Source organism: Natator depressus, chromosome 11, assembly GCF_965152275.1.
Source record: "Natator depressus isolate rNatDep1 chromosome 11, rNatDep2.hap1, whole genome shotgun sequence".
Classification (NCBI taxonomy): Eukaryota; Metazoa; Chordata; order Testudines; family Cheloniidae; genus Natator; species Natator depressus.
In genome coordinates, this window is record NC_134244.1 from 1,124,520 (window position 1) to 1,185,467 (window position 60,948).

The 60,948-nt window shown below is 63.0% G+C and overlaps 2 protein-coding genes across 2 annotated transcripts in view; one reads left to right on the forward strand and one right to left on the reverse strand.

Moving 5' to 3' along the window:
• Window positions 1-5,140, reverse strand: part of DES (desmin) — a 13,647-nt gene extending 8,507 nt beyond the window's left edge. Inside the window, exon 1 of the mRNA XM_074966964.1 lies at window positions 4,524-5,140. Within this exon, the coding sequence (XP_074823065.1) occupies window positions 4,524-5,065 (542 nt within the window). The 5' untranslated portion in view covers window positions 5,066-5,140. The remainder of the gene's footprint in view (window positions 1-4,523) is intronic.
• Window positions 5,141-28,580: 23,440 nt separating this feature from the next.
• On the forward strand, window positions 28,581-58,591 carry DNPEP (aspartyl aminopeptidase). The gene is made up of 15 exons (XM_074966967.1): window positions 28,581-28,685; window positions 29,710-29,791; window positions 32,519-32,607; window positions 32,835-32,948; window positions 39,586-39,711; window positions 40,147-40,277; window positions 40,781-40,865; window positions 41,841-41,948; window positions 49,673-49,750; window positions 49,987-50,070; window positions 53,192-53,352; window positions 53,478-53,517; window positions 53,992-54,093; window positions 57,650-57,817; window positions 58,452-58,591. Exons 1-15 carry the CDS (start codon window positions 28,581-28,583, stop codon window positions 58,500-58,502), a joined length of 1,524 nt encoding a protein of 507 aa, XP_074823068.1. The 3' UTR covers window positions 58,503-58,591.
• The last annotated feature ends 2,357 nt before the right edge of the window (window positions 58,592-60,948 follow it).

Genomic DNA, 60,948 nt, shown 5'->3' on the forward strand with positions numbered 1-60,948 from the left:
GGCAGGGCGAGCCGGGGCAGGGCCGTCCATGGGGCAGGTGGAAGGACAGCCCAAGGCCAGAGGAAGAAGAGGGACAGACAGGCTGCCACGGGAGGGGGCTCCCTGCCCTGCGTGGGGTCCAGGCCGGCTCAGCCCCCAGGCGCTGGAGGCCCCTTGTTCCGCATTCCCGGCGGGCTGGCTGGGGGCCAGCGGCCTGGCCTCCTGTTCCCTATTATAGTCAAAACCAGAGCCCAGCACAAAGGCTGAGGTCACCCCGCGCCGCGCCGCCTGCCCCTTCCTTATAGGGGAGCGGCCGAGGGGCTGGGGCCAAGCGCAGCATGGCTGGGGGGCCAGGGGGATCCGCAGGGGTAGGATGCAGAGCGTTGGGGCTGTGATGCCAGGGGCAGGGAGATGAGATTCAGGGACACAGGGCTCCGATATGGGGGAGGGGGGCACATGGGGCCCCAGCTTGTTAGACGGGGGGCTCACATGGGGCATGAGAACTCCAGACACTGAGGGGGGGCGCATGGGGCACAGGGACCCCAGAGAATGAGACAAGGGCACACGGGGTGCAGGAACCCCAGCTTGTGAGATGGGGGTGCACATGGGGCAGTAATCGGGGGGCACAGAGACCCCAGGCAGTGAGGGGGGGCACATGGGGCTCAGGGACCCCACCTTGTCAGACTGGGGAGCACATGGGGGCTCAGGGACCCCAGAGGGTGAGAAGGGAGGGCACATGGGGTGCAGGAACTCAGGATGGTGGTATGGGGGGATGGAGGGTACATGGGGTGGGGGGACCCTGGCCAGTGAGATGGGGGGCACATGGGCCTCAGGGACCCCGGACAGCGATACGGGGGGTGAGGGTGCACGTGGCGCAGGGACTTCCCACGCAGTCAGTGCAAAGGGGGCTGGCCAGGCAGCCGTGGGTCCTGCCCGGAGATGCTGCGGCTCGGGCTCCCAGTGCAGGTTGCGGATTCGTGGTGGGGCGCCAACGCCAGCTGCTCCGGCCTGCGTTCAGTTTGGTGACGTTCAGCCATGGCGGTGCCCAGAGACAAGCGCCCCCCCGGCCCAGCCCCCCCAGCGCGGCTCATGGCTCGGGGCCAGCCCTTGCCTGCTGTGGGGGCCGGTCACCAGGGCTTTGGGTTTCTGCTCCGCTTCCTTTGGGGCGAGGGGACGGGGAGGAGGCGGCCTGCACGGCCCCCCCAGGCCCTGCTCTCTGGAATCACGGCCCCCTCTGTCCCAGCAGCCCCATGGTGCCAGCCCCAGGACACCCAGCGGTGGATGAGACCGGGGATCTTGGCACACCAAGGCTGAGCGGGCGGGGGTGGCACGGACTGGTCACTGGGTTGAACGCGGATCTTCCAGCCACGTGGGAGGCGTTCCCCCGCCCGGCCCAGACATTGCTGTGGTGCCCCCCGGGCCTGGGCCTGACCCTGAAGACCCTGTCTGTGGGGTGGGCCCTACACAGTGCCACAGGGGGCAGGAAGCCGCCTAGTCTGCCAGTCCCACAAGGTCTCCTCTTTGCTGCCCCTTTCCAGATTCACCCCCTTGGTGCCAGGGCTGGCTCCCGCCCCTCTCCTGTGCGCTCAGCTGGTGCCCGCCCGACCCCACAGCCGGCTGGCCCAGCTGCTGTGTGGAAGCGGGCACTGGACTGGCCTGGCTCAGAACGTGCCCGGAGCACCAGCCGTGGCACTGGGGGCCCGGGGCCCGCCCTGATCTCGCCCGAGGAGCTCCCCTGCCCGAGCCAGCCGCCCCCAGAGCATCAGCTGCCCCTGGTGGGGGTGTGGGATCAGCGCTGGGACCGTGGGGAGCCCCTCTGAAAGCCAAGTCCTGCTCCCCCCCAGCATGCAGGGCGGGGCTCCCTCCCCAGCCTGCAGCTCCACCCCCCAAGCGCGCAGGGCGGGGCTCCCCCCACGGCATGTAGCTCCCGCCCCAGCTTGCCGCTCCCCCGCCCCCCAGCGTGCTCCCTCTGTGCCTCTGGCGGCGCTGGGACTGGCCCCCCCGAGAGCAGAGACATCCTGCCCCTTGCACGCCCCGGAACCAGCTCAGGGTTCCCACCATTCCAGCTGCAACCCTCGGTGTGGCTGTGGGCAGGGAGGCTGGCCCAGGCCCAGACAGGTTTCCAGCCCTGCATGAACCTGATGGTGCCTGCTGGGACCCTCCCCTGGAGCCTGGGCCCCACGCCCGAGGGCGCTCGCTGCCCTCGGCGCCCGGGCACCGTGCCAACGCTCCTGCTATGGTGGCCGTGGCGGTCTGGCTGTGCGGGCCTGGCCCCGGGGCAGCTGGTGGGCTGCATGCCCCCAGGAGGGCCCAAGGCAGCCCAGTGTGGGGCCCGGGGAGAAGAGTGGTCCCCGCAGGCCGCGCAGCCGGGCCAGGCTCTCCACTCAGGCCCAGGCTTGGCACAGGAAGGTGGGGGGGTCTCTGTCGGAAGTCAGAGCAGCGCTTTGCGTAGCTGGAACGAGCCAGCCCCCCTCTTGGCATGGCCCCAGGGCGAGAGGCTGCAATGGGGCAGCCCTGTGCCAGCTAGGGAGCCCCCAATGGCCGGGGCCGACCCCACGGCGCTGCACTCCTGCACCGCATAACGGGACCGCTACGGGGATGGGGGGGCCCAAACCGCCCAGGGTGCGGAGGAGCAGAGAGCAAACAGGGGCCCGGGGGGCCCACGGGCTGCCCCAGGGATCACGCTGCACTGCTCGGGTTCCTGCGCTTTTGGGTGGGCAGCGCCGGGCGCCGCCACAATCTCCTCCGCAAGCACCGGCTCCTCCCTCCCCACGGCACCGCGGCCCTGGGCTGAGGGCAGCTGAGTGCCACGGAGCTCTGGGTCTGGGTAGGGGGCTCCCAGGTACCCCCCCTTTCCTGTAACCACTGGGGCCCCTGGCTCCCCGGGACAAGATTTCAGAGGGTGACAGCCCCGCACAGCCAGGCCCCGGCACCCTGGGAAAGCGGTGAGCTTGGAGAGCAAGGGCCAGTGGGGCCAAGCCACGCCACGGCCCCATGGAGCAAGGGGCCGCGGGGCTCCTGGGTGCAGGGGGATCCCACAACAGGATGTGCCCCCTTGTCCCCAGCGTCCCCGCTAGGGAGCGGGGGGGGGGGGGTCGGACGGCGGAGACAGACAGAGGCAGGTGGGAGGGGAGGCTGCTGGGAAGGGCCCTGGGCATTAGGGACAGGATGGTGCTGAGCGCTGGGGGCGGGTGCTGGGTGCTGGGGGCGGGTGCTGAGCTCTGGGCGCACAGCGACCTCTGGCCTGGCTAGCCCGAGGCTTGTGGTAGTGGGTTACAATGGCTGCGGGAAGTGGGGCTGGCGAACGGGGCTGGGGGCTCTGGCCCCATCTGTCTGCACTGCCCAGAGCCAGCCGCGCTGGCCCAGACTGGGGGGGCTGGCCGAGCCGCCCGCGCCGTGGGGCCAGGTCTGCAGCGCTGCTGCTGCAGGGCCTGACCCCCTAGCGGGTTCCTGTGCCCCCAGGAGCCAGGTACCTGCCCCCTGGCTGGGCGGGGCGACCGAGACCGCCGAGGCAGGAGCTGCCCTACTGCAGCCGGCCCCAGCGTTGCTCCGGGTGGGGTGTTCCCGGCTCCCCACAGCGGCTGCACCGACCCCCAGGGGTGCCTGGGGCCTGGGACTCCCAAGGAGAGACCTGCCCCGTCGCTGGGTGGAGGGGACAGAGCGGCTGGGAACGGAGCCGGACAGAGGAGGGGGCTGGGGCTGGGGCAGGGCCACTGAAGCTGGGCCATGTGAGGGGCAGTGATCGGGGTGTGGGGCTCAGGGATGGGGCACAGGGACAGGGAGTGTGGGGGCGCAGGGATGGGGTGTGGGGGGGGCTCAGTGACGGGGCATGGTGACAGGGTGTGGGGGATGCAGGGCTGGGGTGTGTGTGGGGTGCTGGGATGGGAGGGTGGGGTGCAGTGATGGGGCTCAGTGATGGGGATATGGGGCGCAGGGATAAGGTGTGTGGGGCGCAGGGATGGAGCATAGGGATGGGGTGTGTGTGGGGTGCAGGGATGGGGGGGTGGGGTGCAGTGATGGGGCTCAGTGATGGGGATATGGGGCGCAGGGATAAGGTGTGTGGGGCGCAGGGATGGAGCATAGGGACGGGGTGTGTGTGGGGTGCAGGGATGGGAGGGTGGGGTGCAGTGATGGGGCTCAGTGATGGGGATATGGGGCGCAGGGATAAGGTGTGTGGGGCGCAGGGATGGAGCATAGGGATGGGGTGTGTGTGGGGTGCAGGGATGGGGGGGTGGGGTGCAGTGATGGGGCTCAGTGATGGGGATATGGGGCGCAGGGATAAGGTGTGTGGGGCGCAGGGATGGAGCATAGGGACGGGGTGTGTGTGGGGTGCAGGGATGGGAGGGTGGGGTGCAGTGATGGGGCTCAGTGATGGGGATATGGGGCGCAGGGGTAAGGTGTGTGGGGCGCAGGGATGGAGCGTAGGGACGGGGTGTGTGTAGAGCACAGGGACGGGGTGTGCGTGGGGTGCAGGGACGGGGGCGTGGGGCACAGGGCTCAGGAACGGGGGGCTGAGGGCCCCGCCCGGCCCCCCCCGCCCTCACCTCTGCTTCAGCTTCTGCAGGTCGTCGAGCAGGTTGTCGCGCTCCACGTCGGCGCGGGCCCGCTGGCTGGTGAGCGTGTCGACCTGCAGCCGCAGGGCCCGCAGCTCCTCCTCGAAGAGGTGGGCCACGTGCGTGGGCTCCTTGCCCTTGAGCCGGTTGAGCTCGGCCACCAGCAGGGCATTCTGCTGCTCCAGGTAGCGCACCTTCTCGATGTAGCTGGCGAAGCGGTCGTTCAGCTCCTGCAGCTCCACCTTCTCGTTGGTGCGGGTCTGCAGGAACTCCTGGTTCAGGGCGTCGGCCAGGCTGAAGTCCAGCAGCTCCCCGCCGCCCTGGTAGGCGCGCAGCGGGGCCACGCGGGTCACCCGCAGGCTGGGCAGGCTGGGCACGGCCGCGCCCCGCGACACCTGGTAGACCCGGGAGGAGACGGAGCTGGCCAGGCCCTTGCTGCCCAGGGAGGAGCGGGAGAAGGCCGGGGAGCCCCCGCCGAAGGTGCGGCGGTAGGAGGAGACCCGCTGCTGGCTGGAGGAGTACGACTGGCTCATGCTGGCGGCTGGTCGGAGCCCGGGCGCAGGCTGAGGCTGGGGTGGCTGCAGAGCGAGCGGGAGCCGAGCGAGAGGAGTCGGGGAGGGACCCAGGCTCCGGCTATTTGTATCCCTCTGACATCAGCCGGCCCAGCCCCGCCGGGCCGGAGTGACAGCGCAGACAGCTGGGGCTTCCGGGGGCAGGGCGGGCCAGCGGGCAGGGGCAAGGACTGGCCGGACAGCACTGGGACTACCGCTGGGCCCCGCTGGCCCCCCGCAGCCCAGTGTCCTCTGGCCCCCTGCAGCCCAGAGCCCCCAGGCCCCCCGCAACCCAGAGCCCCCGGCCCCCCGCAGCCCAGAGCCCCCGGCAGCCCAGTGTCCCCGGCCCCCCGCAGCCCAGAGCCCCCAGCCCCCCACAACCCAGAGCCCCCAGCCCCCCGCAGCCCAGTGTCCTCGGCCCCCCACAGCCCAGAGTCCCCGGCAGCCCAGTGTCCCCGGCCCCCCACAGCCCAGAGCCCCCAGCCCCCCACAACACAGAGCCCTCAGCGCCCCGCAGCCCAGTGTCCCCGGCCCCCCACAGCCCAGAGCCCCCAGCAGCCCACAACCCAGAGCCCCCAGCCCCCCGCAGCCCAGTGTCCTCTGGCCCCCCGCAGCCCAGAGTCCCCGGCAGCCCAGTGACCCCGGCCCCCCACAGCCCAGTGTCCTCTGGCCCCCCGCAGCCCAGAGCCCCCAGCAGCCCACAACCCAGAGCCCCCAGCCCCCGCAGCCCAGTGTCCTCTGGCCCCCCGCAGCCCAGAGCCCCCGGCAGCCCATTGTCCCCGGCCCCCCGCAGCCCAGTGTGTCCAGGGGACTGCCTGGGTCTCCCCACCCATGGGTGCTCTTGTCTGGAACATGTGGCACGTGCTGGGTGCCAACTGCCCTGCCTCGGCAGGGCTCATCCTCTGCCCCAGCTGCCCTGCCGGGGGGAGCCGGGACAAGCTGCCTGCAGGAGGCGAGGGTCTGGCGACTGGACGGTGCGCTGGGGGAGGAGGTTGCTGCCAGGGCCCCCAAAGTGCTGCATACACCGAGCAAGGGGCTCCCCCGGGGCGATCGCCTGCCCCAGCCGGGCCAGGGGAGCGGGACACTCCCAGCACCGCAGGCTGCCTGGGCCTTGGGCAGGCGCTGGGGGTAATGCAGCCCCACGGGGGAGAGTCGCTGGGCAGGACCCCCCGGACCAGGCCGGGGAGGTGTGATGGGGGGCCTCACTCTCAGCTTCCATCGCGCCCCTCACTGGGTGGCCCCTCGGGACACGGGCAGGGCACCAACTGCAGCCCCGGCCGAGAGGCCAGGGTCTCCCTGCCCCCTGAGGGGCCCTGCTGCCCCAGCCCGGGGCTCCTCTGCCCGGCGTGGCCCAGCCATTCCCCCCCCGCTCCATGACCCTGGCTCCCCATCCCAGGCCCGGAGGCCCCCGGGAGGCCCCCGGGCGCGTGGGGCTCTCCATACACAGCCATCTGCCCAGCTGGGGCAGGGGCCTGGGCCAGCCCCACCCCAGGGGGGTGCAGACCCACCTGCTCCCCCGCACCGGGCTGAGTCACTCTGGGAGGGGTGACAGGAGCCCTGACGCCGTCCCCAGGGCTGCCCCCTCCCCCTGCAGCCCCTGCGCGGGTGGGCCGGGGCCGGAGGGGGCCGGTGACATCAGGGGCCGCTCCCCGGCCAGCACATTCCCAGGGCAGACGGCTCGGGACCGAAATAGCCGAGTGGCTCAGACCAGCCTCACGCTCGGTATTTATAGCCCAGGAAACTGATGAGCACGGGGCCAGTTAACCCCTCCTGCTCCCCGGGCCTGAGCGCCAGGGGCCAAGCGCTGGGGCTTGTTCCGCGGCCCCCAGGGACGCTGCTACGACTTGCTAGGTGGGGGGGTGAACCCCCAACGCACACACACCCGGTCCCTCAGAGTTCGCCGTCACATGGGGCTGAAGCCAGGAGCTTTGTGGACAGACGATGCCGCGGCTGGGGCAGGCCAGGCGCTCTCGGAAACAGCTCAGGCCAGCCCAGGTGGCAGCGCACCAGGGCTCGGTGCCCGGCTGCGGGAGCTCTGCCCACGGCCCCTGGCTCGGTGCCAGACACGCCCCCCCCCCCCCACACACACACACATCTGGAGCAGGGCTCCCGGGCCATGGGCACATTGGCCGTCCCCGACTTTGGCCACATCCCGGCCGTTCCCCGAGGGGTCCCCCCCAGCCCGGCCTTAGGGGCTGCCCAGGGGTCAAGGGGGTGCCATGCAGCAGTGCAGGGGTCTCCGCCCGGCGTAGGGTCAGCAACCGCCCCCTGGGAGCGCCCCATCGGGGGAGCAGATTTCTTCCAGCTTTCTCCTGGCGGCGGAACATAGGGGGCGAGCGGGGACACACAGATACTGCTGCCCCCAACCTTCCTCTGTGCCCCCCAGGGGCTGTGAGGGGGGAGCGAGGAGCAACCAAGGGCTTCGTGCATCCAGGTCACTATCCCCACCTGGGCTGAGCGGCGAGACGTCCGGAGCTGCTGCTCTCTGCCCCCCCTTACGCAGAGGAAAAGTGACCTGGCTGCAGGGAGCCCTGATGTTGCTCCTCGCTCCCCCCCCCAGCCCCCTCACTCCCCCCCCAACCCCCAAGGGGAGCGAGGAGCAGCAGCTTTCGAGGGGGGAGTGAGCAGCTCTATGGTGGCTTCCACAGACAAGGAGGCAGGGGGCCCAATCCTGCCCCCGGGGAGCGTCTGGAGCCCACCTCACACCCAGCCCAGATTCCCCCTGAGCTCAGACAGCAAAGCCCTGCCCCAGGGCGATGCTCCGCAACCCCCCCTCCCCCCCCTCGGCTGGAGACAAGAGGCCCTGACCACTTGGCATCATTGTGGGCACAGGGCGACTCAGCCCTAGCCAGGATCCGGGAACCTGCCAGCCAGCTCCAGGGGACACTGAGGCACAGAGCGGTCACGGGACTAGCTTCAGGTCACACGCTGAGTCAGCAGCAGCCCCAGAAAGAGGACCCAGGATCATAGAATCATAGAATATCAGGGTTGGAAGGGACCCCAGAAGGTCATCTAGTCCAACCCCCTGCTCGAAGCAGGACCAATTCCCAGTTAAATCATCCCAGCCAGGGCTTTGTCAAGCCTGACCTTAAAAACCTCTAAGGAAGGAGATTCTACCACCTCCCTAGGTAACGCATTCCAGTGTTTCACCACCCTCTTAGTGAAAAAGTTTTTCCTAATATCCAATCTAAACCTCCCCCATTGCAACTTGAGACCATTACTCCTCGTTCTGTCATCTGCTACCATTGAGAACAGTCTAGAGCCATCCTCTTTGGAACCCCCTTTCAGGTAGTTGAAAGCAGCTATCAAATCCCCCCTCATTCTTCTCTTCTGCAGACTAAACAATCCCAGCTCCCTCAGCCTCTCCTCATAAGTCATGTGCTCTAGACCCCTAATCATTTTTGTTGCCCTTCGCTGGACTCTCTCCAATTTATCCACATCCTTCTTGTAGTGTGGGGCCCAAAACTGGACACAGTACTCCAGATGAGGCCTCACCAATGTCGAATAGAGGGGAACGATCACGTCCCTCGATCTGCTCACTATGCCCCTACGTATACATCCCAAAATGCCATTGGCCTTCTTGGCAACAAGGGCACACTGCTGACTCATATCCAGCTTCTCGTCCACTGTCACCCCTAGGTCCTTTTCCGCAGAACTGCTGCCTAGCCATTCGGTCCCTAGTCTGTAGCGGTGCATTGGATTCTTCCATCCTAAGTGCAGGACCCTGCACTTATCCTTATTGAACCTCATCAGATTTCTTTTGGCCCAATCCTCCAATTTGTCGAGGTCCTTCTGTATCCTATCCCTCCCCTCCAGCGTATCTACCACTCCTCCCAGTTTAGTGTCATCCGCAAATTTGCTGAGAGTGCAATCCACACCATCCTCCAGATCATTTATGAAGATATTGAACAAAACCGGCCCCAGGACCGACCCCTGGGGCACTCCACTTGACACCGGCTGCCAACTAGACATGGAGCCATTGATCACTACCCGTTGAGCCCGACAATCTAGCCAGCTTTCTACCCACCTTATAGTGCATTCATCTAGCCCATACTTCCTTAACTTGCTGACAAGAATACTGTGGGAGACCGTGTCAAAAGCTTTGCTAAAGTCAAGAAACAATACATCCACTGCTTTCCCTTCATCCACAGAACCAGTAATCTCATCATAAAAGGCGATTAGATTAGTTTTAGATTAGATTAGATTAGATTAGGAGTTCCGGCACAGAGTCTGTGCCTCGATTGTGCCTCCCCGTGGGGGAGGGGTGACTGCTTCTAAACAGCCTGCTCTCACCCACCCCCATCCCGGGGATCCTTCCCCCCGGACCCTCCCTGCAGGGGCAGCCCAAGGAGCCAGTTGGAGCCCCCCGGGCAGCCAGGCCCCCCCGAGCTGACACCCCTCCAGGCGGGGAGCGGGTGGTGTAATGCTGCAGCTCCCCGCACGGCCTGGCCCTGCCCGAGGGATGGAGCCGGCCTTTAAAGGGAAGGTATGTCCAGATGGGGGGCGGGGGGGAGGGGAGGAAAAACAGCGAGCTGTCTGACTGTCTGAGGGAGAGAATCCGTCCTGCCCGCCCCACGCCCAGCCTGCCTGCCCCCTGCCCCATGATCCAACCTCCTGCCCCTGCCTGCCTGCCCCCAATCCAACCCCCACCCCCATGCCTGCCCCCTGCCTGCCTGCCCCCAATCCAACCCCCCTGCCCCCATGCCTTCTCCCCAATCTAACCCCCTGCCTCCACGCTTGCCCCGCCATCCAACCCCCCTGCCTGCCCCCAATCCAATGCCCCTTTCCCCCACTCCTGCCCCATGATCCAACCCCCTGCCTCCCCGCCTGGCCTAGCTCCTGCTCCCCACAGGGCATTGGGGGACAAGCAGGGTCACCCCCAAGAGGGAAGCAGGTCCCTGCACAGGGGCCTCGCCCTGCGGGGGTCACTGTAATCTCTAGGAGGCAAGGGTGGGGTGTCAGCATCACCCCAAGCCCTCTGCTCTGCCAGCCACGGGCCAGGGGAGCCAATTCCCGCCCCGGCAGGCTGGCATCTCCTGCACCCGCGAAGAGGCAGCTACCAGGAAGCAGGCCCCAAAGCACGAAGGACCACCGCAGCCCTGTGTCGCAGGGGGCGGGGACACTGCTGGGCAGGCATGGCTGGCAGCGGTGGGTGCCAGGGGCTGGGCCCTGGGGTGGCCTGGCACGAGCAGGGAGCCGGCTAGCCGCCAGGCTGCAGACCTCATCAACTGGGGTGGGCAAACCCCGCAGCAAGGGGCAGCGTCCCGTCCATACCCGCCCCAAACTTCCTCGAGCTGAGTCCCGGGCTCACCCCTTTGGTTAGGCTGGAGCCACCCAGAGGCGGATTGGGTCCAGGGAGAGCTGAGGCACCAGGTCTGACCCTCGCAACGTAGCTCTCTGGAGGGCTCTGCCGGGGTCTGGTCACGGGTCCAAGGGCGAAGGCAGCCTAGAAAGGAATCGGAGAAGCGGGGAGGCAGCTGGCCGGGCGGAGGGAGCCCCAGTCGCGGCAGGCAGGGGCTGCAGATACTGATCGGCGCTCCGGGATCCACCTGCAGCGAGAAGGGAACCTTGTGAGAACAGCATTCAATGGAGCAGCCACCCTGACCCCATCAGTGGGGCTGGCCAGCCCTGGCCCAGCACAGCCTGGGGATCAGCCAACATGCCCCCCATGTCCCACAGGGATTGCGTGGAAGGCACCAGGGGTCAGTGAAATCACAGAAGGGAGGAGGGATCCCGGTGTCTCAGACCCCCAGGATCGGGGCCACGGTCCCAGCATGGGATAGGCTCTGGGAGGCCCTGTCAGTGGGCCAGGCCCCCGAGGGGTCTCGCTCTCCCTCCAGGGGAAGCCAAGTGGCTTCACCACCTCCTGGGGCTGGACCTCTGGGCCTGCAGCCCCCCCGTTCCCCCCCGTGAGCTCCGGGCAGCGAGTCCCACAGAGACAGACCCCGATGGAGACTGTGACAGAGTAGGAAGTAGGGAGTATTAACCTGGTAATGTGGCATGGGAGTTTTACTAGTTTACTCAAGATAATTCAGACCAAAGCAGACTGTGAAGAACTTCAAAAAGATCTCACCAAACTAAGTGATTGGGCAACAAAATGGCAAATGAAATGTAATGTGGAGAAATGTCAAGTAATGCACATTGGAAAAAATAACCCCAATGATACAGACAACATGATGGGGGCTAATTTAGCTACAATTAATCAGGAGAAAGATCTTGGCATCATCGTGGATAGTTCTCTGAAGACGTCCACGCAGTGTGCAGCGGCAGTCAAAAAAGGAAACGGGATGTTAGGAATCATTAAAAAAGGGACAGAGAATAAGACGGAGAATATCTTATTGCCCTTATATAAATCCATGAATACTGCGTTCAGATGTGGTCCCCTCATCTCAGAAAAGCTATGCTGGCATTAGAAAAGGTTCAGAGAAGGGCAACTAAAATGATGAGGGGTTTGGAACGGGTCCCATAGGAGGAGAGATTGAAGAGGCCAGGACTTTTCAGCTTGGAAAAGAGGAGACTAAGGGGGGATAGAGGTCTATAAACTCATGAGTGGTGTGGAGAAGGTGAATAAGGAAAAGTTATTTACTTGTTCCCATAATGTAAGAACTAGGGGCCACCAAGTGAAATTAATGGGCAGCAGGCTTAAAACAAATCAAAGGAAGTTCTTCTTCACGCAGCGCACAATCAACCTGTGGAACTCCTTGCCTGAGGAGGTTGTGAAGGCTAGGACTATAACAGGGTTAAAAGAGAACGGGATAAATCCATGGAGGTTAAGTCCATTAATGGCTATTAGCCAGGATGGGTAAGGAATGGTGTCCCTAGCCTCTGTTTGTCAGAGGGTGGAGATGGATGGTAGGAGAGAGATCACTAGATCATTAACTATTAAGTTCACTCTCTCTGGGGCATTTGGCATTGTCCACTGTCGGCAGACAGGATACTGGGCTGGATGGACCTTTGATCTGACCCAGTCTGGCCGCTCTTATGTTCTTACTGTCTGCACTGATACCTCGCTGAGGGATGATACCTGACAGCCAGCACGCAAAGGCTGGCGGCTGCCCTTCGTCACCTGAGCCCAGGAGGGGGGTTGGGGCCAGGTGACACCTTCTGCCGGGGAAACTTCCAAAGGCTGGAGGAGGGGCCGGGGAGGGGGTGGCTGGGGGAGGCAGCAGGAAGGGGTTTTAGTTTGGCGCTGGCTGAGTAGACAGAGGGAGGCCCAGAACCTGGGTCTGGGCTCCCCACCCCCCAAGCTGGACCTGACTGAGGGGTCCTGTTCTCTGCACCAACAAGCTTGGGTTTAGACCGTGTTCCTGTCGGCTAATAAACCTTCTGTGTTCCTGGCTGGCTGAGAGTCCTGGTGAATTGCAGGAAGTGCGGGGTGCAGGGCCCTGACTCCCCCACACTCTGTGACAGAGACTTGTACCATCTTGGGGGGCAGTGCCCCCTCCGCCATTGTCTGCAGGGACACGCAGCCAGCACGGGCCGACCGGCGGGTTATTAGTCACCTGGACCCAGCCCAGGGGAGTGAAGGTTACAGCCAAGTTCTCACGGTGTCCCCGGGCGATGCTCTGGGACTGCTCCCTACAAAGCCAGGCAGGACTCCGGGGAAGTCTCCTCTCGGGGAGCAGCCTGTCTGCAGGATACACAGCTCCCCCGGCTTCCACCTTCCTGGGTCTGACCTAGGAGCATTCAGCCTCCTCTGCCCCTCCATGCGCTTCCCCAGCGAGTCCGCCCAGGCGGGGTCCTGGGGGGGCCAGAGGGTCCTGCCCCCCAACTCCGCAGTCAGACGGGACTCTCAGCCAGCCAGTAACACAGAGGTTTATTAGACGACAGGAACATGGTCTAACACAGAGCTTGTAGGTGCAGAGAACAGGACCCCTCAGCCGGGTCCATGTTGGGGGGCAGTGAGCCAGACAACCCCGTCTGCCCTTCACTCCATGTCTCCAGCCAGCCCCAAACTGTAACTCCCTCCAGCCCCTCCTCCTCTGGGCTTTGTCCCTTTCCCAGCCAGGAGGGCACCGGATTCCTTTGTTCTCCAGCCCTTTAGCTCTCACCTTGCAGGGGGGAAGGGCCCAGGCCATCAGTGGCCAGGAAACAGGGTGTCGGCCATTCTCTGTGTCCAGACCCCTGCACACACCTGCCCTCTAGGGCTCTGCAAGGATCATACACCCTTATCCCACCACCTAGATACTTAAGAACTGCCATGGGGAAACTGAGGCACCCCCACAATATTCAGAGGAAACATTAAGAACAGTCCTGCTTCGTCACACAAGTCCCTCCTGGTCAACCCAGAGCCCAGCCACGCTGCGGCAACCCCTTGGTTCGGCTCCATCTCTCTCTCTCCCTTTGACCTCCTTTGTCAGACTCCAGGACTGTGCGGCGGCCAACGCTTATCGCCCACCTCACCCCCCTGCAGCCCTTTGTTCCCGACCTGGGGAGATGGAGCTTAGTCCCTGCCAAGAGGCAGCCACGTCTAGAGCTCTCTGGTTCTTGGCTGCTAGTGGTCAATGTCCAGGCAATTGGATTGGCCATTGTCTTCTCAGAGCTTCCCCTGACATGGGGCCCACGGCCCAGACAGCTGGGCGGCCCCCACAGCTATGTCGCTTTGCCTGCCCAGAGAGCTATCAGCCCTTTCCCACCCCCTGGGTAACAATGCAGCATACAGGGGAAACTGAGGCACACACCGGCCTCATAAAACTCTTACAGAAAATTCCAACTTCTTCACACCAGGCACCTACTTGGGCAAATTCTGCTTTTAGTCCCTGGGCTCCCTGTGACCCTAGCAAACAACGGGAACTAAGCACTGAGCTCGAGGGACAGGAAACCACGAGCAATAGGCTGCACTCGGATGACTCAATCCAGGGGCAGACAGAACCCTCTTGACCATCCAGATCTCCTGCATCCCCAGAGCCCCTGTGTCACGATTCCCACTGTGACGAAGTGGGACCGTTCTTAATGTTTTCTCTGAATACTGTGTGGGTGCCTCAGTTTCCCCTATGCAGTTCTTAAGTATCCAGGCGGGGCGATCGGGGGTGTGATTGTTACAGAGCCCTAGAGGGCCAGCGTGCAGGGATCTGCACAGAGAATGGCCGACACCCTGTCTCCTGGTGACTGATGGCCTGGGCCCCCCCTGCAAAGGTGCCGACTGAAGGGGTTGGAGAACAAAGAAACCAGGTAGCCTCCTGGCCGGGGAAAGAGACAAAGGCCAGAAGAGAGGGGGCTAGAGGGGGTTTCAGTTCGGAGCTGGCTGGGGAAAAGGCTGTCTTCATGAACAAGGTCAGCTCCCAGACTGCTGCACTGGGCAGCACAGCATGGGGAGGAGGTGACCAGCCCTCTGTGGAGAAAGAAGAAGTGGTTTGGGACTATTTAGACAAGCTGGACGAGCACAAGTCCATGGGGCCGGATGCGCTGCATCCGAGAGTGCTAAAGGAGTTGGTGGATGTGATTGCAGAGCCATTGGCCATTATCTTTGGAAACTCACGGTGATCGGGGGAAGTCCCAGACGACTGGAAAAAGGCTAATGTAGTGCCCATCTTTAAAAAAGGGAAGAAGAAGGATCTGGGAAATTACAGGCCAGTCAGCCTCACCTCAGTCTCTGGAAAAATCATGGAGCAGGTCCTCAAGGAATCAATTCTGAAGCACTTAGAGGAGAGGAAAGTGATCAGGAACAGTCAGCATGGATTCACCAAGGGCAAGTCATGCCTGACTAATCTAATTGCCTTCTGTGACGAGATAACTGGCTCTGTGGATGAGGGGAAAGCGGTGGACGTGTTGTTCCTTGACTTTAGCAAAGCTTTTGACACGGTCTCCCACAGTATTCTTGTCAGCAAGTTAAAGAAGTATGGGCTGGATGAATGCACTATAAGGTGGATAGAAAGCTGGCTAGATTGTCGGGCTCAACGGGTAGTGATCAATGGCTCCATGTCTAGTTGGCAGCCGGTATCAAGCGGAGTGCCCCAGGGGTCGGTCCTGGGGCCGGTTTTGTTCAATATCTTCATTAATGATCTGGAGGATGGTGTGGATTGCACCCTCAGCAAGTTTGCAGATGACACTAAACTGGGAGGAGAGGTAGATACGCTGGAGGGTAGGGATAGGATACAGAGGGCCCTAGACAAATTAGAGGATTGGGCCAAAAGAAATCTGATGAGGTTCAACAAGGACAAGTGCAGAGTCCTGCACTTAGGACGGAAGAATCCCAGGCACCGCTACAGACTAGGGACCGAATGGCTCGGCAGCAGTTCTGCAGAAAAGGACCTGGGGGTGACAGTGGACGAGAAGCTGGGTATGAGTCAACAGTGTGCCCTTGTTGCCAAGAAGGCCAATGGCATTTTGGGATGTATAAGTAGGGGCATAGCCAGCAGATCGAGGGACGTGATCGTTCCCCTCTATTCGACATTGGTGAGGCCTCATCTGGAGTACTGTGTCCAGTTTTGGGCCCCACACTACAAGAAGGATGTGGATAAATTGGAGAGAGTCCAGCGAAGGGCAACAAAAATGATTAGGGGGCTGGAACACATGACTTATGAGGAGAGGCTGAGGGAACTGGGTTTGTTTAGTCTGCGGAAGAGAAGAATGAGGGGGGATTTGATAGCTGCTTTCAACTACCTGAAAGGTGGATCCAAAGAGGATGGCTCTAGACTATTCTCAGTGGTAGCAGATGACAGAACAAGGAGTAATGGTCTCAAGTTGCAGTGGGGGAGGTTTAGGTTGGATATTAGGAAAAACTTTTTCACTAGGAGGGTGGTGAAACACTGGAATGGGTTACCTAGGGAGGTGGTGGAATCTCCTTCCTTAGAAGTTTTTAAGGTCAGGCTTGACAAAGCCCTGGCGGGGATGATTTGGTTGGGAATTGGTCCTGCTCTGAGCAGGGGGTTGGACTAGATGACCTCCTGAGGTCCCTTCCAACTCTGATATTCTATGATTCTATGATAAGGAGGGAAGCCCAGACCGGGGTCTGGGCTCCCTGGCCCCCAAAATGGACCCAGCTGAGGGGTCCTGTTCTCTGTACCTACAAGCTCTGTGTTAGACCATGTTCCTATCGTCTAATAAACCTTCTGTTTTACTGGCTGGCTGAGAGTCACGTCCGACTGTGGAGTTGGGGGCAGGACCCTCTGGCTTCCCCAAGACCCCGCCTGGGCAGACTGGCTGTGGGAAGCGCACAGAGGGGCAGAGGATGCTGAATGCTCCGAGGTCGGACCCAGGAAGGTGGAAGCCGGGAGAGCTGTGTGTCCTGCAGACAGGCTGCTCCCCGAGAGGAGACTTCCCCAGAGTCCTGACTGGCTTCATGGGGAGCAGTTCCAGAGCATCGCCTGGGGACGCCGTGACACCCACTGCCAGCCCATTGGCGGGTGGCTGAGCCGAGCGGGGAGAGAGACCCCCGTAGCCAGGGCAGGCTCAGCCTCTCTGACAGCTGCCCAAGCAGCAGTTGTGGATCTCAGTCTGGGGCCAGGAAGGCTGGAGCACGGCCATGGGGCATGCACTGAGTTCCTGCCGTCGTGCCAGGGGACTGGGCCCTGTTGTGCACAGACAGAGGGAGAGGGGGCCCTGCCCCGAAGAACGACAGGGCCAGAGGGCAGGGTCTGGTGGGGACTAGCCCGTAAGGCCCATCTCACTGGCCCCGCTCTGCCAGAGGCAGCCCCCAGCCTGGGAGTGAGGTTTCCAGAGGGGAATGCGGGGAGCCGGGGCCCCTGCGAGCATGGAGCACTGGTCCTAATGGCCCCGGGGAGCCAGGACCTGGGCAAAATTGGGATCTTCCACGAACGATGAGAGGTGGCAGCCGGGGCAACCCAAGGCGGCCCACGTCACCGTACCCGGGAATCCTGCCCCAGTGATGGGGCATGCACAGGCCACGCTGAGACAGGCCAGGGCGCCGGGGAGCTGCCTGAGTCCGACTCAGCTCACAGGGACAGGGAATGGGGGGGTAACAGGCACAGCCATGTGGGGGGAGCCCCAAGGGGTGGCATCGCTGGGCATGATGGGGCAGGGCCTGGCAGGGAGGGGGGCCATCTCCTTAGGGAGTCGGGGGGAGGACACACATGGCTGATGCCCCAGCAAGGCACCCTCCTGGCCCTCTCCCACTCCCCCTCTGACCCACTGCCGAGCTGTACATGCCTGGGGCACAGCTGGGAGGGGGCTGGAGGCCTGGGATGTGGCGCCAGAGGCTGGATTTCCAAGGGGTCAGGCCACGACTTAGACATGAGTGAAACCAGCTGCAGGCAGGCAACCTCCCCGCCCCTCTCCCCTTCCGTCCCCCAGCCCGCCTGACCACCATCCCCTCCCCTCCCCACATCCCTCTGGCCACCAGCACACCCCCCCCCCCAGCACAGAGCCCCCCAGGGCTGGGGAGTCAGAGACAGGGCTGCTCAGCTCACAAAGGTTCAACTGCCAAATCCCGTCGCTGCTCGAGAGGACACGTATGTGGGGTGCAGGCAGCAGAGCTATTCCCGGTGCCCCCTACCCCATTCCCTGCAGCACCCCCGCTTGGGGGGCAGAGACTGGCCTCTCCCTAGGCAGCCCTGCCCCCATTCCGTCCCTCCCGCATTCTTGCTCCGGCCCAAGGATCCATCATCGTGTTATGAACACAGAGGCTGGGAACGTGGCACCCCACTGCCCCCCCGGCCCGTCTGCTCCAGAGCGCCCGGCTCCCCGCTCCTTTTACAGCCATGCAGCACCGAGGAGCCTTTCTCCTAAGTAGGAAGAACCCGCCGGCCCGTTGCCTCGGCTCAGTGCGTCTTATTGTCTAAATAGGACATTGTTCTGTCTTAGCTGGCCCCCGGCCCGCCGGCCTCTGGGCCCTGGCCAGGGGCACCCAGAGAGCGCCTCGAGGCCCAGGCTGGGCACCTGAATCGGCTGGACCCAGCTGGGTCCAGGGGGCCCCAGGGGAAAAGGGGCTCATGGCTTCTTGATCCACCACCTCCGACAGGGGCCTGGTGCCCCCATCCCATCCCACAGGGCTTTCTGCTGGCCCTGGCTAGCGAGCTGGGCCGAGAGCCCGGCCGTGTGGGCTGAGAAGGGCCCGGCCTGCTGTGACCCATGGCCCCCCTGGGTGCGGCTGGGGGCACTGCTGGGGACCCATGGGAGAGGCCAGGTGCCGGCCCGCTGGCCGGCTCCAGTCTAACCACTGGCCACGCCTCAGCAGGACGGGACATTTCAGGCATCCTGGCAGCTGGCCCAGCCCAGCGTCAGCGCATGGGAATCCGCTTTGCCCTGCTCCAGCGCTTGGCTGGGAGAGGTCCGTCCCGTCCCCGTCCCCATCCCCAACCCCCCCGGACACCCTCTTCCTCCCAACTCCAGCTCTGCAGCCTCGGGGCGCCCAGCCGGATGTGCTCCAATCTTGGCCCTGCTCCCCTGGCCCGGCTCCACCACGGGCTTGTTTGTGGAATCTCTCCTTGGACGGCTTGTGCGGTTAACCCCTGCGGGGCCGGTTCCCTTCCCCTAGCCCGGGGCCCGTAACCCCTGCGGGGCCGGTTCCCTTCCCCTAGCCCGGGGCCCGTAACCCCTGCGGGGCCGGTTCCCTTCCCCTAGCCCGGGGCCCGTAACCCCTGCGGGGCCGGTTCCCTTCCCCTAGCCCGGGGCCCGTAACCCCTGCGGTGTTGTTAACCCTTCCCATTACACACACACCCCAGTGGCCCGTAATCCCTGCGGGGCCAGTCGCCCTTCCTGTTACCCGTCCTGGGGCCTGTTACTCCCCCCCAGCCCGGAGCCCATAACCCCTCTGGGGTTGTTAACCCTCCTGGGGCCAGTAGCCCCGCTGGCTGGCACTATCAGGCCTGCCCCAGAGCCTCTGTCCTGTCCCGGGCTGGCAGCCCCCGCTGGTGCCTGACTCTCCAGCCCCCCGGGAACCCCCGGCCCTGACAGTGACCCTCTGCTGCCATGAGCCCTGCCAGCTGCAAGGGCCCCTGCCTCCAACCGGGCCCCCAGCTCAGCAGAGGTTTTCCATGGGGCGTCCCCCAGCCCTGGGGGGTTAGACAAGGGCGGGGGGATGCCTGATGGGGGGAGCAGCCTGTGGGGAGCAGAGAGAGGCAGAGGCTGTCGGGTGGGGAGCAATCTGTGGGGCGCAGAGAGGGGAACAGCCACGGGATCTTGTTCTGGAAGCTCCTGCCCTGCCCCCCATCTCAGAATAGCCCCTGGCGTGGGGCCGGCCCATGCCCGGCCTGGGGCGTGGGGCGAAAGGGGGGGGGGCGGGGGTGCACCCGCTGCTGCCACTCAGCCGGGGCAGCTGGAAATAGACTGTCCCGGGGGTGCTGGAAAACAGCTGAGCTAATTGTGTCCAGCCCTGGGGCCGCCACACCCTTTCCCAGGGTCCCATGGGGCTCAACCTCCCCAGCCCCCTCCCGGGGACCCCCCCAGCCCCCTTCCAGCCCCCTCCCAGGGACCCAGGGGGACCAACCCCTCTTCCAGCCCCTTCCCGGGGACCCAGGGGGCCCGTCCCCCCCACCCCCCTCTCAGGGACCCACGAGGCCCAACCCCACTTCCAGCCCCTTCCTGGGGACCCAGGGGGCCCAACCCCCACCAGCCCCCTCCTGGGAACCCCCAACCCCCCTTCCAGCCCCTCCCTGGGGACCCAACCCCCCTTCCATCCCCTTCCCAGGGATCCACAGGGCCCAACCCCCCTTCCAGCCCCTTCCTAGGGCCCCACGGGGCACCCGGAGTCTCGCCAGGTTCCCCGTGACAGCAGTGGAAGGGGACGTGCTGCCCTGAGCTGGGGGAGGGACAGGCATTGCAGGTAATACATGTGGGGGGCACGGGGGAGAGGGGCTGCTCCCATCACACCCTGGCCATTAAGCGGGGCTGGGCGGGGTGAGTGCAGGGGTGGGAGATGTCCAGGGATCCCACCGTGCTGCGGGAAACCTGCGTTGGTGGCTCTTGTCCTTGTGGCATGAGGGGGCGCTGGGCTGCAGGGGGGTTCGGTGGGGGGCTCTCCCCTCGCCGTCAGCGCTGACCCCAATGCCCCATAGTGCTGGGGCGCTGGGCTGCAGGGGGGTTCGGTGGGGGGCTCTCCCCTCGCCGTCAGCGCTGACCCCAATGCCCCATAGTGCTGGGGCGCTGGGCTGCAGGGGGGTTCGGTGGGGGGCTCTCCCCTCGCAGTCAGCGCTGACCCCAATGCCCCATAGCCCTGGGGCCTCCCCGCAGCTGTTGGGCTGGGCCCTGGCTCCCGGGGGCCGTCAGTGCCGTGCCAGCTGTTGCTGGGACCGTGACGCTCGGGGCCTCTGCTCGGCCTATTCCCGTCCCCCGGCCAGGGGCCAGAGACCGGCGTTTTCCTGCCCTGGCCCATGGGGGAGCTGGAGCCCCCGGCAGCTGTTTGTCTGCGTGGCAGCTGGGGGTTCCTGGGGGCGCAGGAGCTGGTGCGAGCTCCCAGCACAGACAGCCCCCAGCTTTCGTCGCTCTCCTGGAATCCCAGCGGGGGCGCCGCTGCACGCCACCTGGGGGTCGGGGGGCTGTAGGTGGGGCACCCCCAGCTCCATGGGGCTCTGACAACCTGGTGTCACAGAGTGTGGGGGAGTCCGGGGCCTGCACCCCTCTTCCTGGGATTCACCGAGACTCTCAGCCAGCCAGTAAAACAGAAGGTTTATTGGACAACAGAAACACAGTCCAAAACAGAGCTTGTGGGTACCACCAGGACCCCTCAGTCAACTCCTTCTGGGGGAGCAGGGAGCTTAGACCCCAGCCTTGGGGTTCCCTGCGTTCCACCACCCAGCCCCAAACTGAAACCAAACCCCCCCAGCAGGCTCCCTCCTGCAACCTTTATCCAGTTTCCTGGGCAGAGGTGTCACCGGATTCCTTTGTTCTCCAACCCTTTAGCTCTCACCTTGCAGGGGGGAAGGGCCCAGGCCATCCATAGCCAGGAAACAGGGTGTCGGCCATTCTCTGTGTCCAGACCCCTGCACACACCTGCCCTCTAGGGCTCTGCAATGATCATACACCCTTACCCCACCCCCTAGAGACTTAAGAACTGCCTAGGGGAAACTGAGGCACCCCCACACTATTCAGAGGAAACATTAAGGACAGTCCCGCTTCGTCACACAGCCTGACTGTGACCCCTGAGAACTCCTCTCTGGGAACGGCTTTCTGACCAGTCATGACTGAACTTGGGGCTGGGCTGACCCACCTCCAGGCCTGGCCACGGCCTGGAGCTCCCAGAGCATTTCTAGCTGTGAGGAGGGGTCCCCTGGCATGGACTCCCAGGGCTCGGGCTCTCTTGGCCTCGTGCGGTCCCCGGGGGTGCCCCCTTCAGTGTGACAGCCCTTCTCGGGGGTCCTCTCTCTCGGGGGTCCAGCCCCTCCACCTCCTGGAGCCGCACCTCTCTGAGCCGCCAGCAGCCTGTCTCTGCCATGGGCCCCTCGGGGAGTCCCCTCGCTCTGGCCCCCGGGGCCTCCATCCCCAGAGGGAGCAAAGCCCCCCCCCCCGATGTCTAACCTGCCGCGACTCTCAGCCAGCGCAAAACAGGAGGTTTATTGAGCGTCTGACCCCAGCACAGGAAGCCCTCGGGCCTGGCCTGTCTCAGCCCAGCACATCTAGGCTGTCCCGCACCCAGGGGGGCTCTGGCCGCCCCCCCTTCCAGCCGATCATCCGAAATCGTCTCCCCCAACAGCTCCTCCCCTGTTTTTTGTCTGCGGGCCCAGGCAAACAGGTTACCTGGGCTCCTCTCTCCTCAGCCTTTTGTCCTCCCGCGGGCCAGAACCGGCTGGCTGCCAAGCTGGGCTGGGCCTCCTGGTCACCAGCCCCCGGCTCCCGCATCTCCAGGCCGGTGCCCAGGGTCCAGGCTGCTGGGCGAGGTCACACCTGGTCCTCTGCAACGACAAACCCCCCTCCTACCCCTCATTACACACACAGAACACAGGGAAACTGAGGCACACACAGGGTTCATTCAAAAGACTAAGAAAATCCCCCACTTCGTCACATCTCTCCCGCCTTCAAGTCTGAACTGAGCGGGGTCACTCCAGCCCTGGAGCACCCACGGAGTCGGCACCTATGCTCGGTGACATCCCTGGTAGTGAGGTAATACCCCCCACACACACAACTTGTCTACGATCTCGTCAGCCGTAGGCATGGTGACAGCACTGATATTCCGACAGTCCACACCGGGTCTGATCGACCCATCCTTCTTGGGGAGCAGCACCACGGGAGAGGCCCAGGGCTGGTGGGCGGCTGGACCACCCCTAAAGCCAGCAGGTCTCTGAGCTCTCTCTCCAGGGCCTGGGCTGTGTTCCCCGTGACTCTGAACTGGGAACACCTGGTGGGAGGGTTATTTTCGTCTCCCCCCCGCCTCCCCACAGCTAGATTAGTCAGCCCAGGCTGGCAGGAGAGCAGCTGCGGGGAAGAACTCGGCCCCTCTGCTTCCTGCCTGCAGAGCAGAGGTGAGAGGGGCAGAGCGGGGAATTGATTGCAGCAAGGGGCCGGCTCCTGTCTCAGGGGAAAGACCCACTAGCGAATCTTCCCCCTTCTCCCCCTGGCCACACACACAGCGCAGCACCAGGTCTCTCCCTGTCAAAGCAGGATTCATCGTGTCCACATGGGACACTCGCCCTGCCCCACAGCTCCAGCACAGGACTCACCTTCTTCCTGGCTGGTTCATGATTTCACAGGGCCCCTTCGCACTGAGCTGAGACCCCTCTCCTAGTCCTTGGTGCCAGAGAAGCCGGCACACAGTCATACCAGCCCTTCTGCTTCCCTTGGCCCCTGGCTAGGTGTCACATTATTGACTTGAACTGGGACCATATAGAACACGGTTGCAACCAAGGTCCTGTAATGGCACCAAATCTTGTATAAAGGGGGTCAAATGAGGTGTCTCAGATGAGGTTATGGTTGGCTGATTGTGATGATGCTGTCTATCTGTGCGTGTATCATTTTGTAGTTAAAGTTATGAATATTGGCTCTGTACTGTCTGTGTTTCAAACTTGTGCTCTGCTTCTGGGGGACACCCCAGACAAGTTGGGGTCAGCTCTGCCTAGCCGGCTGGGTGGCCCATTAAGGACCATCAGCGACACAACTGGCCCATTGAGAGAAGGCAGACACGCCTGGGGACTCAGCCAGGTGTGCAGGGACCTGCCTATGGACAGGACTCTGAGGTGTTTCCAGGCCATGGGATGGGCAGCTTGTCCTTGGGACACAGAAAGCAGAGAGCACATGGCAAGAGACTATACAAAGCTGCTGCAGCTCCTCCATCTTGTCTTCAGTCCTGCTTCTGACCTCTGGAGGGACTTGGCTACAAACTGAAGCTTTGAACCAAGCACTGAAGGACCCATCCCAGCTGGGGATGTTCTCCAGAGACTGGATTTGAACCTGCCATTTATTCCATACTTGCTACAAGCCTGAACCAAGAACTTGGCCATCACTGTATGTCATTGATTCCATTTAACCCATTCTAGCTCTCATCTCTATCCTTTTCCTTTTCTGAGTAAACCTTTAGATTTTAGATTTGAAAGGATTGGCAACAGCGTGATTTGTGGGTAAGTTCTGACTTGTATATTGACCTGGGTCTGGGTCCTTTGGGATCAAGAGAACCTTTGTTCTTTTACTGGGGTATTGGTTTTCATAACCATCTGTCCCCATAACGAGTGGCCCTGGTGGTGATACTGGGAAACTGGAGTGTCTGAGGGAATTGCTTGTGTGACTTGTGGTTAGCCAGTGGAGCGAGACTGAAGTCCTCTCTGGCTGGCTAGTTTGGTTTGCCTGGGTGGGCACAGAAACCCCAGCCTTGGGCGGTAACTGCCCTGCTCGAAGCAATTTGTCCTGAATTGACACTCACCGTTGGGTCCTGCCAGAACCAGCCTCGTTACACTAGGTTCTTCTTGGCCAAGCCCACGGGCTCAGTGAGCTGGAATGATAGTTCATACTCCAACCTCGTTTATCCCATTTATCTTCTCCCATTCGTCTCTCATCAGATCCGGGGTCCCCTCACTCTCCTTCCATACACCCGCAAGGACGGACCCTTGTGAATTTCTGGGGCAGTAAAAGTTCTGCGGGCCCTCGCCTGGCGGGCCGGACCCGCTCACGTTCAGAGAGAGGGACACTCCACCGGGGGTACGTCTGGGGAACCGCCAGCTGCCCCCTGATCCTGCCAGGTTCAGCTTTCCCTCAGGGAGCCCTTTCCTGGTACCGGATCCTTTTTCTTACAGGGCTCTTGCCCGGAGCCAGGGCCCTCAGCTTCTTCAAGGAGGGATCCTTCTGCGGCTCGGTCTGGAATTCAACCTCTGGGTTTCGGCCCAGCCCTCACTGGCTGTGGTCCGGGCGCCACCGAGCCAGTTCTCCAACCCATCCCCCATCAGCACCTCCACAGGTAGCTAACTCTGCACCCAAACCTCTTCGGGGCCCCCTTTGGCCCCCAATTTCAGATGTAGCCTTGCTACAGGACCTTAACCAGGGGCCTGACCACCCCCCTCAGGCCTAGGTATGCATTGCGCCCCACTTGATCTGGGCTGAGAGGAGCAAGGGGTGGGTGGGGTTGGGGGGGGAAGCCAGTGGGCTGGGGGGGATCTCGGGGCACAGAGCAAGGGGAGCAGGCCGGGGCCCCTTCTGAACATGGGCCCGGCTCCATGGCACCACTGGGACCATTGTAAACCCGGCACTGCCGCCCCCGCATCCTTCCTGTGTCTGCACAGGGATCTGAGCCGGGGAGGGCGAATGGCTGTATATTTGGGACCCTCACCCAAGTCATATAGCCCCTCAGCATCTGGTGGGGTTGCATCACACCGACAAGAGCCTCTTGGTCCCAGGACCTCTCCACCCTGTGAATGTTTCCCCGTTGAGTACCCCTGTCCACTCCCCTTGGGGGTCAGAGCAGCCTGATCCCAGGGGTGCACAAGCAGACCTGCAGGGCTTGGGGTGGAAGCCCGTCTGCCTCCACCCCTTCCCTGGCCAGCTCTGCCCCAGAAGCTGGCTGGGTGACTGATTCCTCCAAAGGGACAGGCACCTGGCTTCAGAGAGCCGCTTCCCAAAGCTACCGTAACCCTTTGAGGGTTCTCTTCGGCCAAGATTTCCTTTACTCTGGGGCATTGCACCACCTGGTGTCCTTTTTGCGCCCAGTAATTACATCGCAGGTCCCATGGAGGGGTCTGACTACTCCAGCATTCACGGGCATAGGTGCCAACTTCTGCTCCCGCCGGTGGGTGCTCGACCCACCTCTGACCCCGGCCCTGCCCCGACTCCACCCCTCCCCCACCCCCATTCCAACCCCTTCCCCAAAGTCTCCGCCCCAACTCCGCCCCCTCCCTGCCCCTATTCCGACTCCTTCCCCAAATCCCTGCCCCAGCCCCACCTCTTCCCCACCTCCTCCCCTGAGCATGCTACGATCCCCCCCCACCCCCTGGAGCTGCCAAACAGCTGTTTGGTGGCAGCCGGGCTGGAAGCACTGGGAAGTAGGTGGAGAAGCGGGGACACAGCGTGCTCAGGGGAGAAGGTGGGGCTGGGGGGGAGGGGAGCTTGGCTCCTGGTGGGTGCAGAGCAGCCCCAGAGCACCCATGGAGTCAGTGCCTATGTTCATGGGCACCCCTGGACTGGGGTTCCTACAGTCCCCACTCCGAGAGGTCTCTGGGGGACTCCCCTTCTGAGTCCCCGACGTGGGTCTCCCCCCATGCAGATCTGCTGTTCATAAACTCGTTTGCCAGCATACCTGCTCTTCACGGGTCTTTAGGCTTCTGGTCCACTAACCACATTTTAAGGTCTGGAGGACAGACGTTCTACAGCCAATCCAGCCCCACCAGGTGATTCACGTCCTCCGCGGAAGTGGCCCCTGTGAGGATGTGACGCAGCAGGGAGGGGGGAGTGTTGCCCTGGGAATGTGCCCTGGGGAGGGGAGACCTGGGAGCCTGTCACCTGAGCCGGGGGGGGGGGGGGGGGGAGGGGGAGGTGACACCTCTGCCCGGGAATGTGAACAGAGGCTGGAGGAGGGGGCCTGCTGGGGGGGTTTAGTTTCAGTTTGGGGCTGGGTGGAGGAACGCAGGGAACCCCAGGGATGGGGTCTGAGCTCCCTGCTCCCCCAGAAGGACTTGACTGAGGGGTCCTGGTTGTACCCACAAGCTCTGTTTTGGACTGTGTTCCTGGTGTCCAATAAACCTTCGGTTTTACTGGCTGGCTGAGAGTCTCAGTGAATCCCAGGAAGAGGGGTGCAGGGCCTGGACTCCCCCACACTCCGTGACAACTGTGATTCACGTCTTCCGCGGAAGTGGCCCCCATGCTCTTTCCCCACTTGCAGAGACATTCTCCCGGCAGGGTGGTGACTCCCGCCTGCAGCCAACTGTCGACAGGGCGCATCCACCAACCATCTTCTGCTACCACGTTGTCACGGACCCCCAGGACCCAGGCTCTCTCTGTTCCGTAGGGCCCCTGGGAGGAACCAAAGAGCAGCCAGACTGGGCCAGACCAAAGGTCCACCTAGCCCAGTGTCCTGTCCTCTGACAGTGCCCAGGGCCAGGTGCCCCAGAGGGAATGGACAGAACAGGGAATCACCCAGTGATCCATCCTGTCGCCCATTCCCAGCTCCTGGCAAACAGAGACTAGGGACACTATCCCTGCCCATCCCGGCTAATAGCCATTGATGGACCTGTCCTTCATGAACGTATCTAATTCTTTGTTGAACCCTGTTATGGTCTTGGCCTTCACAACATCCTCTGGCAAGGAGTTCCACAGGTTGACTGTGCATTGTGTGAAAAAAATACTTCCTTCAGTGTGACAGCCCTTCTCCCGGGGGTCCACTCTCTCTCTCGGGGGTTAAGCCCCTCTGCCTCCTGGAGCCGCACCTCTCTGAGCCTTTGCATGCCTGTTTCTCGCCGTGGGCCCCCCAGGGAGTCCCCTCGCTCTGGGCCCCCGGGGCCTCCACCCCCCGAGGGAGCAAGGTACCCCCCGCCAGCCCAGTCTCTAGCCTGCTGTGACTCTCAGCCAGTGCAAAACAGGAGGTTTATTGACCGTCTGAGCCCAGCACAAGCACGTCTCAGGGCCTCAGGCCTGGCCAGTGTCGGCCCCATCCAGCTGGGTCAGTCCCCGTCCCCATGGGCTCCGGCTGCGCCTTGTCCCAGTCCAGCAGCCCCCTCCCTCCCGCCGAGCCCCCTAAATCCCCTCCCCCAACAGCCCCCCTCTGTCCCGTGTCCTCGGTCCAGGCAAACAGGCCCCCGGCCCCCTCTCGCCTCAGCCCTTTGTCCTCCCACTGCCCAGACCCGGCTGCTCCCAAGCTGGGCTGGGCCTCCCGGTCCCAGTCCCCGGGTTCCCCATCTCCAGGCCTGTGTCGAGGAACATGGGGCAGCCCTGGGCGGTCTGTGGGGCAGGCCAGGGGGCCTATGGGGTGTGGACATGGGAGGCAGCCCGGGGGGGGTCGATAGGGTGGTGGGAAGACATGGGGCAGCCTGGGGGGTATATAGGGCAGTGTGTGGACTTGGGGCAGGCTGGCAGGCCTATGGGGTAGTAGGGGGCCATGGGGGGCAGCCCGGGGGGCTCGATAGGGCGGTGGAGAGACATGGGGCAGGCTGGGGGGGGCAGCCTGGGGGGCATATAGGGCAGTGTGGGGACATGGGGCAGGCTGGCAGGCTGGGGGGTATATAGGGCAGTGTGGGGACATGGGGCAGGCTGGCAGCCTGGGGGATATATAGGGCAGTGTGGGGACATGGGGCAGGCTGGGAGGCCTATGGGGTAGTAGGGGGCCATGGGGGGCAGCCCGGGGGGCTCGACAGGGCGGTGGAGAGACATGGGGCAGGCTGGGGGGGGGTGTGGGGCAGCCTGGGGGGTATATAGGGCAGTGTGGGGACATGGGGCAGGCTGGGGTGGGGTCTATGGGGTAGTAGGGGGCCATGGGGGGCAGCCCGGGGGGCTCAATAGGGCGGTGGAGAGACATGGGGCAGGCTGGGGGGTATATAGGGCAGTGGGGGGACATGGGGCAGGCTGGGGTGGGGTCTATGGGGTTGTGGGGGGACAGGGGCAGCCCAGGGGTGAGGGGCAGGCTGGGGGCCCCATCTGGCAATGGGGAGACATGGGGCAGGCTGGGGTGGGGTCTATGGGGTAGTAGGGGGCCATGGGGGGCAGCCCGGGGGGCTCAATAGGGCGGTGGAGAGACATGGGGCAGGCTGGGGGGTATATAGGGCAGTGGGGGGACATGGGGCAGGCTGGGGTGGGGTCTATGGGGTTGTGGGGGGACAGGGGCAGCCCAGGGGTGAGGGGCAGGCTGGGGGCCCCATCTGGCAATGGGGAGACATGGGGCAGGCTGGGGTGGGGTCTATGGGGTAGTAGGGGGCCATGGGGGGCAGCCCGGGGGGCTCAATAGGGCGGTGGAGAGACATGGGGCAGGCTGGAGGGGGGGTGTGGGGCAGGCTGGGGGGTATATAGGGCAGTGGGGGGACATGGGGCAGGCTGGGGTGGGGTCTATGGGGTTGTGGGGGGACAGGGGCAGCCCAGGGGTGGGGGGCAGGCTGGGGGCCCCATCTGGCAATGGGGAGACATGGGGCAGGTCCGTGGGGCGGGGGGGCTCCACGGGGCGGGTCCGTGGGGCGATGGGGGCGGTCCGTGGGGCGGATCGATGGGGCCCGGGGCTGTGTTTGCTCCTCCCGGCCCGCAGGGGGCCCCGGCGCCCGCCCCGCTCGGCGTCGCTGTCCGGGGCGGAGCCGGGGCCGGGATCATGCAGGTGCCGGGGACGGAACCGACCCGTGGGGACCCCCTGGCGCGGCCCCGGGGGGTCCCGCGGGGGGTTCGGGCTGGGCGCGGTCCGGGCGCGGCCCCGGGGGGTCCCGCGGGGGGTTCGGGCTGGGCGCGGTCCGGGCGCGGCCCCGGGGGGGTCCCACGGGGGGTCCGGGCTGGGCGCGGTCCGGGCGCGGCCCCGGGGGGGTCCCACGGGGGGTTCGGGCTGGACGCGGTCCAGGCGCGGCCCCCGGGGGTCACAGGGGGGGTTTGGGCTGGGCGTGGCCCCCGGGGGGGTCAGACGGGGGGTTCGGGCTGGGCGTGGTCCGGGTCTGGCCCCGGGGGGGTTACACAGGGGGGGGCGGGCTGGGTTCGGCCCCCTGGGGGGTCCCACGGGGGGTTCGGGCTGGGCGCGGTCCGGGCTCGGCCCCCGATGGTCACGGGGGGTTCGGGCTGGGCGCGGCTCCCAGGGGGTCATGGGGGGGCGGGCTGGGCGTGGTCCAGGTCTGGCCCCGGGGGTTTACACAGGGGTTCGGTCTGGGTGCGGTCCCACGGGGGGGGGTGGGCTGGGCGCGGTCCGGGCACGGCTCCCAGGGGGTCATGGGGGGGCAGGCTGGGTGTGGTCCGGGCGCGGTCCCCGGGGGTTTACACGGGGGGTTTGGTCTGGGTGCGGCCCTCTGGGGGGGTACCACGGGGGGTTCGGGCTGGGCGCGGTCCGGGCTCGGCCCCCGGGGGTCACGGGGGGGGCCGGGCTGGGCGTGGCTGGGTGTGGCCCCCGGGGGGGTCACACGGGGGGTTCGGGCTGAGCGCGGCCAGAGGCTGCCGTTGGGACGAGGTTGACTCGCGACCCGTTGGTGCCGGTGTCCCTGAGCTCTCGGGTTGGTCCGTGGGCGATGCGCTCGGGGGCCCGCCTTGGGGCTGTGTGCCATGGGGCTGTGTGAGCCTGGTATCGCCTCACCCGTCAGTGGGGGGCCGGGCAGGGGGTCCCTCCGTCCCTGTTCGCCACAGTAACGCGCCCCTTTGCCCACCAGGCGTCCGTGGCCAAGGACTCCGTGCAGGCGGCGGCCCAGAAGTTCCTGAACTTTGTGAATCGGGGCCCCTCCCCCTACCATGGTAAGGGGCTGGGGGAGCCTGGGGGAAAGGGGGTTGCGCCCGGGGCAGAGCCCCCCTGAGCCTGCAGCTGCTGCCCTGTCCAGGCTGTCACCCCATCGACAGAGAGCTGCCCCCTGGCATGCCTGTTGGAGCTGGACGGCAACACCGAGCTACCCACACCCCTCCGGGGGCTCCTTCGCCCCCTCCCAGCTCAAGCCTCTATTCCCATGGGGCGGGTGGGGGTAGCAGAGACTCCCAGCTGGTGGGGTAGGGGGAGAGACTGGCCAGACTCACCAGGGTGTTAACCCTGGGACATTGCTGCCCACGGCTGGCTCCGGGGCACCGGGCCCATTTCTCACACTGCCCCGGCACGGCTCCCTCCGCACCCTGGTGTCACAACGCCTGTTCTCCTGCCCCATGCTGCCCCCCTCCGCCCCAGCCTCTCTCCCCTAGGTGCCCGCTCCCCCTGCCCGGAGCTAGGGCCTGCATCCAGGAGCCTCGCTCCCGCTGGCAGCCAGGCAGGGGACGCGGCAGGGCTGCCGGGAGCCAGCGTCCCATGAAGGGTTCGTGTAGCGTTCATGCACCTGGAGACAGTCGGGGCACACCCTGACTGTTGTGTAGGAGCAGTGGACACATTGCGCTGTCCAAGGACATGGACCACGGGAAGTCAATTAAAGGACAGTAACCGTGGGAAGCTTCCTTGGCCTGGGCTCAAGGCCTGAGAACTAGGATTGTAGTAGATAGAGGCTGGTAAATAAGAATATTAATCAAAGTCATATTATTTCCTTTGTTGATGCCTTCTGCGGTTGGAGTATGTAATGCGCAAGGGGGAGAGAAATAAAAGGGGAGCTGGAAAAGCTGACGGGGGCAATCCAGTCAGCAAACCAGCCTGCTTGCTTGCCTAAAGCCGTGTCCTGTCTTGTATTGAACCGCCATAGTCCCCGCTTGTTTATCAGAAGCCTGCGGGACGCTGCAGGGTGTGGAGTCCCCCCGTCGTCCCCCCCGGGCAGCAGCTGCAGAGTGTGCAGTCTGGGGGGGTGGGGGGGGAAGGTTTGGTGACAGCAGGTTGGGAATTGCAAGCCAGGGGGGCTCCCAGTGCCAGCTGCCCAGCCCTGCTGAGTGCGTGAGGATCCGGGGTGGCGGGGGCTTGGGGGGGAGGCTGTTTCCTCCTTGCTCCCCACTCCCTGCCCCGAAGCAAAGTCCCCTCCCAGACTCTTAACAGCACAGGCGGGGCCGACTCCCCAGGTGCTTGGCACCCGAGCCAGGTGCTGTGCGGGGTGAGCTGCCCTCTTAACCGCCTGCCCCACTGGGGAGCTTTCACCCCGACTGGAGGGTCTGCGCTCCCCTGCAGAGGGCCCTGCAAAATCCCTCCCCTCCAGGCTGTGGGGCTGAGTGGGGATGGCACAGGGGGACGGGGGCTGCGATGCCCATGCACTGCTCTGTACGGACCCTTCTCGCACCCGCTCAGGCACAGCACCCTGGCGAGGCGCCGGCTGGCAGAGGGGCAGAACCACTTTCCTGCCGTCGGTGCCCACTGCCCCCTACGGGGGAGGGGCTGGCATGGCCCAGGGGTGGGGCTCAGTCTCCGTGCTGCCCATTGTGACGGACTTCCCCGGGGTGCAACCTGGAAGTGGGGTACCGCGGAGTCCTCTGTCTCACCAGCCTGGGCTCCCTATCCCCCTGTGATGCTGTGACAAGCTGCAGACCCCTCCAGGTCCTGCACTCACACAGCCATCCCCAGGCAGGCACGCACTTCGCTGAGTTACAGGAATACTTCTCCTACCCACTCATGAACCCTCAATAGAGAGGCCCCAGCCAGTGCCGCCCAGCTTCCCAGCCTTGCGCCCCAGAACTGTACCATCCAGCCCTGGGCAGAGGCCTGGCCAGTGTTAGTTATGACCCAGTCCACCCCCCCCGCCATGTGGAGGCATCATGCACCAGCCCCTGTTCCTGAGCAGATTTCCCTGTGCGCACTGTCTTAGGTAAAAAATACAAAACAGATTTTTTGACAACAGAAAGGTAGATTTTAAGTGATTCTGAGCAATAAGGGGACAGATCAGAGTAGATCACCTAAGAAACAGAACCAAACTGCAAGCTGTGAGTTATAAACTAGACAGGATTTGAAGCAAGCATCCCGCTGGTACAAGCGGGTCACCAATCTTCCATACACAGGCTGGGATTCCCTCCTCCCGCTGGGCCCCCCGCCCCCACGCAGTCCTTGGTTTTCCAGGCATCTTTCCAGGAGCTGAGTTGGGGGGGAGTGACGCCAGTGATGATGTCGCTTCCCCCCTTTTATGGCTTCTTCCAGCTTGCTGGAAAGATCCTTTGCTAGGAGTCCAACAGTCCCTGTTGTAGTCGCTCTCCGAGAGGTCTCCACTGTACCCAGTTCCTGGGGTGATCCGTGTGAGTGTCCCCCCTCAGTGGGCCGTCAACACCGGCTGGCCTTTTTATTGTTGTACCTGAAGGGCTGCTGGTGGGTGTTTTTAGCTCCCGGCAGGTTTCAGTGGCTCACACGGATACAGTTCGGACTCCGGGTACAATGACAGCGCATACAATCCAACGGGAGAGTCGTGGGCAACAGCAAGACTCTTAAAATGACACCTCACAAGGCAGACTTCGTACCAAGCACGTCATCGTCCTATCACCGTGGCAGATCTGGGGGGGCCAGGGTGTTGCTTTGGGGTGCAGAGCGGTAGACTTTAAGTGCCTATAAGCGGTCAGCATGGCGGTTTGTGTGGTTCCCCGCAGTGGTTGCCGAGTGCCGGAGCCGCCTGCTGCAGGCGGGGTTCTGGGAGCTGAAGGAGGCTGAGCACTGGGACATCCAGCCCGAGCACAAGGTAGGGCAGGGGGCTGCCTAGGGCACGGGCTGGGGACGTGGGGTGCTCTTGTGCCCTGGCCTGTGGCTTTGGGGGCACAGGGCATTTGTGGGGGGAGGGGGCAGCTTGGTGGGGTGGGCCCAACTTCTCCCCACCTCCGGGAAAGGGCTGAGGGGGCCCTGGCCCCGAAGCCGTGGGGATGGGCTTAGGCTAACACCATCACTGCTGCCTCTCCCCTTTTCTCTCAGTACTTCGTGACCCGGAACTACTCCACCCTGATCGCCTTCGCCGTCGGGGGCCAGTACCAGCCTGGCAACGGCTTCAGTCTGATCGGCGCCCACACGGACAGCCCCTGCCTCAGGGTGAGGGAGCCCTTGCACCCGGGACGCCGGCTGCCTCCTCCCGCCCCGCCCCGGTTCCCCTGGGGCGCCTCCAGCCCCACCTGGCCTGACCCGCCCCGGTTCCCCAGCCCCACCCACGCTGGTTCCCCTGGGGCACCTCCAGCCTCATGTGACCCGCCCTGGTTCCCCTGGGGCGTGTCCAGCCTCATGCGGCCCGACCCGACCCGGTTCCCCTGGGGCGCCTCCAGCCCCACCGGACCCGCCCCGCCCTGGTTCCCCAGCCCCACCCGTGCTGGTTCCTCTGGGGCGCGTCCAGCCTGACCCGCGCTGGTTTCCCTGGGGCTCCGTCCTTGCCTGCCCCATCACCCGCCACTCCCTGGGCTCTGTCTGGATCCCTTCCCCCGGGTCCCTCTGGAGCACCCCCTGCCCTGCCGGGTGCTGGACACCCAGCCCTGACCGGCTCTGGGGCCTCACCCAGGCTGGGATCGCCGCGGGGCAGGATTTCATGGAGACTCGCTCTCCCGCCCCCAGGGCCTGGCTTCATGCCCGTCCCAGAGCCCCGTCCTCGGTGGCCTCCCCGCTGCTGCTGCCAGTGCCCGGGGGGCTGAGCCAAAGGTGCCCCCTGTCACGGAGTGTGGGGGAGTCCAGGCCCTGCACCCCTCTTCCTGGGATTCACTGAGACTCTCAGCCAGCCAGTAAAACAGAAGGTTTATTGGACAACAGGAACACAGTCCAAAACAGAGCTTGTGGGTACACCCAGGACCCCTCAGTGAAGTCCTTCTGGGGGAGCAGGGAGCTTAGACCCCAGCCCTGGGGTTCCCTGTGTTCCTCCACCCAGCCCCAAACTGAAACTAAACCCACCGAGCAGGTTCCCTGCTGCAGCCTCCATCCACATTCCTGGGCAGAGGTGTCCCCTCCCCCTCCCCCTCCTGGCTCAGGTGACAGGCTCTCAGGTCTCCCGTCCCCAGGGCACATTCCCAGGTCAACACTCCCCCCTCCCTGCTGCGTCACATCGTCACATCTCTCCCCCCTTCGAGACTGAACTGAGCGGGGTCACTGTGACCAGTGACCTGGGGAAGTTCGGGGCCCCCTCTCCGGGACAGCGCATCCGCTATCAGGTTGGCACTTCCCTTCACGTGGACCACGTCCATGTCGTAATCCTGCAGGAGCAGGCTCCACCTCAGGAGCTTGGCGTTGGCTCCTTTCATCTGGTGCAGCCAGGTCAGGGGAGAGTGGTCGGTGTACACGGTGAAGTGTCGCCCGAAGAGATAGGGCTCTAGTTTCTTGAGGGCCCACACCATGGCCAGGCACTCCTTCTCGATGGCCGCGTAGTGTTGCTCCCGGGGTAGCAACTTCTTGCTCAGGTACACGATGGGGTGTCTCTCCCCCTTTTCACCCTCCTGCATTAACACCGCCCCCAGTCCCGTGTCGGAGGCGTCGGTGAACACCACAAAGGGCTTGTCAAAGTCTGGGTTTGCTAGAACTGGGCCACTGACCAGAGCCTCCTTCAGCGCCCGGAAAGCCTCCTGGCACTGCTCGGTCCAGACCACCTTGTCTGGCTTCCCCTTCTTGCATAGCTCAGTGATGGGGGTGGCTATGGCGCTAAAGTGGGGCACAAATCTTCGGTAGTATCCTGCCATCCCAATAAAGGCTTGGACCTGCTTTTTGGTGTGGGGAGCGGGCCAGTCTCTGATCACCTCCACCTTGGCCGGTTCCGGCTTTAGGCGGCCGCTCCCCACCCGATGGCCCAGGTAAGATACTTCAGCCATCCCCACCTTGCACTTCTCCGCTTTGACAGTCAGCCCAGCCCCCTGGAGTCGGTCCAGCACTTGTCTAACCTGGGACACATGGTCCTCCCAGGTCTGGCTAAAGACACAGATGTCGTCAATATACGCCACGGCAAAACTCTCCATCCCCCTCAGGAGCTGGTCCACCAGGCGCTGGAAGGTGGCCGGCGCTCCCTTGAGGCCGAAAGGCAGGGTCAGAAACTCATAGAGCCCCAGAGGGGTGATAAAGGCCGATTTCAGCCGGGCATCTGCATCCAGCGGCACTTGCCAGTAGCCCTTTGTAAGGTCCATGGTGGTAAGGTACCGAGCTCCTCCCAGCTTGTCTAGGAGCTCGTCCGGCCTGGGCATGGGGTAGGCATCCGATACTGTGATAGCATTGAGCTTCCGATAGTCCACACAGAACCGGACTGACCCATCCTTTTTGGGGACCAGCACCACCGGCGAGGCCCAAGGGCTGGCCGATGGCTGGATCACCCCCAAAGCCAGCATGTCCCGGACCTCTCTTTCCAGGTCCTGAGCAGTTTTCCCTGTGACTCGGAAGGGGGAGCATCTTATCGGCGGGTGCGACCCTGTCTGCACTCGGTGGACAGTCAGATTAGTGCGTCCAGGCTGGTTGGAAAACAGCTGTCGGTACGGATGCAGCACCCCCCTGACCTCAGCTTGCTGGGCAGGGGTGAGCTGATCCGAGAGGGGGATTGTTTCCAGGGGGGAACCAGCTCTGGTCCCAGGGAATAGATCTACTAAAGGGTCATCTCCCTGCTCCTCCCACTGACCACACACAGCTAACACCACATTCCCCCTGGCATAATATGGCTTCATCATATTCACATGGTACACCCGGCGGTGGTGGGCCCAGTTCGACAGCTCCACCACATAGTTTACCTCATTGAGCTGCTTGACGACCTTGAACGGGCCCTCCCAGGCGGCCTGTAGTTTGTTCTTTCTCACGGGGATGAGAACCATCACCTGATCCCCGGTGGCGTAGGCACGGGCCCGCGCCATGCGGTCATACCAGACCTTCTGCTTCCTCTGGGCTCTGGCCAGATTCTCCCTGGCCAGGCCCATGAGTTCAGCCAGTCTCTCTCGGAAGGTCAGGACATACTCCACCACTGACTCTCCATCGGGAGTGGCCTTCCCCTCCCACTCGTCTCTCATCAGGTCCAGGGGGCCCCTCACCCTCCTTCCATATAACAGTTCGAAAGGCGAAAATCCGGTAGACTCCTGGGGCACCTCCCTGTACGCGAACAGCAGGTGAGGTAAGTACTTGTCCCAATCCTGCGGGTGCTGGTTCATAAAGGTTTTCAGCATCATCTTTAGCGTCCCGTTAAACCTCTCCACCAGCCCATTGGACTGGGGGTGATACGCTGAGGCCCAGTCATGCCGGACCCCACATTTCTCCCACAAGCACCGGAGCAGGGCCGACATGAAGTTGGAGCCTTGGTCTGTCAAGACTTCCCTGGGGAACCCCACTCGGCTGAAAATGGTCAGGAGCGCATCTGCCACGGTGTCTGCTTCAATGGAAGCTAAGGGCACTGCCTCGGGGTAGCGGGTGGCGAAATCTACCACCACCAGAATGTATTTCTTCCCCGACCGGGTCGTCTTGCTGAGAGGCCCCACGATGTCCATGGCCACCTTCTGGAAAGGCTCCTCTATGATGGGCAAAGGTCTCAACGCCGCTTTCCCCTTGTCCCGGGCCTTCCCCACCCTCTGACAGGGGTCACAGGATCGGCAATACTGCCGGACGGTGGTAAAGACCCCGGGCCAGTAAAAGTTCTGTAGCAACCTCTGCCGGGTGCGCCGGATTCCCTGGTGCCCTGCGAGGGGGATGTCATGGGCCAGGGACAGGAGCTTGCGGCGGTACTTCTGGGGGACCACCAGCTGCCTCCTGATCCCACAGGACTCCCCTTCCCCTGGGGGAGCCCATTCTCGGTACAGGAACCCCTTCTCCCACAGGAACCTCTCCTGGCAGCCTCTCCTCATGGTCCGTCCCTCACTGAGGTCGGCCAGGTCCCTGAGCTTCTGCAAGGAGGGATCTTTCCTCAACTCGGCCTGGAACTCAGCGGCTGGGGAAGGGATGGGGCCCGGTTCCCCCTCCGTGGCCAGGTCTGAGGCCGCAGCCTCTCTGAGCCGTGCCCCTCGGCGCTCCCTCCCCACCCGAGTAGGGTCTCGCGCCTCCATTGTGGTACCCTCCCCAGGGTCAGGTCGCAGTGCCCCTCGCCGGCTCTGGCTACGGGTCACAACCAGGGCGGTCTGGGGGTCGCTTGGCCAGTCCTCTAGGTCTCCCCCCATCAAAACTTCAGTGGGCAAATGGTGGTGTACCCCCACATCCTTGGGGCCCTCCTTGGTCCCCCATTTCAGGTGTACCCTTGCCACGGGCACCTTAAATGGGGTCCCGCCCACCCCCGTCAGGGTCCGGTAGGTGTTGGGCACCACCCGATCTGGGGCCACCACCTCGGGCCGGGCCAGCGTCACCTCCGCGCCCGTATCCCAGTATCCATTGACCTTCCTCCCATCCACCTCCAGGGGAACAAGGCACTCTCTCCGGAGGGACAGCCCCGCACCCACCCTGTAAACCGAGCACCCTGAGTCCAGAGCCTCCAGCCCTGTGGCGGGGCTGGCTGGGGGTACTCTTCCCTCCTGAGCAGGTGGCAAACTGGTAGCCCCCCTTTCCTGGGTCGCCTGCCCCTCGTCCAGCTGAGTCCCTACCCAGTTAACCCTGGGTAGGTTGGGTCTGCTCAGTTTGTCCCTGAGCCCGGGGCACTGGGCCCGTACGTGGCCTCTCTGGCCACAGTGATAGCAGCTCAGGTCACGTTGGTCCCCTCGAACGGGTCGGAGGGGCCCGACACCAGGCGTTCCCCTTTGGAGGGGGTTCTCCCTATTTCCCCGCTGGGAGGCCCCATGGTGACTCTCTCTCTGCATCGGGGGGGGCCTGTTCTTTTGGGACTCCTCCCGGCTACCCCCTGACCGACTGTTCACAAACTCGTTGGCCAGCTGCCCTGCGTGCTGGGGGTTCGCGAGCTTTTTGTCCACCAGCCACAGCCTCAGGTCGGAAGGGCACTGTTCATACAGGTGCTCCAGTACAAACAGGTCAAGCAGGTCCTCTTTAGTTTGGGCCCCCGCTGTCCACTTGCGGGCATATCCCTGCATCCTGTTGACCAGTTGTAGGTAGGTGACCTCAGGCGTTTTACGCTGACTCCGGAACCTTCTCCGGTACATCTCGGGGGTCAGCCCAAACTCACGGAGCAGGGCCTGTTTGAACAGTTCATAGTCCCCAGCCTCTGGCCCTGTCATCCGGCTGTACACCTCCACGGCTTTGGGGTCCAGTAAGGGGGTGAGGAACTGGAGCCTGTCTGCAGGGTCAACCCTGTGCAGCTCGCAGGCATTCTCAAAGGCCGTCAGGAAGCTATCTGTGTCCTCCCCCTCCTTCCGCTGGGCCAGGAAGCACTTATCAAAGCTCCTTGCAGTCTTGGGTCCCCCCTCACTCACCGCAGCCGGGGCCCCACTGCTCCTCAGCCTGGCCAGCTCCAGTTCATGCTGTCTTTGTTTCTCCTTCTCCTGCTGCTCATGTTGACGTTCCCTCTCCTTCTCCTGACGCTCCCTCTCCTTCTCCTGACGCTCCCTCTCCTTCTCCTCCTGCTCATGTTGACGTTGTTTCTCCTCATGTTGACGTTGTTTTTCATGATCCTCCAGCTCCCTCATTTTCCTCTCCCTCTCCCATTCCAGCCGCATCCGCTCCAGGGATGGGGAGCTCCGCTGGGAGGATCCCCTGCTGGCTGCTGGGGTCAGGGGGCCCTCGGTATTCGCTGGGCTTCCCACAACCCCTCCCCCAGGCATAGGTAGGAAGGGTCTCGGGGTGTCCTGGGCAGCAGTCTGACCCCTCCCAGCCTGGTCAGGCCCCAGGGCCCACGCTGCGTCCGCCGGGCGGCTTCCCTCAGGGACAGGGATCGGGTCATCCAAGCGATCCCTCTCCTCCAGCTGGGCAATCAGCTGGTCCTTGGTGGACCTCCCGACGCGCAGCCCCCTCTGCCTGCACAGCTCCACCAGGTCGCTCTTAAGGCGTTTAGCGTACATCTCCCGGCTGGCCACTCGCAGGCCGGGCAGCTGTCCACGGTTTCCAGGAAAAGCCCCTAGTGTGCCAGTCCTTCTTGAGGTCACCACCTCTTTGCCAGGGTCGAGCTGCAGACTCCTCCGCCCCTGGGACCGCTCGCTGCAATCCCCCGGGGGACCCTGTTACTGCAAAAGTCCTTCTCTCTGGTCACACACTCCCAGGGGTTAACCGCCCCCTGAAACCGTCTCTCTCTGAATCTTCAGCACACCTGGTCCCCGTCAATCCCCCTTCGTTTTACTGTTCCCCAGTCACTTACTGCAGGAAGCGCCGTTCACGGGGTGCAGTAGATCCCACCGCTGCCACCAGTTGTCACGGAGTGTGGGGGAGTCCAGGCCCTGCACCCCTCTTCCTGGGATTCACTGAGACTCTCAGCCAGCCAGTAAAACAGAAGGTTTATTGGACAACAGGAACACAGTCCAAAACAGAGCTTGTGGGTACACCCAGGACCCCTCAGTGAAGTCCTTCTGGGGGAGCAGGGAGCTTAGACCCCAGCCCTGGGGTTCCCTGTGTTCCTCCACCCAGCCCCAAACTGAAACTAAACCCACCCAGCAGGCCCCCTCCTCCAGCCTCTGTTCACATTCCCAGGCAGAGGTGTCACCTCCCCATCCCCCTCCTGGCTCAGGTGACAGGCTCTCAGGTCTCCCGTCCCCAGGGCACATTCCCAGGTCAACACTCCCCCCTCCCTGCTGCGTCACATCGTCACATCCCCTCATGGGCAGTGCCCGGCCCGCTGGCTGGTGATGGGCTGCTGGCTCTCATACAGGTGAAGCGTCGCTCCAAGAGAGGCCAAGTGGGCCTGGTGCAGGTGGGCGTGGAGACCTATGGAGGAGGGATTTGGAACACCTGGTTCGACCGGGACCTGACTGTGGCCGGGCGGGTGATCATAAAGGTGAGTCTGCCCCGGGCTGGGAGCCGCTCCCGGCCCGCAGCTCCGTGTCTGCAGGTCACAGCTCGTGGTGGGATCCAGTCCCGTCCACGCATCCCGGATCCTAGAGTCCGTCTGTCCATCTGTCACACCCACACTCCCCCTCGGAAGTCAGCAGGTTCCGACTCCCTACCCCACGCGTGGAACACACACCTCCCCCGTCTGCAGGGATGTGGGCGGGGGTCCGGCACTGCCGCCCCCTTCACCCGACGTGGTGGGCAGCTGGGCAGGCAGGTGCAGAGGGAACGCCCCAGGCAGGCAGAGACCCTCACCCCATGGATTAGATCCTTCCAGCCCCCATCCCTGCCCTTCCCATGGAGGAGGGCTGACTCCTGTGGGTGGGCATGGGGAGGTCCCTGGGAAGGGCTCCCTGACCCGCCCTCCTTGCTGTGCTTTCAGGAGCTGGCTGCGGGGCGGCTGGAGCAGCGGCTGGTGTGGGTGGAGCGGCCCGTCCTGCGCATCCCCAACCTGGCCATCCACCTGCAGCGCAGTGTCAATGAGAGCTTTGGGCCCAACACGGAGCAGCACCTGTGAGCCACCACCCGGGGCGCGCCCAGCGCGGGAGGGTTCAGTGGGGCAGGCGTCCCCATCCCACGCCAGAGCATGGGCACTAATGTTCCCCGCGCTCTCCCCAGGGGCCTGGCCCGGCTGCGTGCCGAGAGGGCTCCCATGGCCTGGCGGAGCTTCCTGCTCTTGCCCTGTGTGGTGGGACCCTCTCCAGCCAGCTCACAGCCCAGGTGTTCCCGGAGCACATGCTGCCAGGTCTGGGGGGCTGCCTGGGAGGCGCAGGGTACCGTGGGGGGCACAGAGATGGGGGGTGGATCGCAGGCCTGGGGCAGGGCTTCCCCCTCAGTCACTCCCAGGGCATCGGCGTCTGACACCCCTTTCTCTGCCAGTTGGCTGGTGAGCCCCCGGGGAGCAGGGCAAGGGCGCACCCGGGGAAGGGCTCGCTCTGGCGATTGCCCCAGGATGTGGGAGCAGCCGAGCGGGGTTGGAAATGCCCAGGTGACCAACCAAGCCCTTTTCCCCGCAGGGTGCCCATCCTGGCCACTACCATCCAGGAGGAGCTGGAGAAGGGGGCACCCAAGGCTGGGGCTCCCTGCACTGCTGATGCCCAGGTGAGGCAGGAGGGCCCCTGGGGGTGTCAGAGCCCAGCTCCCCATTGTCACGGAGTGCCCGGGCGATGCTCTGGAACTGCTCCCCATGAAGCCAGTCAGGACTCTGGGGCAGTCGCCTTCCGGTGAGCAGCCTGTCCGCAGGGCAAACAGCTCACACGGCTTCCACCTTCCTGGGTCTGACCTCGGAGCATTCAACATCCTCTGCCCGTCCGTGTGCTTCCCACAGCGAGACCGCTCAGGCGGGGCTCCTGGGGAAGCCAGAGGGTCCTGCACCCCAACTTCGCAGTCAGACGGGACTCTCAGCCAGCCAGTAAAACAGAGGTTTATTAGACGACAGGAACATGGTCTAAAACAGAGCTTGCAGGTGCAGAGAACAGGACCCCTCAGCTGGGTCCATTTTGGAGGGCAGTGAGCCAGACAACCACGTCTGCACTTCACTCCATGTCCTAGCCAGCCCCAAACTGAAACTCCCTCCAGCCCCTCCTCCTCTGGGCTTTGTTCCTTTCCCGGGCCAGGAGGTCACCTGATTCCTTTGTTCTCCAACCCTTTAGCTCCCACCTTGCAGGGGGGAAGGGCCCAGGCCATCAGTTGCCAGGAAACAGGGTGTCGGCCATTGTCTGTGTCCAGACCCCTGCACACACCTGCCCTCTAGGGCTCTGCAGTGATCATACACCCTTACCCCACCACCTAGATACTTAAGAACTGCATAGGGGAAACTGAGGCACCCCCACAATATTCGGAGGAAACATTAAGAACAGTCCCACTTCGTCACACCCATCATGTGGGTTTGTGCACCGAGTGTCCCCTGCTCGGCATGCCGGGGGGCCCTGGGACAGGGGAAACTCAGCCAAGAGCTGCAGTGTTCCTGGGAGAGCCGGGGGGACTGGGGCCGGGCGGTGCTGCCCTGCGGGGACAGGAGTCTCATGGCCTGTGCACAGCGTTCACCTCCCCTGGGGGGCTCTGCTCTCTCCCCAGACGGAGCGGCATGCCCCCGTCCTGCTATCCTTGCTCTGCTCCCAGCTGGGCGTGAAGCCGGAGCAGATCGTGGAGATGGAGCTGTGTCTGGTGGATACGCAGCCAGCGGTGAGTGACCAGGACCCAGCCGGGAGGGCCAGGCAGTGGCTTCTCCCTCCAGCCCCAGGCTGACTGGCACAGGGCTGAGGGTAAAATCTGCTGCGAGGGTCCCTGCCCTGCCCTGCTGGTGATGAGCTGCCCGGGTTGGGAGGAGGCAGGGACCATCCTTCATGTTGTCACAGATCCACAGGATCGGGGCTATGCCCCCAGCTTTGGGTCAGTCCCTTGGTGTGATGTGCCAGACCCCTCAGGGTCCCACTCTTTCCCTGGGATGACCCACGCGGCCTCCCCACCTCCTAGACTGGACCTGTGGGTGCCAGCCTCCTGCTGCACCCTGCCCAGCAGGTCCAGCTGAGACACCTGGGAGGGAGCAGTGTGCTGCTCAGGAGGAGGGTGCCTCCCCCACGCCCACAGAATCAGAGATCAGGGTTGGAAGGGACCTCAGGAGGTATCTAGTTCAACCCCTGCTCAAAGCAGGACCAACCCCAACTAAATCATCCCAGCCAGGGCTTTGTCAAGCCGGACCTGAAAAACCTCTAAGAAAGGAGATTCCACCACCTCCCTAGGGAACCCATTCCAGTGCTTCACCACCCTCCTCGTGAAATAGTGTTTCCTAATATCCAACCTAGACCTCCCCCATTGCAACTTGAGACCTTGCTCCTCGTTCTGTCATCTGCCACCACTGAGAATAGTCTAGATCAATCCTCTTTGGAACCCCCTCTCAGGTAGTTGAAAGCAGCTATCAAATCCCCCCTCATTCTTCTCTTCTGCAGACTAAACAGTCCCAGTTCCCTCAGCCTCTCCTCATAAGTCATGTGTTCCAGACCCCTCATCATTTTTGTTGCCCTTCGCTGGACTCTCTCCAATTTTTCCACATCCTTCTTGTAGTGTGGGGCCCAAAACTGGACACAGTACTCCAGATGAGGCCTCACCAGTGTCAAATAGAGGGGAACGATCACGTCCCTCGATCTGCTGGCAATACCCCTCCTTATACAGCCCAAAATGCCATTGGCCTTCTTGGCAACAAGGGCACACTGCTGACTCATATCCAGCTTCTCATCCACTGTCACCCCCAGGTCCTTTTCTGCCGAACTGCCGCTTAGCCACTCAGTCCCCACCCCTCCCGAGATCCCTCCCAGTCTTTTGTTTTGGAGCTGGAGGGTTGGCTCAGCCTGGGTGCCCAGGGTGGGGAAGTCCTGGCATCTGGCTGGCAACTGCATTGATCTGGGTCGGTCTCGGCCAGTTCCCTAGCGAGTCCTCAGTCCGCCCAGACAGGGCTTGTCTCACTGTAAACACTGCAGCACTTCCGTGTAGACACGAGCTGTGCACCAGGCGGGGTTCTCCCCTGGGTGCCAGCAATCCCCCCACAGTGCAACGGACGCGTTCGTCCATCCACTGAGCGCTGGCTGCACTGGGGCTAGGTCGGCTTCACTCGGGACTTCTCCCATCTCCTCCCGCGGTTACGAGAACCCGCCCTGGCCCTGGCCACGCTCTGTCCAGGCGTCTGCTACCAGCAGCGCCCTCCCCGCTGCTTGCCCCTTCGCTGGGGCCTCTCCGCCCTGGGCAGGGCAAACCCGCCAGGCCGTCACCCTGCCCTGCCTGGAGCTCCCCACGCTCAGCCCGAGGCCACACCGTAAGTGGGTTTAACTCAGTCACTCAGGGCTGTGAAAACTCCCCACCCCGAGCGACGCGGCTTTAGCAACCGAGCCCCCCTGTGTTGGGGGGGGGTTCTCCCAGCAACCCAACCCCCCATCCCCCCCGAGGCGGGATTGCTACGCTGTCAGCAGAAAGTGTAGGGCTGCCCTCGGCTGGCTCCCCTGGGCGCCTGCCCGTGCGACTCGTCTCCCGTGGAGCTGGGGGGGCCGCTCCAATCCAGGGCTCTTTCCTTCATGTTACCAGCCGGGGGAAGGACCCTCCCCTCCCTGCCGGCCGAGCTGCGTTTTCACTGACACCCCTCTCCTGGCTCCTGTGCTTCGAACCCTGGGCTGGTGCAGAGACTGGGACTGAGCTTTATTGTTCCCCACTGGGGACCCCCAATGACCAGCCCTTCTGGGGTCTGCCCAGGGCTCTGAGCCAGAGGCAGGGCGAATGGCTCCACGTTTGGGGCTTTAGCCCTGGTCACAGCCTTCAGCCTTTGCGGGGGCTGCGCCACACCAGGTCTGACAAGGGATCTCTCCACCCCACAGATGTCTCCCCATTGACCACCCCTTGCCGCTCCCCTGGGGGGTCAGATGTGCCTGCGCCCAGGGGAGTCCAACAGGACACGTGCACTGGGGCCTGGGGTGGGAGCTCATCTGTCACCCCCCGTGCCCCGAGGAGCGGGCTGGGTGGCTGCGTCCCGCCGAACGCTGTCGCATCGTTCGCGCTCTGGGCCCGAGCTGCAGGCCACCTTGGCTGGGTAGAGGAGTTCACCCCTCTGCCCTGGGCAAACCCGGTCATCCAGCCACAGGCAGCCTGCCCCTTCTGCCCTGGTTTCTACAGCTCTCCCATCGCAGGTCTCTGAGCCCCCATCAGCCGCTCCCCGTGCTAGCCGTTCACCTGAGCCCCACTTCTGGGGCACCATGAGTGACCCCCTCTTTGGGTCCCCAACCTGAGCTAGCCCCTTTGGGTCTTTCCATCCCCAGACCTGTATCCCCAAACTCCTCTGCCAGCCGGCCTGCCCTGCCAGACCCTCGGGCTTCCTGTCCACTGGCCCCATGCTCAGCTTGTGGGGACGGATCTCAGAGCTGCTCCAGCCAAGCCAGAGTACACTGATCCTCTGGCACGGTGACCCCGCACCCTGACCCCACGTGCAGAGAGATTCTCCCAGCAGGGTCGGGGCTCACATCTGCGCACACCCCGAAAATGTCTCCCATACACCCCAGGGGTCCATTCCAACCTAAGCATGGAGCCTTTGTGAACAGCTCCTAGTCCCCGTCTCCACCCGTCCGTCTGGCTGTGCGCCCCATGGCTCAAGTTAGGGGGTGAGGCAGCACAGCCCGTCCGCAGGGTCAGCCTGGTTCCCACCCCAAACCTCCCCAAAGGCAGTGAGATCTGCATCTATATCTTCCCGCCCCCCTTAAACTGGGGCAGCAGTTCGGTATCTAGGCTCCCTGCAGAACTGGCATCCCGGGGCCTTTCCCCACTCACCCCTCAGCGGGGTCTCTTGCCCCTCGGCTGCTCCAGCTCCTGCTCAGCTCATTCCCCATCCTCTCGTTTCTGCTGCTCCAGCTGCGGCTCCCAGCTCCGCTGACCACCGCTTCCGATCTGTCCGTGGGGACCAGGGTGTGGGGGTGCCTTGCTGCCGCCTCTGTCGCTCTTGAACCCGCTTGGAGCCTGTGACGAAGCGGGACTGTTCTTAATGTTTCCTTTGAATACTGTAGGGGTGCCTCAGTTTCCCCTGAAAAAAGAAAAGGAGGACTTGTGGCACCTTAGAGACTAAAAAATTTCGTGAAGTTGATAGGTTTCCACTCCATATGGCTAAATTCAGTGCATTGCATAATTAAGTCTCTAGGTGGTGAGATAAGGGGGTGTCATTGTTGGAGAGCAAAGGGCCAGGGTACATAAATGGCCGACACTCTGTCTCCTGGCAACTGATGGCCTGGGCCCTTCCCCCCTGCAAGGTGAGAGCTAAAGGGTTGGAGAACAAAGGAATCCGGTGACCTCCTGGCCCGGGAAAGGGACAAAGCCCCGGGGGGGGGGGCTGGAGGGGGAGTCAATTTGGGGCTGGCTGGGAAGACGCGGGGAACCCCAAGGCTGCGGTCTAAGCTCCTTGCCCCGCAGAGGGACCTGGCCGAGGGGTCCTGGTTGGACGTACAAGCCCTGCTTGGGACTGTGTTCCTGTCGTCTAATAAACCTTCCGTTTTACTGGCTGGCTGAGAGTCACGGTCAATCGCAGGAAGTGGGGTGCAGGGCCCTGACTCCCCCACACTCCGTGACAGAGCCCCGCTTGGGCCTGGAACCTGCTTCTGGGACTGATCCTCCTCCTCCTCCAGCCCACGCAGAAGCCCTGCTCCCGGCCCAGGGCTGCGAGTCCTGCTCAGGGCGGTGGCTACTTGCTGCTCAATGCTGCTGGTGCGTTCAGCATCCCAGCGCGAACCCCGCCAGTCACGGCGCCACAGGATCGGGGCTACACCCCCGGGCTGGGCACAGTCCCTCGGGGGAACCTCTTCCCTGTGCCCCTCTCAAGGGGCCTCACTCTTCCTTCAGGGTCGGCCCCCTGCCCCAGGCTCTGCTCTCTGCCCAGCGCGTTGGGCTGCGACAGACCCCGGGGCGAGGCCTGTCCGCTCCGCAGGGATTCATAGAATCATAGAATATCAGGGTTGGAAGGGACCCCAGAAGGTCATCTAGTCCAACCCCCTGCTCGAAGCAGGACCAATTCCCAGTTAAATCATCCCAGCCAGGGCTTTGTCAAGCCTGACCTTAAAAACCTCTAAGGAAGGAGATTCTACCACCTCCCTAGGTAACGCATTCCAGTGTTTCACCACCCTCTTAGTGAAAAAGTTTTTCCTAATATCCAACCTAAACCTCCCCCATTGCAACTTGAGACCATTACTCCTCGTTCTGTCATCTGCTACCACTGAGAACAGTCTAGAGCCATCCTCTTTGGAACCCCCTTTCAGGTAGTTGAAAGCAGCTATCAAATCCCCCCTCATTCTTCTCTTCTGCAGACTAAACAATCCCAGCTCCCTCAGCCTCTCCTCATAAGTCATGTGCTCTAGACCCCTAATCATTTTTGTTGCCCTTCGCTGGACTCTCTCCAATTTATCCACATCCTTCTTGTAGTGTGGGGCCCAAAACTGGACACAGTACTCCAGATGAGGCCTCACCAATGTCGAATAGAGGGGAACGATCACGTCCCTCGATCTGCTCGCTATGCCCCTACTTATACATCCCAAAATGCCATTGGCCTTCTTGGCAACAAGGGCACACTGTTGACTCATATCCAGCTTCTCGTCCACTGTCACCCCTAGGTCCTTTTCCGCAGAACTGCTGCCTAGCCATTCGGTCCCTAGTCTGTAGCGGTGCATTGGATTCTTCCGTCCTAAGTGCAGGACCCTGCACTTATCCTTATTGAACCTCATCAGATTTCTTTTGGCCCAATCCTCCAATTTGTCTAGGTCCTTCTGTATCCTATCCCTCCCCTCCAGCGTATCTACCACTCCTCCCAGTTTAGTATCATCTGCAAATTTGCTGAGAGTGCAATCCACACCATCCTCCTTCCCCCGGTGAACCTAGTTTAAAGCCCTCCTCACTAGGTTAGCCAGCCTGCTGGCAAAGATGCTCTTCCCTCTCTTCGTAAGATGGAGCCCGTCTCTGCCCAGCACTCCTCCTTCATGGAACACCATCCCATGGTCAAAGAATCCAAAGCCTTCTCTCCGACACCACCTGCGTAGCCATTCGTTGACTTCCACGATTCGACGGTCCCTACCCAGGCCTTTTCCTTCCACGGGGAGGATGGACGAGAAGACCACTTGCGCCTCCAACTCCTTTATCCTTCTTCCCAGAGCCACGTAGTCCGCAGTGATCCGCTCAAGGTCATTCTTGGCAATATCATTGGTGCCCACGTGGAGAAGCAGGAAGGGGTAGCGATCCGAGGGCTTGATGAGTCTCGGCAGTCTCTCCGTCACATCGCGAATCTTAGCCCCTGGCAAGCAGCAGACTTCTCGGTTTTCCCGGTCAGGGCGGCAGATAGATGACTCAGTCCCCCGGAGGAGAGAGTCCCCGACCACCACCACCCGCCTTCTCCTCTTGGGAGTGGTGGTCGTGGAACCCCCAACCTCAGGACATCGCATCTCATGCCTTCCAACCAGCGGAGTCTCCTTCTGCTTTCTCCCCCCAGACATATCATCTGGTCCACTCTCCGCAATGGTACCGGATTGGTGCACCGCAGCCGGGATCTGCAGGGACGGGGAGCCCGCGCTGTCCCGCAGGCGGGGGGCTCGTCCCCTGGGCGCAGCACAGGAAGCCCTTAGGGCAGCCCTGAGAACAGGAGGTCAAAGCTCGGTCTGTGCTGGTTGCCTAGAGCCCAGCCCAGCTGTGGGGAGCCTCAGGCTCCGGCTCCGTCCGTCTCCAAAGTCAGTTCCCAGGTGGGGGAGCCCCCAGCCAGGGGCCAGCCCTTATCCCCCCTCCCAGGCCTTTGTTCTCAAGCTGGGGTCTTTCCTTAAGGATTCTTCATTTCACCCCACCCCCATCTCTGAGTCTGCCCTATTCCCTACTGGGTCGCCGTGGCCATGTAGGGGAAACTGAGGATACAGAGGGACCTAGACAAATTGGAGGATTGGGCCAAAAGAAATCGATGAGGTTCAACAAGGACAAGTGCAGAGTCCTGCACTTAGGAGGGAAGAATCCCATGCACCGCTACAGGCTGGGGACCGAATGGCTCGGCAGCAGTTCTGCAGAAAAGGACCTAGGGGTTACAGTGGACGAGAAGCTGGATATGAGTCAGCAGTGTGCCCTTGTTGCCAAGAAGGCCAATGGCATTTTGGGATGTATAAGGAGGGGCATAGCGAGCAGATCGAGGGACGTGATCGTTCCCCTCTATTCGACATTGGTGAGGCCTCATCTGGAGTACTGTGTCCAGTTTCGGGCCCCACAGTACAGAATGGATGTGAACAAATTAGAGAGAGTCCAGCGGAGGGCAACGAACATGATTAGGGGTCTGGAACACATGACTTACGAGGAGAGGCTGAGGGAACTGGGATTGTTTAGTCTGCGGAAGAGAAGAATGAGGGGGGATTTGATAGCTGCTTTCAACTACCTGAAAGGGGGTTCCAAAGAGGATGGAGCTCGGCTGTTCTCAGTGGTGGCAGATGACAGAAGAAGGAGCAATGGTCTCAAGTTGCAGTGGGGGAGGTTTAGGTTGGATATTAGGAAACACTATTTCACCAGGAGGGTGGTGAAACACTGGAATGGGTTCCCTAGGGAGGTGGTGGAATCTCCTTCCTTAGAGGTTTTTAAGGTCAGGCTTGACAAAGTTGGGGTTGATCCTGCTTTGAGCAGGGGTTGGACGAGATACCTCTGAGGTCCCTTCCCACCCGGACAGTCTGTGATTCTAGGAGGCACACTGGACTGCTGCAGACACTGCATCTGTGTGGCCAGGGTTGCGACTAGGCTGGCTGCTCTGGTGCTGATGGTGACGTGGGGTCCCTGCTCTTGGCCTCCCCGCAGGGCTCCACCGTCCCCCACTGTCCTTCCCCCACCAGCTCCCTCCTGGGGCCAGTGTGGCTGCTGCGCACTTCCCCTGGGAGCAGCCTCAGCTGCGCGCCCCCCAGCCTTCAGGGCCCGGTGTCTGCACTCCTCAGGCCGAGTGTCTGCGGCCACCAACCTCTGGGAGTGAGCGCTCGGGAGCCTGGCATGGAGGGACGCCCGCGGCTCATCCACACGTGCCCTGAGATCCCAGCCAGGCCAGTCCCCTGCTTGTGCCCTCCTCGGAGGCTGCCCCCCACTCCCTGCAGCAGAGCCCCCAGGGCAATCCCCAAGCAGGGCTGGGGTCAGTCCTCAGGCGGTGTGCAGCTGGGGCAGGAGCCAGGCTCCCCAGGGCGCCGGTACCCCTGCAGCCCCGCTCCTGGAGGGTGGGACTTGCCCAGGCCGTGGTGGGGCAGCGCCCAAGCACCTGGCTCTGTGCATGCGTGCAGGGGCCCAGCCGGGGCGCTGGTGGGAACTGGGCACAGAGCCCCACTGGAATGGGACTGCCCGGCTCCGCCAGCTCCCCCAGCCCGCGTGATGGGCTCCGTTTGCTCGTTCCCTTTCAGACATTAGGCGGCGCCTTCGATGAGTTCATCTTCGCCCCCCGCCTGGACAATCTGCACAGCTGCTACTGCGCCCTGCAGGTGAGTGGGGGCTGCCCCGGGGAGACTGTGTCCCACCCCAACCCCTACTCTGCGCTCCTCTCTGGGGTCGCGGCTGCACCCGTCTCTGGGGGGCGGGGTGTCAGCAGGGCCCTGTGGGGACTCCCCTTCTGGAAGGACGGCAGCGGGGCCAGGCACGTGTCGGGGTGGAGGGGCTGTTTGCTCTGTGGGTTCTGTGGGCTCTGCCCCAGGAATGCCCCATGTCTTGTCCCCTGCAGGCCCTGATCAGCTCCTGTGAGGCTCCCGGTTCCCTCTCCCGGGAGCCCAACGTCCGCCTGATCGCGCTGTACGACAACGAGGAGGTGAGCGGAGGTGGGGCGGTGACGTGCTCCAGCTGAGAACTGAGCTGGGGGCGGGGAGATTGGGAGGGGGGAACCTGCACCCTTCCCCCTCCTGAAGCACTTCACAGCACGGCGCCCCCAGCGGGGCAGGGACTGGGAGGGGCAGATCCATCTTCTCTCCCCCCCACCTCCACCCCAACCCCCCATGTCCAGAGATTCCCAGGGCAGCCACTGCCGGTGCCTTTCCCTGCACCAGCCGGGCAATAGCCCAGGCACCACTCACCCCATGTTGGGTGTCACGGACCCCCAGGATCAGGGCCAGGGCCCCAGCATGGGGACAGGCCCTGGAGGCCCTGTCAGTGAGAGAGGCCCCCAAGGGGTCTGTCTCCGCCTCCAGGAGAAGCCACGCAACTTCACCGCCTCCTGGGGCTGGACCTCTGGGCCTGCAGCCTCCCTGCACCCCCACCATGAGCTCCAGGCAGCAAGTCCCCCTGAGACAGACCCCGATGGAGACTTGTACCATCTTGGGGGGCAGCACCCCCTCCCCCAGGATCTGCAGGGACACACAGCCAGCGCAGGCCAACAGGCGGGTTATTAGTCACCTGGACCAACACAGGGACACCTTAGCTCAGCCCAGAGAATTAAAGGTTAAAGCATCGTCCGTTCTGGTCAGCCAGAGCCCCTCCCAGCTATAGTGAACCCCATTGTTCAGGCTCCGTCTGTCTCTGTCTGGCCTCCTTGGGCAGAGTCCAGGTGAGCCCTGACTCCTGCCAGCAGCCAGCTCTGATCCCCTACCTCACTCCTCCCCTGTCCTCTGTTCTCAAACTCAGGATGTGGCCCAGCCTCCCTGGGGGGAGGTGGGGAAACCACCCCCTCTCGGGCGCTGGTTGTGGGTGCCAGTGTCCTGTGACTGGCTTTGCCATTGTGTCTTCTGGGATTCCCCATTGATATGGGGTCAGGCTCCACCAGTGTTTTTTAATGACCCATCCCTGCTCAGACAGCCAGGCGACATTCACATCGATGTCTCTTAGCCTCCCTGAGAGCAAACCGTCCTTCCCCTCCACTACTCGTGGGGGAATTCTGCACCAAAAAATTAAAAATTCTGTTCACAATATTTTAAAATTCTGCATATTTTATTTGTCAGAATAACACAATATAATCACAGCAGTTTCAATTATTTTTGGTAATTTATTTCAAAATACCTGTCAGCAAGTATGTCTGTAACAATACAGACAACAAAAAAGATTCAGGAAATGTTTTTTGACAAATAGATTCCTTACTAGGCATATTAATGCAGGACTCTGAGTAATAATTCATTTAAACTACAATACAGAACTGTATTTCCCACACCCCTCAGAAGCAGTGTAAAGGCTTGGGGGAGTCAGAGGTAACGGAGGAGCTGAGGTAGAGGGAAGTAAATTGCTGGGAAGGAGCCTGGGTGTGAACTTGGAGGGTCGTTGAGTATGGGTGTGAAAAGTATGGAACAGGTTTTTTGAGGGGGCGGGGAGAGACTGTTAGGGAGCTTCCCCCATGCAGATCCTGGCTAATCCCTAGCCTTTCCCATTCAGTCAGGCACATGTGCCGCTGTCCCCATGTGTTCCTGCACCCCTACTCAGACACCCACTCCCCCCATCCCCATGTGGTCCTGCACCCCTCCCCCTGTCCCCATGTAGCTCTGTACCTCCTCCCCTTCCCCATGTGTCTCTGTGCCCCCACTCAGCCACCCCCGTGCCTATGTATCCCAGTACCCCCTCCCCCGTCCCCATGAGTCTCTGTGCCCCCCCAGCCACTCCCCTGTTGCTATGTAGGTCTTTGCACCCCCTCCCTCATCACCCTGTGGCCTTGCACCTCCCTCCCCCCTGTGCCTCCACTCCCATTCAGCCCCTGCCTCAGTCTGTCCTCCCCCGCTAGCCCTCATGAGCCCCTGTATGACCATCCCCCCAGCACCCCACGCTGTCTGTCTCCGCACAGCCCCTGTCTCCTGACCTGGCCTGCTGTGGAGAAGGCAGACTCTTTTTCTTCCCTCGCTGGCTGGGAGCTGCTGCTGTGTTCTGTCACCACAGCACTCTCTGGTGGGCAAAACATGGAAGGGCAGAAGTTATTTTCTGCGGGGAGCTGCTGCTCTGTTCTTGTGCCACAGCGCCCTCTGGTGGGCAAAAGGCAGAACTGCAGCAACATTTTGACAGAAGCTTTTTTCTGCACAAAAAATTAAAAATATATGCATGGCTCCTCAACTCTGCACACATGCATAAAGTTCTGTCCATAGGCAGGTCCCTGCATGCCTTCCTGAGTCACAAGGCATGTCTGCCTGCTCTCAGTGGGTCACTTGTAGAGCTGATGGTCTTTAATGGGCCACCCAGCAGGCTAGGCAGAGCTGACACCAACTTGTCTGGGGTGTCACCCAGAAGCAGAGCACAAGTTTGAAATACAGACGCTATAGAGCCAATACTTATAACTCGAAATACAAAAATGATACCCACATACAGACAGCATCATCCTAACCAGCAAATCATAACCTTGTCTTAAACACCATATTTGACCCCCTTTATACAAGATTTGGTGCCACTAGATGACCTTGGTTGCAACAATGATCTATACGGTCCCAGTTCATGTCAATAATGTCACTGGAGGGAGCCCAGGGCCGGGCTAGCAGGGGGCTGCGGGTCGGGATTGAGGGGCACTGGCAGGGCTCTGGGGGAGCCCAGGGCTGGGCTAGCAGGGGGCTGCGGGTCGGGAGTGAGGGGCACCAGCAGGGCACTGGGGGAGCCCAGGGCTGGGCTAGCAGGGGGCTGTGGGTCAGGATTGAGGGGCACTGGCAGGGCTCTGGGGGAGCCCAGGGCTGGGCTAGCAGGGGGCTGTGGGTCGGGAATGAGGGGCACCGGCGCAGTTGGAGGAGTTGCACTAGCCAGGGGGTGCAGCCCCTTTCCAAGCCGGAGCAGGAGGCTGGCGTTGCAGCCGCAGAGGGAGGCGCGTTCCCACGGAGTGGGGATCTGGCTCCTGCTGGGACGTGGGGCCAGGAACAGCCTGGGGGAAACAGGGCGTCGTTCCCGTGTGGTCCTGGGGCAGGCCGCGAATGGGCTGCCCTGGGGGTGGGGTCCGAGGCCCCCTGCTGCCAGCCGCGCTGACCAGGCCCTCCCTGCAGGTGGGCTCGGAGAGTGCGCAGGGCGCCGAGTCCCTGCTGACGGAGCTGGTCCTGCGCCGCATCTCGGCCACACCCCAGAACCTGACGGCCTTCGAGGAGGCCCTGGCCAAGTCCTACCTGATCAGCGCCGACATGGCCCACGCCGCCCACCCCAACTACCTGTGAGTGACTGGGGGGGAGCGGCACGGGAAGGCCTCGCGGGGGGAGGGCAGTTTGCCCCTGGGGCTGGCTGGGAGCAGATGGGGCCTGGGGGCAGCCCAGGACTAACGCTCCGCTTCTCTTGCAGGGACAAGTATGAGGAGAATCACCGGCCAGCCTTCCACAAGGTGAGCGCAGCCCTCTCCCTGCATCAGGGACTGGGGGCTCCCTCGGGGCGGGGGCTGGGGGGAGCTCTCCCTGCACCCCCTGACAAGGGCCAGGCTCTTCAGATCCAGGGCCCTTCCCCAGTGCTTACCTTGCTCCGGCCAGCTGCCTGGGGCCCCCGATCCTGGCTTGGCATGAAGCCCCGTCTGCTGGCTGCTCTGAGACCCCCGCAGCCTGTGCTGAGCCTCGAGCCAGCCCCCCGTGGGGTTCCTGGGTGTGTGGCCCAGCCGGCGCCCCGTTGGGCTGCGGAGCACGGGAGCTCCAGGGGGTTGGGGAAGGACCTCAGCACTGCCAGTCATGGGACACCAGTGCCGCGCCCCTGCTCAGGGAGGCCGAGGGCAGGCAGCTTTGCTGGGAACTGGGGCAGATCCCTCTGCCGGGGGTGCTGCCCTCCCAGCTAGGGGTCAGGGCCAGGCTGAGTCTGGATGTTTGCACAGGGCCCCGTGATCAAGGTGAACAGTAACCAGCGCTATGCCTCCACGGCCGTCACCGAGGCAGTGATCCGGGAGATCGCGGGCCGCGTCGAAGTCCCCCTGCAGGTAAGTGCCCTGGGCCTGGCCAGCCTGAGCACCGCCAGGGGATCCCACTCTCGTGGGCTGTGGCCATGAATGGGTCACACCCCGTGGTCACTGGCAGAATGGCCTCCCTGCCTGGGGAATCTCCAAGTCAGGGAACCACAGGGTCTGGTCTGTGCCCAGCTTCCCAGGAGTGCCCCATGAGGGCACCAGGCCCCCCAACGCTTCCACAGGGCCAGCCTTTGGCCTGCACCACTCCCAGACTGTGCCTTCGGGCATCGGTGATCCCTGCTCTTTGCATGGCTTCCTGCAACAAGTCCAGCCAGGCCAGACACCCGCAGGAGGCTTTGTTCTCCCCTTTGGGGTGCAGTGCTCCAAGCCAGTGTCTGCAGTGAGGTCAGGCAACCCTGGGGGTGCAGTGCTCCCAGTCAGTGTATGCAGTGAGGCTGGACAGCCCTGGGGGTGCAGTGATCCGAGACAGCGTCTGCAGTGAGGCTGGACAGCCCTGGGGGCTCAGTGCTCCCAGACAGTGTCTGCAGTGAGGCTGGGCAGCCCTGGGATAACAGGTGACCATATTTGGGGCACCTGGCTGCAGTTGGGTTAGTGTGAGAGAGGCAGGCCTAGGATCACGGCGGTGAGGGGACCTCGAGACGTCGTCACATCCCAATCCCTGCTCTGTGACTGAACCAAGGGAGCCTTGAGCATCTGGGACAGGGGTTTGTTCAGCCCTTTTCTTCAAAACCCGCAGTGCCGGGGATTCCCCAGCCCCCCTTGGGAGTCTGCTCCGGAGCGCGACTCCCCTGAGCGTTGCAAAGCTTTTCCCGGTCACTAACCTCAGTCCCCCTGGCTGCAGGTTCAGCCCACTGCTGCATGTCCTTCCTTCACTGGACACGGAGAACAACTGGTCCCCGACCTCTTTCGAACAGCCCGCAACGAATTGGAAGCCAGTTCTCAGGCCCCCGCAAGCTTCCCTTCTCCACACTGGGCATGTCCAGGCTCTTTAGTCTTTGCTCACAAATCAGGGTTTCTAAACCTTTGATCAGGTTTGTTGCTGGGCATTGGACTCCCCCCATCTTTCCTCACGGGCGGCGCTCGGAGCTCGGCACAGCGCTGCCGCTGAGGCCTCACCATGCCAAGCAGCACAGGGACCTCCAGTGTCTTCACACGATGCTCCTGTTCGCCGTTGCATCGCTTCCACTGTGACCCCCAGGCCTTTTCAGCAGCGCTACCACTGAGCCAGTTAGTCCCCAGTTTGTACTTGTGCATCTGAGTTTTCCTCCCTACGTGTGGTACTTTGCACTTGTCTCTATTGAATTGCGTCTTGTGATTTCAGAGCAGTTCTCCAATTGTCAAGGTCGCTTTGGATTCTAATCCTGCCTCCAAAGTGCTTGTGACCTCTCCCAGCTTGGTGTCATCTGCACATTTCATAAGCATCCTCTCCACTCCGTTATCCACGTCATGACTGAAAATATTGAATAGTGCCAGACCCAGGACTGACCCCTGCAGAACCCCACCAGATACACACTCCCAGTTTGACAATGAACCCTGGATAACTACTCTTAGGGTACGGCCTTTCAGCCAGTTGTGCACCCACCGGCTAGTAATTTCATCTAGACCACATTGCCCTAGTTTGTTTAGGAGAATGTCACGTGGGACTGTGCCAAAAGCCTTACTGACATCCAGATATATCCCGTCCACTGCTTCCCCCAGCCACTGGCCCAGTGACCCTGTCAAAGGAGGAAGTTCGGTTGGTTTGACGTGATTTTCTTGACAAATCCATGCTGGCTGCTCCTTATAACCCCAGTAGCTCCAGGTGCTGACAAACTGATTGTTTCATAATTTGTTCCAGGATCTCCCCAGGTCTGGAAGTGAGACTGACGGGTCTGTAACTCCCCAGGTTCTCTTACTCCCCTTTTTACGTGTCTTCCCTTCTCCAGCCCTCCAGGAGCTTTCAGAGATAGTTGCTCACCGTTCCGATTGCTTCGGCTAACTCCTTAAGTAGCCTCGGCTGAATGTCACAGCCCCTGCCGGCCTGGATATGCCCGACTCCTCCAAATCGTCACTAACCTGCTCGTTCCCTCTGCTGGCTTGGTCTGTCCCCCTTGTTGCTCATGGTGATTGTGTGGAGTGTCTGGTCACCGTGAACCTTTCTAGTGACGCCTGAAGCAAAACAGACATTAAACACCTCTGCTTCTTGAGCACCAGTTACTGGCGCCTTCCCCGCTCGGCAGAGGACCTGCCCTTCCCTTCGTCTTTCCCTTGCTCCGAATGTGTTCGCAGCCCCTCCTCGTGCTGCTTGTCCTGCCCCTGCTCCGTGAGCTCAGCCTGTGGCTCCGCCGTGGGCTGTTCCATGCTCCTTAGTCATCGGTTGGGTTCTACTTTCTGTAGGGTTCTTTCCTGAGTTCCTGTGGATGGAAGCCCCCCGTGCCCTGCTTCCCTAGCTCCCCTGGGCTGGCCTCCCCTCCTGCCTAGCCTCTCTTCGGACCCCTTCTGCCTTTGTTCTCCAGCTCGGCCTGAGAGAGGCGTGCGGGGCAGTAACTTGCCGTAGTCAGAGTTCGGTCACTGAGGTTTCCGTTCACAGGTGCTGGTTCCAGCCCAGGCAGCCTCAGTGGCTGTCCCCCGAATGCCTGGCCTGCTCTCCGTGTCCCGGGGAGCCCCCGGTTCTTCCCCGCCATGGGGGGGCACTGCCGAGGGGATAGGCCCCGAGCTGGAATAGTCCCAGGTTCCAAGGCCGGAAGGCACCTGGGGGACCATCTCTTCCGACCCCCTGTACGGCACAGGCCGGAGAACAGCCCCACGGTCGTTCCTAGAGCAAGCTCAAAACATTCCCACACTCGTCCGCAGGGGGCGCTGGCGCACGCCCCTTGTTGCCTTCCCCCCCCACAGTGGGATGGCAGGGCTTGGGGACGCCCCTCGTCCGTGGGTGTCTGTGTGACTGGCTCTGCCGCTTACACCCCATGAGGGGACCCGCAGTGCTGGCTGCAGAGCCGAGACCTCCAGGGCTGAACGCAGTCCGAGGGAGAGGACACCCCAGCCCGAGCCAAGGGGCGGCAGGGAGGGAAGCGATGGGGCCAGATGCTCCCATTCCCCAGGGGCCGGTTCACCCTGCACTGCCCCTTCCATGCCATCCCCTCCCTCCTTGCTCACCATTGGCCATGGGGTTTCTGTAGCAACCAGGAGGGGTCTGCGTGCCCCCCCACCCGAGTCACTGGGGTAGCAGGGCAGGCCAGGGAAGCCCCCCAGACAAATGGCTGCCCGGCGAGGAACCTCTGCTCCCCTGCTCTGGTGCCCCCTCCCCTGGGGCAGCCCGGAGCCCAGGGCGGGAGGGGGCAGCGCTGAGGGGCTCACAGCCCGCGTGCTGGGGCCTGGCCCTGGCGCCTCGCCTGCTCCAGGATGTCAGGTCTGCACTGAGCCCCGAGGGTCGTTATCCGGGCTCGTCAGTGGAATGCCAAGGCCGTGGTTAGCTGGGAGCCCAGCCTGCCTGGGGCTGCTCCCCAAGGCACTCATGGGGGCTGAGGAGTTGGGGGAATGGTCCTTACTCTTTCCCCCCCCGGCCCCCCTGTCCTTCTGCCCGTCCCAGGAGTTCATGGTGCGGAACGACGTGCCCTGCGGCACCACCATTGGGCCCATCCTGGCCTCCCGCCTGGGGCTGCGGGTCCTGGACATCGGCTGCCCGCAGCTGGCCATGCACTCGATCCGCGAGATGTGCTGCACCTCGAGCGTGCTGCAGAGCATCACCCTCTTCCAGGTGAGAGCGCCCCCTGCAGCCCATCCCTCCACCCCCTCTGCCCCCCCACCCCCTGTCCCTCCACACCCCACCCCCGAAGCCCATCCCCCCACCCCCTGCACCCCTACGGCTCCAGGGACTGCAGAGCATCACCCTCTTCCAGGTGAGAGTGCCCCCTGCACCCTACCCCTCTGCCCCCATCCCCCCACACCCTGTCCCCCTGCACCCCACCCCTAAAGCCCATCCCCCCACCCTGTCCCCCTGCACTCCTCTGCCCCCCGACCCATCCCCCCGCATCCCTTCCATCTCAGGGTGCTTCCGGGTAAGTGCCAGGGTCCCCTGCAGCCCCTGGGTCCCCACCCCACACATTCAGCCAGGTCCTGCTGCCCTTGCCCTCCCGCTCCCCCCACCCCCGCTCCAGCCCCTCCCTGGCCATTTTCATCCCTGAAGGGTTACCATAGCAACCTGCAGTGGCCTTGAGTCAGTGATTGGTTACTATGGCAACATCATCCAGCACGAAGTGACTAGCTGGTTGCCATGGTAACGCTTGTATAACTGAACGGGGAGCAGCTGTTCCTCCCCCAGCCCCCGGGGCTCCCTGGCTGGCCTGACCCGGCCCCGGCCCCAGCCCTGATCTCTGCCTCTCTCCTTCCAGGGCTTCTTCAGCCTCTTCCCGGAGGTGAGCCGCGGCCTGCTGGTGGACTGAGCAGCGTGGGGTCGGGGGCTGAGCCGGGCCCTTCCCGAGCCGCCCGGGGGCTATTAAAGTGCATTCACCATTCACGGAGTGTGGCTCTGGGCGGGGCAGGGGAGCGGGAGTGATGTCATGAGCTCCCGGGGGGGCTGCGAGCTTCCCCCCAGGAGTGCCCGGTGGGATAACTGGCGTCCAGACCCCCTGAGCTGCTGGCCTCTCCGCCCTGCCTAGGGTGGGAAGTGGGCGCCCCCCCCACCCCGGCCAGTTGCAGAGGAGGGGACCCCCGCACGTGTGTTTTGCCACACACAACCAGACCCTGGCTGGTTCATCAGCACCTGGTCCCACCTCGGGGGGAGCAGGTCTTAGTGGGGACCCTCCCTCCCAGGAAGGGGCCGGAGGGGAAGAGAAGAGCCCCCTCCCTCCAAGCCCCCAGAGGGGAAGGAGCTGGGGGAATCACAGACTGAACCCCCTGTGCAGAGCAGGGACCCCCCCCTCACCAACAACCCCCTTTGGGGCAGCAGAGCGAGATCAGCCAGTCTGGCTGCTGCAGACCTGACAGCTGCTCTCTGGGCTGGCTTCACCCAGGGGTCCTGGCAATTTGGGGAGTAGCGGGGGGGCGGGCAGCCCCTCTGGATTGTGGCAGCTCCTGGAGCATTTGAGCTTTCACTGAAACCAAACCTCATTCTGAACCTGCGGACCGTTGGAGTGGCTGGACCACAGCTGCCAGGGCAGAGCCTTCTCCCACCCCCAGCCAGTCCCAGGGGCACAAGGCGGGGCGCCCGGCTGCGGAGGTGGCTGCTCCTGGGGTTCCCACCCCTGAGCTGGCCGGCAGTAGGGAGGCGCAGTGGGGAATGGGACATGACTGGCACTCGCTGGTCCACTGGCTGGAGCCCCAGCACGGGGCCGTGGCTTCCCCTCTGGCTTCAGCAGCCCTGAGGGGCCGTGCAGGGCCCCCTGCCTCCCTCTGGGAATGCCAGCCTGTCCCCTCCCCAGAGCCCAGCTGTGACACAAACCCACCCCCGCAAACCAGGGGCGTCACCGTGCAGACACAGGACTGGCTGGACCCGAAGCGAGACATTCAGGCAGGAAAGAAGTTTTACGGGTGAGAGGAATTTACTTGGAACTGCTCCCTGGGGGCCCGGCGGGTTCTCCATCCCTGACCTTAACATCCAGAGGGGCTGTGTCCCTAAACCAGCTGCTCTAGGGGTGATTGCAGGGCAGGTCGCTGGCCTGTGCTGTGCAGGGCTCAGACTACATCCACAGTGATCCCTTCCAGCCTTGCGATCCATGTCTCTGTCTCTTTAACTCTGGAACCTAATGATGACAGGTGAAAGGACAGAATTGTTAGCTGCTGCTCCTGGCGGCAGAAACCTCCAGCTCCAGTAGGGCTGCTGGGGGACAAGCTGCGACTCTAAAGGGGCATGTCCCAAAACGTTCAGTCCCTAATACAGGAGAGGGGGCAGCTGGGGAGAAGGGAGCGAGGGTGCCTCTGCTGGGGGGGAATCGGAAGGGCCCTGGGTCGTTTTGGGGGTCTCAGACAGGCAGGGGTTGCACGTCCGGAGGGGAAGATCTTGCTGAGCTGGGAGGGGAACGTTTGTTTCGAACTGCCCTGGGAGCCGGTCCTGCTGCAGCGCCAGCATGGGGGGCTGCTTGCCCTAGGCTTGTGGCTTGGCCCCCCAGGGTCAGAGCAGAAGCAGCACCTTTGTCCGTGCCCCCCGGCCCCAGGGGAGTGGTTTAGCAGAGTACCACTGGGCACGGGGCCCCTCAGGGATAGAGCGGGTGAGGGCCTCCAGGCTGAGCTGGCGGGATGGGCGAGCCACGGCTTTTGCTGTGCAGTCTGCTCCCAGAATGACCATCCCCCTCCCACGTGGGGGGGCAAGCCCCTGGTTTAGAGCCCCCTTGGGCCGCAAGCTGGGTCAATGTCCCAGCAGCCAGGGCTTGGCAAAGGGCTGTCTCTCCTTAAGGGCCGAACGTTTCCCCTCTAGAGACGCAGCCTCGTCCCCCTGGGGCCCGGAGGTTTCTGCTCCGTGGTCGGGCAGGGATGGGGTGAGCCGGAGCTACTCCCCTCCGCCTGCTCTCCTGGCTTCGCTCAGCCCCAGCTCCTGGTTCCAGCTGCTGGGAGCGGCCCTCGGGGCCCGGGCCTGCAGGCTGTGGGGCAGGGAGAAGAGGCCGGGAGGGTGGCTGCCTGCTCCTTGACCCTTCTGGCCTCTTGGCACCAGGTCTGATCCCCGGAGCATGGCTTGCTGTGAAGCCTCATCCGCTGGCTGCTTTGCTGGCCCTGACCTGCCCCAGCCCCGCCTGCACTCGCGAAGGAGCCAGGGGCTGTGGGTCACTGCTACGGTACCGGCCCCGGGCTCCGCAGGGATCTGGCCGTGGCCGTGACGCTCTGTGAAGCCGGCAGCCGCCTGCAGCCGGGGCCGTGCGGACACTCCGCCGTGACAGCCAGCAGCAGCTGCAGGGA

What these genes read in the sequence shown, in the direction of transcription:
- DNPEP (XM_074966967.1), top strand. Translation starts at nt 28,581, where the DNA reads ATGGGGCCCGGGGCTGTGTTTGCTCCTCCCGGCCCGCAGGGGGCCCCG. An exon ending in CGGACAGCCCCTGCCTCAGG is followed by an intron (nt 32,949 to 39,585) that starts GTGAGGGAGCCC and finishes GCTCTCATACAG; the next exon opens with GTGAAGCGTCGCTCCAAGAG. An exon ending in CCTGCACTGCTGATGCCCAG is followed by an intron (nt 40,866 to 41,840) that starts GTGAGGCAGGAG and finishes CTCTCTCCCCAG; the next exon opens with ACGGAGCGGCATGCCCCCGT.